Source organism: Clarias gariepinus, chromosome 4 (assembly GCF_024256425.1).
Source record: "Clarias gariepinus isolate MV-2021 ecotype Netherlands chromosome 4, CGAR_prim_01v2, whole genome shotgun sequence".
In the NCBI taxonomy this organism is placed as follows: domain Eukaryota; kingdom Metazoa; phylum Chordata; class Actinopteri; order Siluriformes; family Clariidae; genus Clarias; species Clarias gariepinus.
This window is the reverse complement of record NC_071103.1, coordinates 31708810-31780898: the sequence shown is the minus strand read 5'-3', so window position 1 is coordinate 31780898 and position 72089 is coordinate 31708810. Positions and strand designations below refer to the sequence as shown.

The 72089-nt window shown below is 35.4% G+C and overlaps 2 protein-coding genes across 2 annotated transcripts; both read right to left on the bottom strand.

Moving 5' to 3' along the window:
- Window positions 1–15864: 15864 nt before the first annotated feature.
- LOC128520701 (C-C chemokine receptor type 3-like) lies at window positions 15865–17223 on the bottom strand. Its single transcript, XM_053495056.1, has 2 exons — window positions 17117–17223; window positions 15865–17021 (listed from the first exon to the last, which is right to left on the bottom strand). Exon 2 carries the CDS (start codon window positions 17007–17009, stop codon window positions 16017–16019), a length of 993 nt encoding a protein of 330 aa, XP_053351031.1. The 5' UTR covers window positions 17010–17021; window positions 17117–17223; the 3' UTR covers window positions 15865–16016.
- A 235-nt stretch (window positions 17224–17458) lies between these two features.
- On the bottom strand, window positions 17459–68957 carry si:dkey-225n22.4 (collagen alpha-1(XXI) chain). The gene is made up of 29 exons (XM_053494903.1): window positions 68879–68957; window positions 59958–60075; window positions 59106–59666; window positions 57436–57601; window positions 56320–56545; window positions 52662–52835; window positions 52351–52428; window positions 52216–52227; window positions 52021–52110; window positions 51884–51928; window positions 51723–51776; window positions 51352–51405; window positions 50981–51034; window positions 50506–50559; window positions 49517–49570; window positions 37533–37586; window positions 30629–30673; window positions 30355–30408; window positions 27259–27312; window positions 26988–27041; window positions 24990–25061; window positions 24776–24811; window positions 24420–24464; window positions 23866–23898; window positions 22858–23004; window positions 21661–21715; window positions 20688–20879; window positions 20515–20592; window positions 17459–18572 (listed from the first exon to the last, which is right to left on the bottom strand). Exons 2-29 carry the CDS (start codon window positions 60034–60036, stop codon window positions 18382–18384), a joined length of 2811 nt encoding a protein of 936 aa, XP_053350878.1. The 5' UTR covers window positions 60037–60075; window positions 68879–68957; the 3' UTR covers window positions 17459–18381.
- Between the last annotated feature and the right edge of the window lie 3132 nt (window positions 68958–72089).

Below are 72089 nucleotides of genomic sequence, written 5' to 3'. Positions count from 1 at the left end.
GGCCCCTGTACGGTAATAGCTCGGCTCTCCGATGTCATCTACCGGGTGCGGTTGGCGGGGCGGGCACGAGTTTTGCTCCACCGGGACCGTCTTGCGCCTTGCCAGCCGCACGCCGGGAAACCATCGAACTCTGGAGGCCGGACCGCCTCAGGACTACATTCGCGTTCACCCCTCACCTGCCAAAGGACGCCGGCGTTCCCACCGCCAGCGCCGACCGCCTCCACGCCGCCAATACAAAGTTCGTCATGGTGACCAGGGACGGTCACAGCTCGGGTGGGGGCAGTGTGGCGTGGGCGGGGCGGCGGCTGATGACCAGCATGCCTTGCGGGAATGTCGGTGTGTTCACCATGTTGGGGAAAGGTGTTCTGGTTAGTGGCTTCTTCCCTGTTTGTGTGTGTAGGTGTGTGACGTGTGAAATGTGCTCCAGTTCAAGCTGACGGTGAATTGGATGTAGGCTCCTGAGTGAAGGTGCTGCTCATGCCATACCTGCTGTGTGCTAAATAAAGTACTCCCAGCCATTGCATTGGGCAGCAAATAAGCCCACTTGTCTCTCCAGCATTCTTTCTGGCGTAAAAACGCTACAGTATTATGTAATTAACAAATAAATGTCGCACAATTCACAAATGTATTTTGCATTTGTGTGCATTTTTAAGATTTCCCTATTCTTCAATTCACAAATGATTTTTTATTTCAAAACTGCAATTTTAAACAAAGACAACAACTGTAAATTCAAGTGTATGGTTGAAGATAAACCTGATATCTGAAACCTGATGAGTTTCTTCCTACAGTTCATTTGGGGCAATCTGATCAATTTGATTTATATATATTTTCTCACATTTTATACACATTTCCGTAATAAATCTTGTGATTCTGTAAAGTTGCGTTGCAACAGTGACCATTGTTAAAAGTGCTATACAAATAAAATTAGTATATTGAATTTTAAAAAATCTGCTACACTGCTAAAAACATGGTTACTCAACTTTTTACAAGATTGTGATTATAATTTCTACAAAACAATACACAGTATTTATAAGTATAAAGGATAATAGTGTATACATACAGTACAAACAAAATGAAGGTCAAGTAATTTTACTGATTTTAATGGAACTGCTCTTTATGTTAATAATTTGATGTTTTAAGCATTTAATATACATTATATAATTATAGAGGAGTAATTTGTCTTTGTCTTTCGCCTGTTCCCTTTTAGGGGTCGCCACAGCGAATCAGCTGCCTTCATCTAACCCTATCCTCTGCATCCTCTTCTCTCACACCAACTAACTTCATGTCCTCTCTGACTGCATTCATAAATCTCCTCTTTGGTCCTCCTTTAGACCCCCTGCCTGGCAGTTCCAACCTAAGCATCCTTTTACTCAATCTCCCCTCTGAACATGTCCAAACCACCTCAATCTGGCCTCTCTGACTTTATCTCCAAAACATCTAACATGAGTTGTCCCTCTGATGAACTCATTCTTGATCCTATCCATCCTTGTCACTCCCAAGGAGAACCTTAACATCTTCAGCTTTGCCTCCTGTCTTTTGTTCAGTGCCACTGTCTCTAAGCCATAGAGCATCTTTGGCCTCACCACTGTCCTGTACACCTTTCCTTTCATTCTCGCTGATGCGCACAACACACCTGAAACTTTTCCCCGACCGTTGACCCTAAGTACTTAAAGTCCTGCATCTTCTTTACCTCTGCTCCCTGTATCCTTAACGTTCCTCTTGGGTTCCTCTCATTCACACACATGTATTCCGTCTTACTACAGCTAACCTTCTTTTCTCTGCTTCCCAGAGCATTTCTCCACCTTTCCAAATTTTCTTACACCTGTTCCCTGCTCTTACAAAGCACAATGTCATCTGCAAACATTATATTCTATGGAGACTCCTGTCTAACCTCATCTGTCATCCTGTCCATCACCAGAGCAAACAAAAAGGGGCTTAGAGCCGATCCTTGATGCAGACCCACCTCCACCTTGAACTCTTCTGTCACACCTACAGCACATCTCACCACTGTCTTACAGCCCTTATACATGTCCTGGACCACTCTAACATACTTCTCTGCCACTCCAGACTTCCTCATACAACACCACAGCTCCTCTCTTGACACCCTGTTGTACACCTTCTCTAAATCTACAAAGACACAGTAATATGCAATGTTGTATTGCTAAAAATTAAGAAGATATTGTGTTCACAAAAACTTAATTAATATGGTCTAGCAGGTGCTTAATTTTATGCACTCTGATGAAAGCCTGTTTATATAAGGTATTATTAATAATATGATTATTATTTTATGTAAGTTTATTTACAAAATAATAATACTAATAGTCATTAATACTACAAATAAAAACACAGGGACATACATAATACTAAATAAATCTGTGATCTTGTTAAGATTTTAAAATAGCTTTTTTTACTTTACATTTATGAATCATGTTTTATTTATTTTTGAATTATGACACTGATCAGACTCCATAAAATAGTGCCTAGACAAATTCCTTATGATGTGGTATTAAGCCTGCAAATTGCTAGCATAAAAAAGAGAACATTTCTGAAGCAATCCATTTTAGTTCAGCATCTTTCATAAGCTTTTAAGAAAAAACATTAAGGGAAAAGGTGAAGATCTTGTGTTAAACTTTTAGAGAATCATGGCACAAAGAGGCACTTCACCCTTTTTAGAAAGATCATAATAAGTTTATGTTCCCTGAGAGATAGAAAGGACATTCACAGTGCTATGACATGATGCCACTGGTCCGGTTTGTGTGAATTGGACTTCCTGCTATGTCCCTGAAAAAAAGTTATTATTTTGGAATCAGACAGTGCGCCAGATCCAGTTGATAGAGTAGCTCTATGCCTACCTAAGGTCATACAAATCCTGTATATGAGTGGCTTCAGGAGGAGTTCAGGAGGGTTTGGCTTGCTAGGCCACATGTTCATCCATATACTTTAGCTTTATATACACTGTAGTGTACAGTATATTGCTTCATCATGCACATGGAGATGACTCTTATGTTCAGGTCTGTCTCACTACACGAGTTGGTTAGAAGAGATAAACTGCAATTAATGTTATAATAGGCAGTATATTATTTCTACTACAACGTTTAAATAAATTCAAATTCTATTCGTCACATACATAGTCATACACAGTATGATACAGTATGAAGCAAAAGGCCTATACAACTGCTGTTGACCTCAGTATTACAAAAGAAGGTTCAAAAGAAAGTTTTAGTGCGAATAAGAGAATTAAACTTTTAAATTTACAATAACTACACACATTATTAGAAAAGAAAATTTATTTTAGTTAATTCTACTTTCATACCATATTATAATTCCTGATCATTTTATCACTAGATTATAAACTGCCTATACTGCTAAGAATATATAATTTGATACATTATTACTGTAATGCACTGGTCATTATTAAAATAAATAAATAAAATAAATAAATAAATATTATTTATTTATCTCCAAAATTGTATAGCACATTCTAAACTGCCTCATCCAAATGGATAAATGCAAGGCATTCAGTATATTAATATGATCTGCATCATTCTACATGAAGAGGCTGAAAGCCAAAGGGGCAGTGAAAAAAACAAAACACGGATCTAATTACACATTAATTCAAGGACTCAAAAGACCCAGTTAGAAGTGTTGTATTTTAAATGTTAGTGACATGGCCTACTTTCTAATAATAATAATAATAATAATAATAATAATAAAAGTGAGTTACAATAATAAGGCAAAAATATTTTAAAAAATGCAACATTAAAAGTTGATCAGAATTTGGTAAATGTACAGAATGAACAATGTCACATTTATATTTTCAGTTACTTAGCAAATACACTTTTTCCTTTAGAAAGAAAAAAATGGCTATAAGAAATAAGGAAAAAAAGAGAGAAAGAAAGAACATTTTATATTTTTCAATGACTGCTTGGATTTTTTCGTTTTTTAAATGTTTTTAGTCTTTGCTTCCCCTCCTATTCCCGAACAGTCCTCACTGCAATGATTTCAACAGTGAAACTAGCCAATCATTGCTTTGCCTTAGGATCTTGTGTGTCTCTTAGGCCCACGCATAGACTTGAACAGACTGCCTAAAGCCTCAGGAGACATGTATACGCTTATATCTACCAGCGAGATGAGAGCTGATTAAAGCATGGCTTGCTTTTCTTACACTCAAACATGCCTGAAAAAGAGAGGCTTTTTGTCTATTTTGAACTGATGGTGGTTTTGCACTGAAAGGACTTTTTAGGGGAGGAGATAATCTAAACGTGAAGACATTTAAAGAGTTCTTAGTTTTCTGGATTTTTATAGCACTCCACTAAAAAGTATAGTTAAGGCAAAGTTAATCCAATACTTATAAGCAAGTCTTGTTAGCTAGAATAGTGTGCGAAAATGCAAGCAAAAAAGATGGTGTATGTATGTATGTATGTATGTACAGTATGTATATAATTTTTTTAAGGAAAACATATTAAGTAATAGACTATTGATTCCAAGAAAGACTTAATTGAATCTGTCTAAATCTTTCTGAGCTGACAGAAGCAAATGGAAAATTTTTGAAAAGAAGCTGTAGGACGTGCAAGCCAATTTCTTGTAATTAGTTAATTCATTATTCAATCAATTCAATCAATTAGTAAGTTGAAAAATAAATATGCCTTTTTTAAACTAAAATGGTTACTCTCACCAAACATTTCATCATATTTCTTTTTGTTTACTGTTTTTAAATGTACTTATAATTAAAAAAATATTTCACTTTTAAAAGCATCTTTCCTTTATTTATTTTTTTCTTTTCAAAATATACTTATGTCTTCTAGAAATCTGTTGCACCACGGCCATCTCCTTTTATTTCCTTGATTGATTTCCATCCATTGTTGCAGTTATAAGCAGATGCTGATTGTCCCACCTAAAATCTGCACAGGAAGACCAAAGCCAGATTGCAATCACAGAGTTGATCAGAATAAAATCTGATGAGCTTTAGGATGATAACCAGGCTAGCGTCAAACATGCTGTGCATATCAAACCATAGCACCAGAGTTTCAGCCAGGGGGCAGAAGTTTACCATAAACAACATATGATGGATTTCTGAGCAAAACAGGAGACTTGGGTGGTTTACCACTGTGACACATCTGGTTTGTGTAAATTTGAGCAGTTGTATCTTTAGATTGGTTTGTACATTAGCTTTTTCAATGAACCTACTGTGTACATAATTAAATAATTTGTTTGTAAAAAATATGGTTTGTTTTTGCCCACTTTAATAAAATGACATACTGTACATAAATAAATAAATAAATGAAGACATTTAGCTGTTTTATTATTGCTTACTATTATGACTTTATTATCATTGCTTATTAGTTAGTTAGTTAGTTAGTTAGTTTAATTATTTTAATTCTTTTTTTCTTCTTTTAAACTGATTTAGTTATTCCTTTTATGTATTTCGTCTCTTATTATAGAGCATACATTCTATTCTATTTTTGGAGTCTACCAGGGCTGTGTTGGTGGGGGGTCTCTAGATCAACATAGTGTTTTTGTGTGTGTGTGTGTGTGTGTGTGTGTTTGTGTGTGTGTGTGTTTTGTATTTTTGTTTCTATTTGATCTAGAAAAAGAAAAATAATAAATAAATAATAAAAATAATAAATTTTAGCTGTTGATGTAATGGAACACTGATGGAGTGTGGCATCCAGGTATGCCTGTGTAATTTTTCCCTGTATGTGCCTGTCAAACGCAGGGCCCTGGAAATTGCTTTTAAAGCAGTGGAGGTATGCATATTTTCAGTGATTCTTAAAAAGGCTAGAACTCAATCTTAAAAATAAAATAAAATAAATAAACAATCATCTTTAAACCAACAGATAAATAAAAAGGAAAAAAATGTGCATGAGACACACTGGAATCGGGATCTGAGTAGAAGAATGCACCGAACATGAACATTTCAGTCCATTGTGAAACTGCAGGGTAGTGTGCATGTCAAGGTACATGCCAGTGTAATCCCATAATTAAGTAAAATTTCGTTTAGATAAAAACGAGGACACTGTGACAGTTCTATTAAAAATAAAGATGGGATACATTAAGGTGAAGTGAGCTCTCCTTTTGTATTCATTCAAAGGGAACATTTTATGACCTTATTGTAGGTTGGAAGTGCTGTCTTCAGCAGAATTAATAATTTCATCTGGATTCCCACGTCAAGTATAGCTGCCAAAAACGTATATATGTATGGAGCGATGCATAGTTATGACAGACAAATGTTAATGAAGGGTAATGACTCAATCACAGGTAATGACTCAATCACATGTCACTTCAGTTTATCACATGGTGGCATAACTACAGGTATCAGAAAAATCATGATTGGCTGATGTGACTGTGATTGACAAGGCAGAGAAAGAGAGAGAGAGAGAGAGAGAGAGAGAGAGAATATACTACGCTTTCTATCCGGAGAACACAGTTAATTTTAAACTCCCATCTGGCTCACAGGTGACTGTGGCATCATCAGGATTTTAAACTTTAAATTTAAACTCTAATCTGTAGCTGCACTAGTGAGCCCAATAAATGTCGTTTTAATTCTAGAAACTGCTGTGGGTAAAATAAAGCTTTCTTTGGACTCAGGACTCCTGTACTACTACATTAACTGTACTGTTACATTAAAGCATTTACTTTACTACCTAGTGTCACTCAGAAGACATAAAAAGATTCTTTGAGTTTGGTTCCTTTCAAAGTTTTTCCTCATGTTGATTTTGTAATATCTGGAATTTTTGTCACACACTATTAAATGATTACAAATTTATATAATAATAATAATAATATAATAAATATAATAGACTAAGCCTCATTAATGTGAACAAATTAAATTTTCTAATTTCTCACTCATCTTTTAACATTTGACACAGTGAACCACAAGATTCTATTATCTAAGCCTTGGGATCTGTGGAACAGCATGTCAATGATTTGCTTTCTACCTACTGTAGAAAATAGACTGTATAAGGTGACATACTGTAGAGGGGATCCACATCTGCCCAATGCAGACTCTCTACTAGTGTCCCACAGTGTTCAGTACTTGGTCCTCTTCTGTTTTCCCTTTATACTCAATCTGATAAGGTCATATAATCGCATGGCTTTTCATACCAGTGTTATGCAGATGACATGCAACTTATTCTGTAGCTCAATCTAAGTAAAATCAAACTGCTGGTCATCCCTGGTGATTCATCCCCTGGTCAAGACACCTTGTGATTTCTCCTTCAGCCACTGCCCGCATTCTTGGGGTAATGTGGATAATCATCTCTCATTTTTCCCACACATTGCTAACCTTACTCACTCTTGCCGATTTCTTTTTTACAATATCAGAAAAATCCGCCTATTTCTTTCTTCACAGGCTACTCAAGTTTAAGTTCGAATAGGCTTTATTGTCCCTTCAACCATATACAGTTAGTACACAGTGAAACGAAACAACGTTTCTCCAGGACCAAGGTGCTACATGCAACATAAACTTACAACATAAATTACAGTACCAGAGAAGCTAAACTAGCTAACTAAGAGGCCTAGTTAGCTGGCTAGCAGTGACAAGACAGATAGTCCTAACATAAATTACAACATAAATTAACAAAAACTAACTAAAACTAACTAACTAAGGAAGACTATCTACAGGTTTTACAGACAACAGACAACATAAAGTGCACGTGCAAATGTGCAAACGAGCAACAACAAAGTGACAGTGTGACAACGACATATCAGAACATAAAATATGGTGTGCTTGTCCAGTATATTGTTATTTTAGGAATGGACTACTGCAACTCACTTTTAGCAGGTCTGCCTCTGTCCACCATTTGCCCTTTGCAGCTGATCCAGAATGCAACTGCATGTCTTGTTGTCAACCTTCCCAAGTTCTCCCACACCACCCCACTTTTCCACTTCCAGCACTGGCTTCCTGTAGCTGCTCGCATCAAATTCAAAACCCTGATACAAAGCTAAAAATGACCTCTCAGCTCTAATCACACCACACTCTGCACCATGATCCCTTAGCACTGCTCACCTGATCCCACCATCTCTCAGGGATCAAGGAAGACATTCTTCCAGACTCTTTTCTGTCCTGGCATCTAGGTTGTTAAATGAACTTCCTTTAGATGTCCATACAGCTGAGTCTTTGACAACCTTTAATTCATGATTTAAGACATATTTGTTTCTTTAGTACTTGGACTAACCCCACCGCCATTTAAGAAAAATAAATAAATAAATCCCCTTTTTAAAGCTGTTTGACCAATGGCACTTAGTTAGAAAACTCAAGCCCCTCTGCTAGGAGCAGGATGCACCAGAGCTTAACTGCATGTGTCATAAAAAAATGTCTGAATACATATGTAAAGAAGATTTTTCAGTCTTTTTTTTATTAACAAAATACTCCAACTACTTGTTTTTACTTTAATAAAGTGAAGTATTGTATGTAGAAAAAAATATAAAATATTTAAATCCATTTCAAGATAAGTTTAAAACATATCAAAATGTAAAGTAGAAAAAAAAATTAAAGGTACTGAACTTTCTATTGGCACTGTATATCTAAATAGGGTATACGGAGTTTCTTGCCAAAACTGTGTAAGGGCACTAAGGAAGACTCAAGAAACAGGTAGAATTTTAGCACATCTCCAGACTCGCTTTTTTTTTTTTTTTTTTGCACTGCACTTTTTAGAGCATTTTCAACAACTCAATAATAAAAAATAAAAAAAAAACAATAAATTAAAGGTAAAAGGGTCCATCACAGGCTCACGGCTTTTGCCGTGTTACATTTCATAGTTCAAGTTCATTCTGTGTGTGTGCGTGTGTGTGTGTGTGTGTGGGTTTGTAGCGGGTTATGCAATCTGCCAAATCTCTCTCTCTCTCTCTCTCTCTCTCTCTCGTGATTGCAATCCCTGAAAAGGCACAAACAGACACAAATAAGTAGACTGGCGCTAATGAAAAAATGAGTGTAAAACTTCTCATACTTTACTTGCATGATCTAAATACATACATGCAGGTCAACCCACTTTCTTACCAGCCCACATTAAAGATATGATGAAAAAGGTTAAATAATTTGACATAAGAAAATGAACTGCTTACAAAGCAAAATCTAATAGTTACTAAAATTTATATCAGAGCACTGATATGATAAAATTTCACACAATAGTTTTGCCCCCAAGACGAATACCAGGTTTATATTATTACAGTTATTCCAATATGTTATTATTTCTGTTGCACATTATCAGTGCTTTGTGGTACTTCTTATTTATTTTATTTCTGTCACAAGAATATCTAAGGGATGAAGGGCTTTGCAGTTTATTGTACACATACTACATTTTGTTTAATTATTAACTTTAAGACGAAGACAAAAAAGAGGCCAGTGTGGAAGTGACTCTCTATAGCTGTAACATACTGTAACAGAACAATATTAGTGTAGCTGCATATTAATAGAAGTAGAACAAGTAGTTCTGTTTTTCTCTCAAAGTGTAATAGTTAGCAGATGCATTAAATCACTTAAGGATGTGACATTTTTTAAGGAATTTTCTGGAAGTGCTGCTTTCTGTTGCCATACTACATCACATATCCCTTTTGTATATTATTTTCCACTTTTTTTCTCCTTATTTCTTAGCTTTATTCTTAACATGCACTAGTGTTCCATGTTGATTGTAAATAATTATCCACACATATCACTATCAAAATCAAGTTTATTTGGCCATGTATTATAACATACACACACGCAAGAAATATAGTTTCAAAAGTACAGACATGATTAATGATACTGTACATAGTGTTATAAAAAAAATAAGCTATCCACAGGAAATACACAACATCCAAGAACTATACAGATTAAATAAAGACCATGATATACAGAGTTTGTAACAGATCAGCAATATGCTCCCAAGTGTAAGTGTGCACGGTACTGCAAATAACAGAATTGTGCATACTGAAAAAAATAACTCTAAGATGTTGCACATAATAAAAAGAGTTCTTACTTCAAGTTTTGTGCTGGATAAAATTGCATTTCAAAGTACAAAATACCACAACTAGTATTTTAACTATAATATTGTGGCGTGGGCGGGGCGGCGGCTGACGACTGTCATGCTTTGCGGGGGGTTTTCAATGTGTTCATCCTGTTGGGGAAGGGTGTTTGGGTTAGTGGCTTTGGCCATGTTGTGTGTATTAAGTGTGTGTGACCTGGCTGAATTGGGTATGGTTCTCGTGTGAATGTGCTGCTCATGCTATATGGTGACTGTATTATTGTGTTGGCAATAAAGTACTCCCAGCCATTGCATTGGGTAGCAGCTACGCTCACTCGTCTCTCCAGGTCTTTCTAGCGTAAAACGCTACAATATATAAGAAATACCTAGTTGATAACTAGATAATGTGAGTATATGTAAATTTAAAATGAGACTAGGATATTTAATAAAACAAAGTAGGCCCCACTCCAAATAATATGGAAACTTAAAAAAAAATTGTTACATTTCAATTAAAAATACATACTGTATTTGAAACACTTAAAGTTAAGTAGAGCATGGACACAAAAGAATGACTAGGGAAATTATTTAAATTAAGTAGGGTTACTTGCGAAATTAAATAGACTTAACTGGCAACATTAAGTAGACTTTACTAGCAAAAAATATTTTTACATTAAGAAATGTAAGTAGTAAATACAAAGAATAGTCTTGCTTGAACTACATATATAATAATCTGATGCAAAAAGTTTCCTTAATTTTTTAAAGTAGATCAGGCCAGTTATTTTTATCAGTGTATGACTGGTTGTAGAATAAACAGAATACAGTGTAAGAGGTATGAGCAGTGCAAACAACAATGATGTGTGTTGCATATGGGAATGAAGTCATGTGTTACTGTTTTTGCAATACAGTATTTGTAGATATAAATTATGGTTTGTAAAGAACATATTGTATATGATTAGGGTCAGTTATTTGTGATGGTAAAAGAGAAGGAACTCTTCCTCTGTCTGTCAGTTCTGGTGTACAGGATTAAGGTGGAGTTGAGAAAGATAGTGCCCAGGGTGTAAGGAATCTGTAATAATGTTTTTTTCTGCGCATTTCCTCGTTTTTATAGAGTAAAGTTTTTTTTTTCTGCTGATTAACTGTTTTCTGCATATATCTAATATCACAGTGGTATACAAAAATGGTGTTAACTGTATAATCATTATTATTAATAATAATAATAATAATAATAATAATAATAATAATTATTATTATTATTATTATTATTATTATTATTATTATTATTATTAAATAATGTGCATTTTATTATTATTATTATTATTATTATTATTATTATTATTATTATTAAGGTGAGTATTAACTGCTTTGTTTATACATTGCATGATTGCATAAAACACACACTACATTATAGGTTTTACTGTATCATAAATATTTGCCAGGAAAAAATTATTTTTAATCTATTTTGATATGTTCAAATTAACAAACTAAGATTTAATGTATTGAAAGAAGTACTTAAAATGTAAGGCTTTAGGTTTAGTAAAAGGTAGTTAAAATCTGGATTAACATAAAAAATTCCCAATCACTGACAAATTACTCCCAAATCCTACAGTAAATCCAGGTTTATTTCCATGAATATTATGATAGGAAAGCAAAAACTATAGCACCCTATTTACTATTGCAAGTAAACTTGCAATTTTTTGTAACTTACACACACAGTATATTTGAGTACGTGTCTGTCTTCATATTTGTTTATAGAATAAATATTTATCTACACATTGGTATGCACTGAACATACAGTACACTAAATATCTTGTTAGCAACTGTCCTGTTGAAACGAAGACATTTGTAAAAGAGTTCACTTAAAAAATGACATAAATGCAGGAAAAATACTAACGCTTGAGTACAGAAATGAGTGGGCTGCAATTTAGAGTTGACAGTAAATGTTATGACAGCCTATTTGTTACACTTCTGGAGATGTCCCTATGTTGCTTTGTCAGTAGGACATTGCTTTCCAAAGGATAGGCTTTTGCCTAAGGGTAGAGTGTATGAGCAGTCCAAATGGGGGAAAAAAAACAAGTTTACTGACAAGGTTGAGTTGCAGTTTTTGTAGCATTCCATGTGCAGGGAATTCATGACTTTTTATCTTATGTTTTTTAACCACTGATTCATCTGAAATACTTTAATTAGGTTCTCCCATGTTCCTGGAAAATGATCTTGGGTAAACAGTATTGTTTCTCTCATACCTTACATGACTTTGCATCACCAACCAGTATGTCTCATGATTCAGCCTTACTTCTGCTTCCTCTATATGAAGTTCCCAAATTGAATAACGTTGTTTCTTCTTGTCGTCTCTGGAGCTGGTGGGATCAGTTTTCATTCTTAGCACAGGACCTCTAGGGCCTGTATGTACAGTAAATGGGAACAGGAGTTGACATGTGATTTCTTAACTTGTTGTGGTTTACTAGCTAAAGTTGTTTGGTTGCTACGGTGGTAAGGGGATCCTCAGCCTGGCCAAAAAAATTAATTATATACAGTATATAAAAACATTAATTTCAGATCAAATTGTTGCCCTGCATCATAAAAGAAAACATTGAATATTTTTACATGCATAATTTAATGAGAACTTACAGTAATGGAACTAAACAATTGTGTGTTCATAATAAAAACCATTTGTTAGTTAGACTACTTGGGAAGCCTTCGATTTGCTAAGAGATTGGACTTTGGAGCAATTGAAAAAGGTCATGTGGTCTGATGAGTCCAGACTGGGTGCATGAGGGTAAGAATAGAAGCTCATAAAGCAATGCATAGTGCACAGTGTACAAGCCTCTGGAGGCAGTGTTATGATCTGGAGTTGCTTCAGTTGGTTAGATCCAGACTCAGCAACATTATGTGGCAATAAAATGAATTCAGTTAAATATCTGAATGTACTAAGTGACCAGGTTCAATGAATTTTTTTTTTTTTATTATTCACTGACACATTATGCATACAGTATTTCAAAACTCAACCTGTGAAAGATTGGTTCTTGGAGCACGAAGATTAATTTTTTAATCTGAACTGGCAAACATACTGTGCACCATGAAGTTTGAGAGTGTGCGACTTTTGGCTGGGCAATGTACAGTATTACAGTGGTATAGAACGCTACAAATAATTAAACATAAATAATGAAAAGGAGTTTGCATTGTAAAACAATTTTAGCCATGGCATTCTATACACAGTGTTTCAGTAAACAAGATAAAGTCAAAAGCACACTCACAACTCAGTCAAATACATTTTGTGCAAATGCAATATTCAGTTAAGTAACACGCATACATTAAGGTGGTGTAACAAACCCTCACACTGTCAACAGAGCGCTATAAATCTGACAGCTTTCTTAATTAAGACAAGTTAAACTTACTGGTGAATAATTAGACACACTGTAGCACTGAAGCGAATATACAGTACATCAAGAGTAAGAGCCACCTGACAATTGTTTGGATCAGTCAAACCTGTAGCAACTTGTTTTGCATTATATTCAAAAATGGCCGCACAGGCCATAGAGATTTTAAATAGCTACTGTATGACATTTTCCTGACAAACAAACATGCTCATTCACATATAGCCAGAGTTTATCGTTACTAAGGCGAGAGGAAATTGGTGAGAACGGAAAAAAAAACAGGACATGAAGGTCACCTGTTCTGAAAAAGTTCCTGCAAAAAGTGTATTGTTCATTGCATTTGCAAAAGCCCATCAAGCACCATAATGAAACTAGCTGTGGAAGACAAGACCAAAAGTTTGTTAGTCACCTGCGAATTTCTTTGTTTTTGTTTCTACATTCTCCAACAATACTGGGGGTTTTAAAACCATGAAATAACACATGGAATTAGTAATTATGTAACAACAAAAACAGCAACAGTCAGTTATTTTAAGACACAGAGGTCAGCCATTTCGAAATAATTATTGCAAGAACTGTACTGTCTGGGGCATTTATAAAACCCATCAAGCATCATGATGAAAAACCTTATCTCTGCTGCAGAGGAGAAGTTCATTTAGAATTAACAGCCACCAATTAACAAACAGCACCTTAGATTAGAGCCGTTATGATGGCTTTACAGAGAATAAGTAGCAGCCACATCGCAATATCAACTGTTTAAAGGACATTATTGCAAATTTTCAAAAGCTTCATTATTGTTTTACAATGTGGAAAGAAAGAAAAATCAGGAAAGATTTAGACAATGGAATTAGAAGCTGTGTCCAAACCTTTGTCCTGTAGTGTATGTACATAATTTTTTCCTGATCCCAAACATGCTTCTACGATGTCCCAAATCTACAATTAACTGGATTTATACCTTACAAGGCTAAAGTAACATTTTAACTTTTTTCTCTTTGCTGTTCTTTTTTTTTTAATTAATGAAATTGTACATTTATGACCCCACACAATCACTGTCTGTGTTTGATTTAGCAGCCAAATACTGACTAGCACAACATGGATCAGCAAATCAGCAAATCAAAGGCATTTACATATCTATTTATTAGTAGTATATTTTTATTGGTTTCAGATTACTATACAAATGTCACACTCAGCAAACATGCAGGCATATACAATGTAATATAAAGGAGTAACCATAAAAAACTAAAGGGCAAGACAATCCAAAGGCAAGAGAAAGAACACCCCACCTCACTCCCCCATCCATCGGGCCTAAACTTGTAAATTAAGTTCCATAAAAGGGAACCACACCCACCAGAATAGATCGGATTTTCCAAATTAAGGAGTAAATTCAGTAAACAGTAAAAGTCAGGAGTAAATTCTAACAATGTTTTACAGTTTAACAAATATATAGGTGGAGACAACGATATTTTTTAACCAGCCTTTTCCAAAATATTTAACAGTTTTTCCTACAGTCCCATAATATACAGTATGCATCAGTGTTAATGTTTCTGATTTGCATTTGAAACGCAACTGAGATCCATATTTTAGAGTATGTTTTTTGCTGGAATTAATGGAATGAGATATATCCTATGTATAAATTTAAACGTTCGCCTCTGCATAGAGCTTGATATTGATGTTTGAAAAACCTCATCATTCGTCTACAGGCCTGCATCCCTTTCTCAAATATTTCTTTAAGTTTTAAAAGATGAGGTGGTTTCTAGTAACTTACATATCTTTTTAACTGGCAGACATTTTCATAATAATAAGTTATTTAATGAATTATTCTCAGCCTACTCAGAGCTCCATTCATGTGCAATGTGTGACATTACCTTATGCATAGACATTTTAGCAATTCTGAGCAAGCATTAGTTATTTTCTTTTTCATCTCTCTCTCTTTCTCTCTTTCTCAGTCTTTCTCTATGTCCCTGTACAAACACACAGCTATTATAACAAAATTACAACTGTAAAATTTTGGTTAGTAGAAGCATTGTAAAACATGCAATTACAAACACAATTGTGCATAATACATGCTAGAAACAAGGGGAAAAAATCTAACTGTTTCAGAAATTGTTCTATGTCTTCTGTGTAGACAAAAATTAGCAAATATTATAAGAGGGAAGGTGACTTCATGTTGGCATGTTTCTTCATATTACATAGTGTTTACACCGAAGCCTTTTAGAGAAAAAAAAAAAATAATAATAATAATAATAATAATAATAAATAATAATAATAATAATAATAATTATTATTATTATTATTATTATTATTATTATTATTATTATTATAAGAATTAGGCAGTCTGTTGCAAACAGTTTGAAAACCAAACTTAAAATTAGTTTGTTTTGAATGTGAATTGTAGAGATGCATTGTTTTGCCAATTCTTAGGGGAAAAATTAAATAAAATGCATGTGTGAAAACAGGGAAAATGATTATACATTTAGCTCTATAGAGCACTGTCGTGCAAACCATGTGAAGAAACAGGAACTCTATAGTAACAGACTATTTAAAAAGTGTCATTAATATTGTACAGTAAAAAGCAAACATTTTGTTGCTTTATCATACACTACATGTTTTGAAATAATCTGTCATAATTAACTAATTTTTTCAGGATATTTTTGACACTTTAACATGTTATATTTCTCACCTTTACTCTCCCAGAAACTTTTAGCATTCATCTAGAGAATGATCTGCTGCCCTCATTGACATGCAGATGATACTTTAAACACGGTACCTGATCAACTAACAAGCGGCGCACATAATTTTGGAATTTTCTTCCCAACAGAGTATAAAATACAGGGTTGATACAGAAGTATAAATTAGCAATGCAGTGAGTGACATACTGCAGATAGACAAGACTGTAATCACAAGGGTCACTGTTATCATTTTCTTTCATCAGTAATATGACATTGTATGGGGTCCAGCACATGAAAAATAGAACCACAATGGTAAAGATTAGCTTCAGGGGTCTTTGTTTGCTCCTCATTCGAGTTGAGAGAACTCTCAAACCGATCCTTATGTAGCAGTATAAGAAAACAACTAAGGGGAAGATGAAAAACAGTGCAACTTGGGAATAAGTGCCCATTATCCTATATTGAGGGTCAGCTATCTCAGTACACGTTAATCCCTGAACAATGTCTTGTGTTATCACATGATTGATGAAGGTTTCCAGACTAGTGAGGCCACAAACAATCCACACAACAGTGGCTGAGATGTATGCATACCAGCTCTGCCTCCACTTTGCAGCAGTGACGGCATGGACCACTGCCAGGTAACGGTCAAAAGTCATGAGAGTGAGAAAGAAGACAGAACTGTAGAAGCCAAGGTGGTAGGTGCCGTTCATCAGCTTGCATCCGACCTGACCAAACGACCACTCCGAGTTATGGTACACGGCTTGAAATGGGAGGCCAAAGGTAAAAACCAGATCAGAAGCCACCAGGTTAATAAGGAATATATTAGTGACTGTGTTGAGCTTTTCAAACTTGAATAGGATATATAGAACCAATCCGTTGCCCAGCACACTGACAATGAATATGACGATGTAGAATGGTGGCAATAAATGTGTACTAAAATTAGTTATTCCTGTCATTTTACATGGCGGCACATAAGTCATTGAGGAATTGTAGTCATCGTAGTCAAACATGGTTGATGTTTCAAAGTTGTCCATATTGCATGAAACCTGTTATGAATAGCAACAGCTAAAGTGATGTAAAGTTATTATATTAACAGCATCAAATCAGATGTAAGATTATTAAAAAATATATTAAAACTTACCGGTGAAAAATGATTCTGTCTGATAAACTGCCTTTGTTGCAAAAAACAAGGCTGCTTTTGGATAAAGAACTAGACCAACTAAAGCTCGGTGAGTATGAGGCTAACTAGAACTATGGTGCATGTAGATGTGTTTGAGTGCGTGTGATAATTTTGACTCAGTCCATGCATCATCGTCTGCTTCCTCAAAAATATTTCACAAGTACTAGCCTAAACTACTACTAACATTTTAAATATGTATTGATTGCACAACACATGTACAGTAATTTATTTGAGAAACCTCAAAACTGACAAAAGACATGCATACTTAACAGGACAAAAAAATTTAATCAACTCAGATAAGGCAAGAATGCATGACAAATAGGAAAATAAATACAGCTCTTGATGAAAACATTTAGTTTGACCAGCCTAGAACCATAAAAAATGGGTTCTTTGTTAGTTTAAATGTTCATAGCTTACTAAAATATAAAATGTTACATAAAATAATAAATTCTTAGTGAAGAGAGTTTAAGAATGTTTAAGGTTTCCTCTAAGAAAAAAAACTAAAGTACCCTTTAGGTACTACATGGATTTTTCTTTTTTCTTCTAAAGTTTTATAATCTGTAAACTAATCAAAACAATGTGTATTTACTCTTCAGTCACTTATTCAAGTCAATAAGAATACATGGAATGAATTACATTTGTCAACATTTAAATACATTTTGAATAAAACTGTGCTAGGACACAACTTAAATGAATAATGAAGACATTTAAATATAAGCAGCAATTTGAATACATCATTATTTTATAAAATGATTAAATACTTCTATTATGATGCATATCTGTTTGTCTTGTATAATAAATGTTTACATGGAGGTAGCTTCTTTTGGGCAGTGCAAGTGTGTACCAGATTTTTGATATTTGTCTTTTAAGAGGTCAAATTTTTTTTTGCTTAAAGTACAGTGACACTTCAGTCAAGTTATCATGTGTTTCATTTGAGGTTATTATGTGAGTGACCACAAAATATTGTCTCCATTTGTGAGTCACATAAAAAATAATGCTCTTCATATCAGTCAGCAATATAAGTTCTTCTGTAAAGTTCTTTGCATGCCACTGTCCGTACAGTATTACTACATGAAAAGGCCATTCATGTACAATTGGTTTCAGTCAGTTATAATTGCTCTCCTAAATGCCATTACATAAAGAAAATGCACTGTCCAGATACTTGGAGATACTGGAGATACTTTTTATCTATACTCTTTATGTGTGAGAAGGTGTGAGTGTTTGTGTCAAAAGTTCGGGCCTTTGCTGTAGTGCTGTTCCCTGAGGTTGTAGGCCTGGTAGCAGATGGACATGTCACATACTCCAGCTGGCCCTGGGGCACCGCGCTTGCCTGGAAGACCTGGAGATCCAGATTTGCCTGGTGGTCCTGAAGGTCCAGGTAATCCAATTCCATCAATACCATGTGAACCCTGGATCCCTGTTGTTGCAAGAACCAAATGAAACAGGACTGAATAAAGTAATATAAATAGTATTAACTAATACAGCTAATAGTTTAATGAGTATGCATTTATTTTTATTTGTTTTAGGTTTATGGAAGTTCAAGTGTAATTAACCATTATTGTACTGTAAATTAAATTCTCATCTGCAAGTGCACACATTCTGAAAGAATGTACAGAATTTTGGTAGTACGTCTGGCATTAAGTATGGCATCAAGGGAATATTGGCAAGTTATTTAGTATGGTAGTATTTAGTTTTGGATGTGACTACATTGTCTGCATCTCTAAAAATACAATAGAAATAATTTTGCTATTTCCCTAATATTACAGAAATGTTGGAAAAAAAACTCATCATGCATGTAAATGTTACTGAGGATTGTCCCCTATTAATTGTTGCTTCTCCCATGGTTGTAAATAAACACATTTGTGCTGTGGGTGGAGCAGTGTGAGAGGGGATGTGATATGTGAAAAATAGGCCAAAATTCTGCTCATATTCCCACCTGCAGAGAATCCTTCTTATGTTCAGTTAGCTAGCTAAAAAAAGAGGACAAAATATCATATCCAGTCATTTCTGATGTATGTAGTCTAGTACTTAGGACCACTATAACAGTTATAACTGAATAGTGGTGATAAATTGTCAGTTTATTATGACCAATCTAAAATTAAAATAAATGCAATACTTTGTTAGCAGCAAAATATAAAATCCTGAATGTTGTTGTTGTGGTGGATGTTTTTGCTCTTGTGGTGTAGTGTGGCATGTATACACACACACACACACACACACACAGATCAACACATTATGCCCAGTCTTGTGCAGGTTCCCCTCAGGACATGACTCTACAAGACCTCTGGGGTGTGCTGTGGTGTCTGGCACCAGGATGTTGGCAGCGGATCTTGTCTTGCACATCCCATGAGTTCTCGTTCCGATTGATATCTGGGGAGTTTGGAGGCTGAATTAGCAGCCTTGGTCTCATTGCCTGCCAGAGCCCGGGCGTGGCATGCTGTGGTGCATTGGGTGTTCTGGTGGCTTTCTTTTGTGGCCAGCATTGACGTGTTTTGGCAGATTTTGCTGCATTGGCTTTTCTGGTGGATTAGAAAAGATGGGCGAGCTTTTCAATCACCCGTAATGTGTGCATGTGTCTTGGATCCATAACCTGTAGCTTTAACATACCTGTCCCCTATTGACTGTTGTTTTTAAAATGACTAAATTTTAGGGGCAGGCATGTTAAAAATAAATTATCCCTGGTGGTGCATCACAGAACCAGACTTTCATGCTGCTGCTGTTAAGCATTCCAACCAAAATGGCAAGAATAATTGTCATTTTGTGGTTTAAAACAGGCATATTGCTAAGCTAATTAAGTATAAACCCATTTACTCTGTTCTTTGATTGTTGCTTTTTCCATGGTCGTAAATGAACACATCTGTGCTGTGGGTGGAGCAGAGTGAGAGAGGATGCAATATGTGAAATATAGGCCAAAATTCTTCTAATGTTCCCACCTGCAGAGAATCCTTCTTATCATATATGAAAGGCTTTTTGCCTTGCCCTGTCCTAGTTCTAGAACCTCACTACTACAATATTATTTGGCCTAAATGGGATAGGTAACCTAAATATAATACATGCATAATACTGTACTGTATCTAAAGGCTAAAAAAATACAATATCATCAAAAGGTCTGATTAATTAATACAGTATATACTGTATATTTGAATAAAGTCTCTTTCACAAAGAGATGAAGAATTATGTAAAAGAAACTCTATAATGACAATTTGATTAACAAAGTTTTTTTTTTTTTTTGTTGGACATGAGCAGATCACTGACTGCATTATCACAAAAATGCAGACAATCATGTTTACATGCAATATATGCAACATCCAGACACACTAGCACAATGATCTTCAATGTCAGCTGAGCTAAGTTTTTACCTCTTTCTCCAGGGGGTCCTTGTTGTCCTGGTCTGCCTTCCCCTTTGTTGCCCTTAATACCCCTTGGTCCCATGTCCCCTAGGGAAGGTTACACACAGGATATGCAGGCACTCATTATGCGAGCTCATTCTTTCTTAACCCTATTTGTTAGAGAATTAGTAAGCCTCTGATACCTTTGACCCCTGGTAGCCCCTGTAAGCCAGGTGTCCCAGGGTAACCCTGAGAACCTGTCCTGCCTGGATATCCCTGCAGCCCAGTGGAGCCTTTAGGACCCTGAGGTCCAGGTGGACCTGGGGGACCTTTCACCCTTTCACAAGGCTCACAGCTCCGAGGTATCATCGTCTGCATCAGCTGGGAGAGCTCCTCTGAGAGAAATGAGTGTACAAAGTAGAATCCTGAACAAAATGTTCAATTTACACTGATTGCTTACGGCAATCACAATTATACTTATTTAAACAACAAACACACAATTTTATCAGATTGTACAATAGACACATTGGGGTTTCACCCAACATGAATTTTTATAATTGCTAAAAAGTATCATTTACTACTGCACTACGTTCACATTTTCAAAGCTCTTTCTGTATGTGGGTCCTGTATGTGGATCAGAAGGTATTGTTTCTTAACTCCTAAATTACAAAACTAAACAAAACAAATAATTATTTTTCTGGTTTTAGATTTATTCTAAAACATCAGCATTAATTAATCAAAATTTTGATCAGCATTAATGGTACGAGTTGTTAATTATTCTAAGATGATTAGTTGATTGGTCTGTGATAGGCAAAGTATACTTGTTAAAAGTATGCTAGAGTTGAAGATTTGGTACAATAAGCCTATTCTGGGATCTGTTTCCAGTGTTTGGAACACTAAAATCTTTGAGGCATTAAATAAACTGTGCATTATGACAAATTGGTGTTTGAAAAGTTTAGAAAAAAACAAACAATTTTTTTTACAGGAAAATGCTAGTGAAGACTAAATGCAAAAAAACTGTAACACTCATTAGCTTGTTTTGCTATTCTATTGATTAGGCACAGTTATCAGCATCCTTCTTCAGGTTGCAACAGAAATACTGCACACACTAATGGTATTAAAACTACAGCTGTCCAGCCTTTTCTTGTGCAATGTGTAGGTAAGTTAGTTACTTACGTCTTAATACATCTCCACAAAGCTTTTTTAAGTGTTCATCAGAAGCAGACTTTCCCTGCAAGTCAGATTGAGCATTTGATCAAACTTGAGGTATTATTTCCAGTGTTTCATTTGGAATTCCTGTTGCATAACTAAGATCTTGTTTATAAGCTTACTCAATGATTTTAACACATTACCCTAGAAACAGGAACTGCTATCTTATACTGTATAAAATACCTTAATACCGGAAAAAGGGTTTGACTCATTTCTACAAAACTGCTTAATTATTTCCAGGGAACATAGTCCAGTCCACTTTGTTAATAATAAAGATCAGGGGCCTCATGTACAAAGACTTGCGTTGAATTCATACTAAAACATTGCGTACGGACAAAGCTGTAAATGTGCATACGCAGTAAAAAAAATCTGATGTATGAAACACTGCGTACGCGGAATCCCACGCATATTCTCTTTGTACATCCGAATTAACATGAAATTGAGCGCACGAGCGCAAAACCCCTCCCTGCCTCCTCCTCCGTATAAATATGTTAATGACTCCACTTTGGCAAAACCAAACTAAAAAGCAATGGCAAAAACAAGCAAGAAGAGAAACTTTACAGAATGTGAATTGGAGGTGTTCCTATCGGAGGTAGACCGGAGAAAAACACAGAAAATCACTGTGATCCCTAAAAATGCGTTCCCTTCGGATTCGGCTACTGACAATGTCCTCTAATAAGGCCAACACTGCCATTGCCATGGACTAAGGGTTGTATACATTTGCAAATGCTTTTATATGTTCTAAATCAAATAATTGTTAGAAAAATATTGTGTCAATTAACCCATTTTATCAATTATAAATTAATAGCAATGTTTTTCACGTGTTCGTGCGATACTTTGTAGTGTGTAATTTAACATAATTGCCTCTAGGAGTCGCCAACGGAAATAAAGTTGGCGTGGAAGAACGCACATTCTCACGTTAATTTTACTGTTAGTAAATCCGACCGTGAGCGTGAAAACTGGCGTAAGCAAAGTTTTTGTGCGTACGCAGCGTTGATACATGAGGCCCCTGGTTATATGTCTGTTCAACAGTCAGTAATCACCTTATTCTGATCAGGGTCCTGCACCCTACACATGCCTGTCCTATTTATATAGTATTTGGGCAACATTCAACGAGTCAGAAGCAAAATCATATTTGGAGAAGCATACTATCAAAAGACTTACAGGTTTGCCAGGAATTCCTGGAAGACCAGGGTGTCCTGGTGACCCATCCTGTCCTGGAGAACCTCGTGGTCCAACTACTCCTATATGTCCTATGTCTCCTTGCTTTCCATCAGAGCCTCTAATACCAGGATCTCCTGGAGAACCTTTCTAGTTGAGAAGAAAAAGTATTTTGTGTTACAATAATAGAATATAATGTATTCTGATGTTATTTTTCAGGGTGATGTATTTGTCAGCATTTTATACATGGACCAATATACTCAAAAAGCCATACTACACTATGAGTGTTAACATAATTATGCTTGACAATAAAAAGGAGACTATTTTTTGGGGGGGATGTGAAAAGATTACTTACAGTGAGATTGCATTTTCTTTTACTTACTGGACCAAAATTTATTTCTAAAATTTGTATTTTCTTTGCACTTCTTTGCACACATATATTTCAAATATTAAAAAACATATTATTATTATTATTATTATTATTATTATGTGACATGCAAATGAACTGGATGAACCATTAATAAAAAATAATACTTCTATTCATGTACATGTTCTTGAAAAACGCAATGCACTATAACTGTCATCTTTGCAGGCAAAGCCCAATCCTCTTTTGTGCCTCATTCTGCACTTGTCTAAATGTGTGTAGTTGGTTAAACACATTTCCCTCTCCAATCTTCAGACTTAACTCCTCACAGCTTGATTAAGGAGTTAATTTTAAACACTCAAACATAGAAAAAAAATCCTACATTTATTCTGCATTTTTTTCTTGCAATGTCACTGTAAGTGATGGAATAGCACTAGTGGCTTCAGTGCCCTCTGTGCACCCTGCACTACAGCTGAAGCTCACTCAGCTTAATGCTTGTCAAGCTGTCAGATATAAACACCCCCATGGACATGACTATCACTCCTCTAGCTCTCGTGTTCCTTCGGCGGAAGGAGGCAATGTTGTTTCCTGTGTAAAAACAAAGTTGAACAGATTAAAATGCGATTTGTGAGTCTAATTTTACAAACCTCTCCTTTGCTTCCCCGGAGTCCAGCTTCACCCTTGTAATAAAAGGCAAACAGAGAAAAAAAATGCATCTGTTAACAAATCTTGCATTAATGTAAAAGAGAAAAAGACAGAATTTGAGTTTTCAATGAGACTGAGGAGGAGGAAAAGAGAGATTGAGGTGAAGGTTATGCAATGAAGAAACCATTTTCAAAACAATTTTGAATAGATAAAAGTGTTTAGACTGTTTTTCTAATGATGCAAATGAAAGCTACGTATTGATTATTTGTCACAAAGATAGGTCTTGTATCTTCTACACCTACACAGTATGTATAAGGCCACAATATTTACAATTTCTGTTCCAGTCATGAACTAAAGGGTTAGAGTTAATAACTTGCAAATTGTAATAATAGCTAACATACAGTAAAAAGTTTTTTTTCTTTCCATTTCGAATGTATAGAGTCCAGCTAAAGCAGTGAACTATAACTAGATGATGGATCTTATCCTGTTGCCATCAGTGTCCAAGTCACATGCATTGTGCTGGCCCCTAGTGGGAAGATATAGCATGCACTCTCACCGGTGGCCCAGGCACACCAGGTGTTCCCTCACTTCCTCTGTCACCCTGAAAGATAATGAAAAGGTAGTATCTGTCAGGGGGTCTTAGATATTAAAAGGGTATCATCAGCATTTAATAATAAAAAAGCAGCCTAAGGCAAAGATCAACATTTGGGAGCACATGCGGTGACATACAGTGCTGATTTAAGCTGGTGCCAATAACACAGATCGTATCACATGAAACTGCTACAAATCACCCCACTGCAGCCATAGTTTATTAGTGTTGTATATTTTAATATCTGAGATAGTCGCTAGATTCAAAAATGGTACTTGGCTTTGGCTGGCAAAAATATATCAAAAGAAACAAAATGGCTCTACCTGAGCACCCTTTGAACCAGGTTCGCCCATATCCCCCTGTGAAACAGAACTAAGTTACAATGGTACGTCAAGGGACACTTTGTCATTTGGAATTTTAGGACAGTCTGTACATATAATCACTGAACTGTAAATACTAAAGCACAGATGATGCAGAATAACTACTGAACCTTCAACTCAGAGCTCTGACAATTTCTCTTTTTTTCTCATGGCTTACCTTATGTCCTTTAAATCCAGGAACACCAACGACACCTTGTAAACCAGGAAAACCTGGTTCTCCCTTTAAGCCCTGTCAAAGAATAAACATACCTGAATGAGCTCTTTTATCTTGTACATTTAGGGTAAGTTAAGACTACACATTTAGAATAATTACAGTGAAATGATAGAATCAATCTTTCAATTGAACAAAAACTACAGTTTGTCCCTAAGCAAGAGGCTGAATGACTGCAATCAAATAATATTATAAAGCAACACAATTAGAGGATCCTGAATACAGGATAAAGCAATATAGAAGATGAGTGAGCAATTAGAGGAAAATCACAAACATACTGTAACTATTAAAGGTACATTTTGTCATGTTTTGGTAACACTTGCCAGCACTATTCAATAACTCAACTCACTTACGGGGTTATTTCTCAATAAATCATACAGTAGTAGTACATTTTAAATGAAGTAATAATTATTATTATTATCCTGCAAAAGTACTCATTAAGCACCTACTGTACAGTCATGAGTACCCCCTCTGTTAATTTTGTGTTTTTACAGTATGTAAAAACATATCTACAAACATATCTAAAAAAAATCATCTGCTAATAGAGGGTAAGTATTGGACAAATTCTCAGACAAACAACAACATATAACTTTTTTTCACCATGCCATGCCACAACGGATTTAAGAGAGTAAGTTGCAGCCAGGTGTTGCTAATCATCAGTCGTTTATTATCGTTAATTGATTATAACCTGATGTGCAGACTTCTATAAAAGCAGAAGTTTTGTCAGTTTGCTGGTCTGGAGCATTTAAGTTGTGTATGTTATCACAACACCAAGAGTGAAAGACATAAGCAATGATCTTAGAGAAGCAATTGTTGCTGCACATCAATCTGAAAAGGGTTATAAAACTATTTCCAAATGATTTGGAGTTCAATGTCAACAGTCAGAAAGATTATTTACAAGTGGAGAGCATTCAAGATAGTTGTGAATTTTCCCAGGAGTGGATGCTCCAGCACATTCACCACAAGGTCAGACCAAGCAATGCTCAAAGAATTATTTTTTTTTTTTTTAACTGCTGCATCTGAGATCATACAGGCCTCACAGAGCATAGCGAATCTTAAAGTCCATGACAACGTACTGTAATTAGAAGAAGACTGAACAGTACAGTTTTTTTTTTAAAGACTGCTAGAAGCAATCCTTATTTGTCTTAAAGGTACTGTACATGAAAGCAAGACTAAGGTTCACAAAACTGCATCTGAATAAACCACAAGACTTCTAGGACAATGTCATATGGACAAATGAGACCAAAATAGACTTGTTTGCAGCCAAAACATTATAACCACTATTACGCATGGTGTGGAGCTGTGATGATTTGGGCTTATTTTGCATCTGATAGCATCATACAGTAAACAATTACTTTGAGTTATCACTGCTTAAGGTGGATCTACGAGCTACAAAATCATCAGAGGGGGTAAAAAGGTATAGGTATTTATTTGTCTGAGGTTGCATTTGCCTAATACTGTGACCAGCTATGGCCAGATGCTTCTTATTATGTTTATTAAACATTGAATTAAAAGAAGTGGTATTAACTTTCCAAAATAACAGTATGAGTTATTAAACATTACTGTAAAGTTTTACTCACGTTTCTAGACATGTGCACAAGGTAAAGTATAATACATGGCATATGTTCTGATAATACTTCTGGCCACCACTATAATTACCAAGTGATACAGTAGGTACAGTTTTTTTTAATTTTTTATTTTACCCTTCGTTTGCATTTCCTAGCCCTAAAATGAGTAAATGTGTTATTTAATAATAAGTAGTTAATATGAAGATATGAAGGAAAAAGTGTTTTTTTTAACCAGAGGGGAAAAGTGAAATGTTTCTTAATATGTTAATATTTTCATTGCAGTAATCCATCTCACAGGCACCAGAAAGCTCTTAAAATGACAAACTACTCTGAAAAAATGGTTAATTCAAAAAAGTTTGAATATGTTAAATCCTACCTTTTGGCCTGGCAAACCGGGGCGCCCAGGTAATCCCTGTTGTCCTGGACTTCCCTATACATGTAGACAGGAATTAACAAACCAAACAATCACACACATATAACCTTGTCATGCATTAATGCCAATGTCAGGCATTTGCTAGTGATCTGTTTTGTGAAAATAAAATTTATGGAAGAAAATACTGTACATGTCATTTCCAATTAATTAGTCCCACTGGAGACAACCAGTGTATTTGCATAGCTGCTGAAGGTGATTTTAATGCCAAACTAACCTTAGGGCCGATTTGTCCATCTGCTCCAGAGGACCCCGGTGGGCCCTGAATGCCCTAAGATGTTGATGCAGAAAGGACAGTTATATATTTTTTTTTACTACTGTGGCTTACAGTGTGGTAGAAGAAGACATGCTCTGTTGACTTCATGCATTACAAGATGGCCACAGTTACTGAATTTAATTATGGCTGAGGCTAAAATGTGGATTATTATACACTTTTTTTTATTTCTTTTTTTTTTTTTTAAATATCATTTCCTGATGGTGAAAAAAAAACATATAGAGTTAGAAAATCATGTTATCAAATCTTATGTTTTCTGGCACTAGAAATGGTGAGATGTACCCAAACAAGTTTTTAACATGTAATAATATATGATCTTATTGCATGTGAAAGGTATGATACTATTCCATAATGATTACAGATAAATAAGATTTAAATGGAACCTATCATGCAAAATGTAGTTATTTTTAGATATTCAGATAGGTCTCCAGTGTGCATGTATAATCATATGAGCAAAAAACTATTTCTGCCGTTTTGTCCTTTTCCAATTTTGCATTGGCCAAGGTTTAAAAATCTTATTTGTTTGTGACTCCATATAAGAAAGTGCCCTCCCATGTTTGTTTTTCAGCTCTGCTGTTCTCTGGAGGAGCATGACTGAGCAGGAGCTCTTTTACATAGACACCAAAATAGCACATTTGGAGGAGGAAATAAAATAAAGGAATTTGGGGATGTAAAAAACGTATTACCCGGAGCAATCTCTTAGGCGATCTCTAAAACCTATGTTAACTTAAAAAAATAAAAATAAAAAAACTCTAAATATGGGACCTCTATAATGAAATTATATAATAAAGTGTTTTCATTTGCCATTTCCTCTTAAAAACTGCAGGTCAAATGTGTCAGGGACTTATGCAATTCTATTCTATTCTATTGTTAAATACTTTGTGGCCTGCAATATTGTCTCTGACTGTCATACACTGCAGCCTCATTATGACATAATTTCAAGTGATCTGCGTCTGTGGGCAGTAAACACATTTCAATTTGTCATGGCTCTAAGTCTACTTTCCTAGGTGTTCTTTAGATTTTTAGAACTGCTGGGTAGTAATAATATACCATGTTACTGCCCTGTTCTAACAGTATTACACAGGTGGAAAATACAATTATACAACTGCAAATTGCATTATGTAACTCAAAATAAGGAAGCACACCCCCTCCAGGTTTGAAAGCTATGAAACATTTCTATAATAATATATAAAGAAATGCCATGCTTTCAGTCAAAAAAGAAAATCATACATATACAGTATATACGTGTAAAATATGAAAGCTGCAAGAAATTGCAGCAATCATGTCTCTATTCAATACAAGCATCATAACTCGTTTTCTAAAAATATGTTATGGCATACAAAAAACACAATATTGCTTTATGGTGACTGGTCATCACAGCTACACTACAACAACTGTTTAATTTGTTTATCCAATGCATTTCAGGTTGCTACCAGTTTTTGTGTATATGGTATACAGTCAAAAATACTAAATAAAAAACCAAACTGCAGTATGTAAAGATCTATTCCTGTTAGTCACTAACATGTACCGATATTAACATGTGAAATACTAACGTGGTTGTCAGGTTTAATAAAAACTGTAATGATTTTTTTTTTCTCTCTGTCTTAAACAATTGGTTCTTGTTTGCTTATAAAGTGTTATACTGTTAAAAAAAGTATCATCATCATTCAGGAAATCATTTGCATTCTCTGAGAGGTGCTGAATAATGACAGACGCTGTTTATACCAGGTTGTCTCATGAATCTTGTATTTGTATTGTATCCTGATAATTTTATGCATCATCCATCTGCATTTGGCAACCAGTTTTCTGTGTTGTTCTTTGTTTGCAGCCGTTTTATGCAAACGACAGAATTTTCATATTTTTTATTTATAAACCCCATATGTTTTCTTAAGCTATTTAGCTTGAAGTGTATTATACAGTAATTTATATAATTTCGGAGTAACTACAGAATAATTAAATAAAGAAAGAAAGAAAGAATTGTGGGATTTGGGCCAAAAAATATGTTTAAAAAATCTGGTTCTTAAAGCATATCAGACCGTATGTGATTATATGTAAATAAATGTAAATGCATCTCCAGTACTTTTATATACTTCTAACTTAGAGACAAAAAAAATCATGAATCAACCAGGTGTAAAGATACTTTTAATAAATGCTACGCACTCCCCAGGTTAAAATAGTTAAACATCACTTTAATCAAATAAAGAATATAAATATATAAAAACAACTTCCTTTACCTAACTACTTTATTATTTTTCCCTTATTTGAAAGCGGACTAAAACACTTTTATTAATGAACTTAGGCTTAGCCATAAATTATGGCTTTTGCTTCCACCACAAAAGCTGTGAATTTTTTTTTCTTAGATTTATTACTAGTGACTCTTTTTATAGTCATTACTGTCAGCTTCACACCTGAAAGTGCTCTGGCTAGATATAATGAGGATACAGGATGGGCAATCTATCACACCAGAAAATACTTTATCTGCCTTTAATAGTTCATCTTTCTTTATACTGTAGCCCATAAAAAATTAATCAGTTAGGCATTTGGTTTAATTCCACAAGGTTTAATTAGAAATTCTCCTTATAAAATGTTATTTTTAGTTACTCTTAATTTATTACATAAGTTTTCATTTTTATTTGAGTTTTACACTGCATCCAAGTTATTGATATTATAAGCATATTGTGTGCACAAGAATGATTTCCTGTATGGGTTAATATCTCATCCAAATTAGGTTAAAATAACTAACAACAATTTACCAAATTTCCCTAGTTTTTATGTATTTAATTATTTATTTATTTTAATTATTTATTTATTTTTTCATTTTGCTACCACAAGGTGGCAGCAATGAGATCAGTTCAGTACAATCACTAACCCCTGTAATATTTTGTATTGTCCAATAGAGGTCACTATACTCAATATTCTTGCTTTCTTTTACGTAGGTTAATTGTTTCTTTTGCTTTGCTTTGTCTGTGTTGTCTTTTGCATTTGATCAGTGGTAAAGAAGATCAGGTTAAAGCTGCAATACTTAGGATGGTCACTTACTGGGGGTCCTTTAGGTCCAGCAAATCCTTTCTGTCCAGGTGATCCTCTAGTCCCCTACAGCACAAAGCAAAGATCAATACCAATGCGATACCAGTGTGACTCCATGAACAGGTTTGTGTGAACTCACATTCACTTCATTTTTTGTCTAGGTGTCTAAAATGGTGGCAAAATGCAGGCTTGTATATGTATATGTGCATCAGATTTATTTACAGTAAATTAATGTAGCAAAGATTACAAAAAAATGGTGAATGGCATGACATGCAGACTGTTTTACCTGAGGTCCACTTGGCCCTGCCTCCCCAGGAGGTCCACGGATACCCTGAGAACAACAGTGCAAAGCCCACTTATTGCTTTTTCATGCATGCCATAGTGTTTTGATTGACAGATGTGATGGTGCATACTGTGAAGAACAGGCCCTATGACGGCCTCGTCATTAATCATGATCATCTTCTCCAGTTTCTGTTATTACATTCACTGTCATTCCACTTCATTACCATTAACGACATCGAATTAATTTTACATTCTGGTTAAGTTGTTAAACAACTGGAAGTTTGCCAAGCAGAATAACAATTACAGGGACAAATATATGTAATGCATATATGTGAAGAAGGCTATTTATTGTTCATCTCGCCTCATTTAGGAAACATCTCACCTCCTCTGTTTCTTTTAGAACAAAGTGCTGATTATACAATTACACACATGGAATAGCAATCAGGTGGAGTGTCAATAGAAAGAAGAGCATTTACTGAATTGTGACTTTGTGCTCCAAATTCTAGAGATCATGGGAATGAGCAGACATTTCTAGGTGTATGATTATTTTATTAAATATTATTTTCTTATTTAATAAAAGTAACATATTAGGTTTAAATGCATAGGGATAATCATATATTTTAATTTATAATTTATAAACAATTATAATTATTTAGGTTATATTACATTTTTATTATATATCTATAAGTATTTATGCCAGCTTATTTTATCATTATTATATGATTATTTTATAATATTTTATAATTATTATTAATTACATATTATATTTATTTATTTACCATTATTGTTTTTAAACACTACATTTTTTTTTTTAAATGTGGTATTTTTTAAATCATAATAACTTACGAGAAACAAATACAAGGGTCTAAGGAGAATTATCCTCTGCCTGGGTGAAAAACAAGTCATCATATGAATTTAAATAAGCACTTTAGATCCTTTGATTGGATAATTACTGTCATGATTAATATGTTTCAGCTGGCAACAATTTTGTTCATGCTAACTGATGCAGTGAGTAGGTTCCCATGTCGGAAGATGTATCCTATCGTCATGGAAAAGATGTCACTGTGCTGTAGATTAATCAAATCACCAGGCTGCATCAAACAAGGTAAACAGCTATAGCGACTGTAATTAAAGATCACTTACGCAATGTACTAAAACATGAGAGTAGAAATCAGAGCTACTGTATGTTTAAAAATAGCAAGTCAGAAAATTTCTACACACATAACTAACAGAATTGGAACTAACCAGCTGAAACTGTAAGAAAACCAATTGTTATTGAGGCTAATCAAGGAAAAAATAATTTTGCTAGAGAGCATAAAGATTGGGCTTTGGAGCAATTATAAAATGGCATGTGTTTTAATGAGTGTAGATTGACTCTATTCCAAAGTGATGGGCACCTAAGGGTGAGAAGGAAAGCACATGAAGCGATGCATTAATGGCACCCACTATACAGTACAAACCTCTGGAGGCATTGTTAATGTATGGGGTTGCTTCAGCTAGTCAGGTCGAGGGTCAGCAAAGGTATGTGGCAAGAGAAAAAAAAAGTCGAATGAATGACCAGGTTATTGCATTAATAGAATTTTTCTTCCCTGGTGGCATGGGCATATTTCAGGATGACAATGCCAAAATCCCCCAGGCTTAAACTATAAAAGAGTGGTTCAGGGAGCATAAGGAATTATTTCACACATGAATTGGCCACCATAAAAAGTATTTGATATGTGTTGAAGGAGACTTTATTGAATGGTTTGACTCAGCCATCATCAAAACAAGATGTTGGACAAAAATAAAATGTACTTTGAATGGAAATTAATATTATGGCATTGCATAAATTTGTCAAAACAATGCAATTATGAATACATGCATTAATCAAAACTAATATGACTCCACAAGAGTAGGGGGTGTAATGTGGTGTCTGGCCTCAAGACTTCCAATGGATTCTTTGTGGCTTTGTAGATGACCTGGACACCTTTACTATGACACTTTACCCTCCTGTCATCTGAAACACTACTGACAAACTCTGTGACAGCTTCTTCTTTAAGGCTGTCAGCATCCTGAACACCCTGCTGCCAACATCTGACTAAACTGATCTGACCTGAACATGACATTTAAAATCAGGCCCACTACTTACACTTTGTAGCACAGTGTGATCTTCTGGACAGTGCTCTTCCCCGCATATACAGTATGTTTCTGCTTGTTTTGTAATTTCACTGTAAGAGAGTTTACAGTTTTGATCTTTTGCACAGTTCAGTTACTTGCTGCTTGATAAAACCTGTACAGTTTTAACTGCTGCTCAGAGCATCCTTATAATGTTTCTGTTTTCCTTTGTAGTTTTAGTGCATACTATCCAGAGCAGTTGTATCATTTTTATTTTATTTTACTTAACTTTTTTTACTGTATAATATGAAATTGTATCTTTTTCTTTCGTACATGTTTACATATTGCTCCATGGTCTTGGGATTTTTTATTTTTTTTTACTATATAACAATAAAAGCCCTCTTGTTTCTAACTGTTTGTTAGACTGCATAGCTTGTTTGTTCATACCAATACACATATAATGCCCTAAATGTAAAAAAAAAAAGAAAGAAAGAAAGAAAAAAAACTACATATGCCTTAAGATTCCTGGCAGATTTGTTATGGTATATAATATATTGTACAGTAATGGTTAGAAACATTCAGTTTGTTTTCTTCTTTGTTCAAATTTGATTGATGCCACACGGCTTTAAAAAAGTCACTTGTGAGTAATTCTCCATACAGTATGTTTCATAGTTGAATCAGGTGGAATCTAATGGTGACAATACAGAAATATGCTCTAGTTTTAATCATGACTAAAAGTAAACTATGGATAATTGTTGTCAAGCATTTAGATAAAACAGATTTTCTATGAAATCGCTACAATTCGGTTATGCTGTAGAATAAGCTGGAAAAATCTATCCTTTCATTTTTTCATTTATTGATTTTCATTTCTTTCTCTCCCTTTCTCGCTTTGTGCACTCATGCTGCCTGATGTGATGCTCAAATACCCAACTGATTAATGTAGCAGCTCAGGGGTTAAGGCATTGAGGTACAGGGAAACTGATTGGAAATCATGAGTTCAAATCTCAGCATTACCAGGCTGCCAGTGGTAGGCCCTTAAACAAGGTCTTTTATTTTCACCACCTTATTTGTATCCTGTTTTAAATGTAGCACATGTAATGACTCTGTCATGGGTCTACTTTAGCCCTCAGGACCTGCCTGAAGCATTCTGATAGAGTTCTGCTTATTGCACTTACTGTAAAATATGACTCATTTCTGTTATTGTGGACGGTCTCAGATACTGTAAACCTCCTAAAGATTTCATCTCCCAAAAAAAACTTGGACTTGAACTTGTAAAGAACATCCTTTTAACGCAGTATTATGTAACTTTATAGTAAACTAAACATTTGAAAACCAATAAAAATATATATTATGATAAAAAAAGGAATTAATGGAATGTATAAAGCTATTTTATAACAATAAATGTAAACAATATTTCATTTTCATTTGAATTATTTTATACATAATTCTTAGTTCAATTGTTCATCTTTTGTTTTTGTTCAGTGCCTGCTGTTTATAGTGATTTCTCATAAAATATTTTTTTTCAAACAGGGAATAATGATCCTTTTAGTTACAGTACATGTGGTGAAACACAACAGGATACACATGCCCTCTCTGCCCGCAGCAAAGTTTTTAGCTCCAGGTTAATTAAGCATACCAGATCAAGGGACATATAGTAGTAGTGCGGAAGCATCGAGAGTTCTGTTTGCTCATCAAGCCCTCAGAAATAACAAGAGGAATACGGGGATGAGAGCAGATGTGTCACTTTGAAGTGATGCCTCCCACATAACGTCTCACTTAATGAGTCGTTTTCTGGGGAAAGAAGTGAGCGGATTCCTCTTAAAGCCTCCTTCAAATGAGACAGGATCAAATAGTGAAACTAAAGAGATCGCTGGAGGGGATGATACTGAGAGGTAGTACTCTGTAGAAGTGTGATAGGGGGAGGAAGTTTAAGGTCAGGAATTAAATTACATGGGAGAAATGAAAAACACCATATCTGAAGAGTACAGCATAAGGCATAACAATAATACAATTACTATACAATGAAATTACCAAGACAGGGTTACAGTATGTACAGTATATGCCTATGACTCAAATACAGTCATGCAATTTTAAATACTTTTTTTTACAGTGGCCTGGTGTTATTCATTTTAAACATAAAAACAGACATAATCTGACCAAATCACATTTATTTTTTTAACTAGACTGTTACCAAACACACAATTGCATAGAATGTCTTTGTAAGATGCCTTAAGATTTCCCTTCACTAGATCTACGGGACCCAAAGCTCTTCCAGCATGACAATGCCTTCATGCACAAAATCAAGCCCATTGATGACATGGATTTTAACCACGTTGGAGAGTGCCCTACACAAAGCCCTGATTTCATCCCCAATGAACCCTTGAGGGATAAACTGGAACACAGACTCACTACCTACAGTATGAGCCAGGCCTTTTTAGCCTCATTAGTGCCCATGTGGCTGAATAGGCATGTTGAAGTTATTATGCCAGTAAAGGAGGCTAAATCTGTAATGGGATGTTCAACATGCACAAATTGGTGTGATGGTCAGGTGTCCACATACTTTTGCATTTGCAGTTAAGAAAAGGGGGAACATAAATCTATCTTTACGATTTTTTGGCCAGATTTTGCTGCCGCAGGATATTTTTTCCAATGAAAGAAAAAGTCTTTCGAAATTTGAGTTGAGAGCACACAATGTGACATGCCCACCAGCAGCCACAGATAGTCGATAACAAAGTTTTGGCAGTGTCAGAAAAGTATAATTAAAATCGCAGTGTGACCACTGAGATACTTGTCTAAAGCCAGTTTTATGTCTGGCCCTGCTGACTAGTCCTGGGGCAAGAAAGATCAAGAATAATGATGATGCCTAGTCAGGAAGGCTAAAACAAATTTTATTATCTACAGTACCAGGAGTCTCATCATTTAGTCATAAACCTGTGACTTCTAGTCTTGAAATTAGATGAGATGCTAAAATCTAATATTTATCAATTGCTTAATAATGAAAATAGGTGTGAATGAGTACAAAAATGTGTGTATGCGTGTTTAATTCATCTAGCCCATAATATAAATGTGGAGCATGTATCTTACACACATGCCCATGCACACACACATTTATAATTTCTCATTTTTAAGGTGTTTTAAGCTTGTAGTGCCTATCTGGCTTCATTATGTGTTTTCCCAGAATACCAAGTAACGTAAACAGAACTTTTTATTCTGATGTGCACTCTTCTACCTAATTTGTATTCCTATAGTATAAACTGTGCTTATTCTAACCACTTTTAGTTTCTCCTCCAAAGGCATTTTGGAGGTGAAGTAATGCTATGCCACCTGTGTCACCTTATATGTCACCTTATTTGTGTTCATACCATAACATTTATAAATATTTTAGACCAAGGAATGACTTAAGAAATGAAACTGCTAACCTTAACATACAATACACTAAACAGCAATAATACAAAACCTTCAGTAGTCCATAAACCGAGGTGCTAACACATAAGACAAAACCAGTAAATGTTTATTTTTTGGTGAATTTTGGTGTGAGTGAGCTGAGAATGAGGTTTATTTGCTGCCCAGTGTGGGACTGTAAATGTGTTTAAACTTCTGAAATTCTGTCTGAAAAGCTTTAAATATTAAAAACTGTCTGGCCTTGAGTGAGACTCTGTGCTGAACTCAATCTTGGAAGTCAACAAAGTTAGCACTAATTCATAACAGATGTTACTCTAGCCACATCAAGATCACTAAAGCTTACAGACACTTGCTGTTACCACTGCTGCAAATTACCCATAGAGAGACTTCAGCCTTTGTACAACTGTCATATGTATACAGTGGTATTTTCCATTTGGATGCAACTGTGCAGCTACATTCACCTAAAGTGTCTCCTCTTTTGAAGACAGACAAAGTCTGATGCTAAAATGGTACAGAATTCTGTTGGTGTACTTCTTATTTGTCATCTGGACAGGATGTTTTGACAAGCCAAAGCCTTAAAGGTCCATTAAGTAAAAAGCCCACATGTAAGTGTTGGGGAGACTACAGTAGAAAGGAAGATATTACTTGTTCACATGGTGGCATTTGTTGTTGATGTTTACTGTGTGGGTTTGGGTCGTATTTTGCATTTTGCTCTAAGGTTTGGAAAAAGTGAAGTCTCTGGGTGGATACGCATCGACACAAAGGGTTGCTTCAAGCTTCTTCTTTTTTTTTAACCACTGCCAAAAGTTGTAAACTGGGGGATACAACCATGAGTACCGTGACAATAAGTAGCAAAAAAAAAAAAAAAAAGATGAATGCATGGAGTAAACAAATAAAATAATAAATAAATAAATGTACTGTACCATTTAATAGACCACTGTTTAGTATATATTTATATACTTTATTTCACACATCTACATTGTCACTTCATGCTGTAAAGGTTCTTAAACAGTTTTTGTAAAATATATTTTATAACTCAGTGCAGATTTATTTCATGAACCATATTTTAGTGTGCACAATTATATTTTGTTCATGTCTTAGAACTATTAAACGTTCCACAACATTCCACAGGTTCATGTTTACATTATTTATATGCCTACTAGTTTTAGGGTTAGTAAGAGACCAATTCTTACACTATTTCTGATCATAGCTAGACTATCTCCTAACACTGTTGTATATAGGTGTTAATAACATCCTAGTATGTTTAAAACCATAAAAACTAAAATATCTTTATGTGTTAAGCTGTAGTTAATGTGCCTAATCTGTTGATGATTAGGTGTTTGTTGTCTGCATACAAATGGAAAGGTAGATCGTGTTTAATTTTAGAGCAGAGGAAGACAAAGAAGACTTACTGGGACACCTTGTGTTCCATCTGTGCCAGGATGACCTTTATCTCCCTTTTCACCCTGTTAAAGAGAGAAAGGAATATGACCATTACGTATTCTGAGTTTCAAACCTTTTACCCTTTTAGTAAAGACCTTTACAAGCAGCACATGCATACATGGGTCACAATTAACCTCTACATATCACTATTCAGCTCAACTCCTCCCGTAGGCACAAAGGCAGCTTCATCTTTATGGTTCTAAGCATAAATGAATCTACTTCGACCAGATTCTTCAAGTTAATAAAGACAATAAAATAACCAAAAAGCTGATATATAAGCGGATCCATGATTTTCTTTTTCTACACTGTATATCAGAAGTAAATTATATAGTCACAATACTGTATTTTAGCTTTGTGTCTAAACGTCCTTCATTTCACATTCTATATTTTGTTTAGAATGCTCCTGGTGCTTTAATTTACCATGCCATGTGCCTTGGTTCAAGTTTTGTCTCTGTCTCCGTCTTATTGGGTTGTTCCCTTATTGTGTTTATCTGTTTTGTGTTACAGTACCAAGACTTTGTCCCCATGCAGCCCTATGTTGGCTCATCACTGCTTCATCATTATATATTAATATATATATACGGTATACTACCCGTCCTAGATTTGGGCACACCTTTTTGTTCAATGGTTTCTCTTTATATTTTTATTATTCTTAACATTGTACATCTAAATATCGAAGACATTTAAACTATAAAAGAACACATATTAAAATGTGTAGTAAAAATTGTTAAACATCCCAGAATTTTTTTTATATCTTCGATCATCCAACGTAGCTACATTTAGCTTTGATGACAGCATGGTAAACTCATGGTATTTCTTCCTCAGATACACGAAGTAGTCATCTGGAATATTTTTTTTAATTAAAAGGTGTGCGGTGTAGGTGTGAAGACTTAATTTTTGACATTTCTTCTCTTCTTAAGGTGCTTAAAGCCCTATTAGTGCTATTACAACCACTGCCATATTATAGCAAAAAAACTGTAAAGAGTAAAGAGAAAAGACAGTCCATCATTACTTCAAGAAATAAGGTCAGTCAATCCAAAAAATCTCAAGAACTTTGAATGTATCCCCAAGTGCATGTACCAAAACCATCAAACACTATGATAAAACTTGCGCTTATGAGGACCATTTCAAGAAAGGAATGAAAATAAAATTCTTTATTTTGAAAGAACAACAAGCAGAAAAGAACTTGCTTGGGCCAAAAACACAAGGAATAGACGATAGATCAGTAGAAAACTGTCCTTTAGTCTGGTAAGTTCAAATATAAGAGTTCTGGGCTAACCACTATGTCTTTGTTAGATGTAGAGAGGGTGGACACCTAAATGTATGGTTCTCACTGTTGAAGCATTGAAGAAGATGTGGATGTGTTTTGCTCATGACGTTGTTGGTGACCTAATCGAGTGCACATTTAACGAGCATTGCGAGCATAGGATTTTGCAGCAAAAGGCCATCCCATCTGGTTTGCACATAGTGGGACCATTATTTGTTTTTCAACAGCACTATGATCCCAAACACACCTCTAGGTTATGTACAGTATGAGCCAGCTGTCTAAAAAGGAGAGTGATGGAGTGCAGCATCAACTGACCTGGCCTCCACAATCACCTGATCAAAATTCTGTTGAAATGTCAGGGCCATAATAAGTCTGGCCAGAGAGTAAAGGAAAGCGGCCAACAAGTATTCAGCATCTCTGGGAACTCCTTCAAGATTGTTGGAAAACCATTCCAGGTGACCAAATTAGGAAGCTGACTGAGAAAATGCCAAGACTGGGTAAAGGATTCAAAAGACTGTTTTTAAAATTCAATACAGAAATATATTAAAATCCTAATCCCAATGTTATAGTTGTATAGTTATATCATTCCTTTTACCAACTTGGTTATTTTGCTGTATGAAATGAAGAAAAGTGACACAGGACTATTTATTTGTGCAGATGCTCTGCTCTTCACAAACGAAATTGCAGCTCTTTAAAGGTGCTCGAGAACAATTCCCCACCAACAACACAGAATGTATCCAAGCATTCCACGAAAGTCTAAGTGGGTTTTCAATGCATACCACTTTCCTGACAAACACTTAACATGTTTGAGTCCTGCACTTGAAAGAAAAGTAGTAATTAATATCCAATAAAGTTATTTTTCTAAAATTATTTAGTTTTTTTTTTTTTTTGCGGAGGCACACAAAATGTGGCAAGCTCTTGGAGCCAGTGACCAGTAAATACGTGCCTGTTCTGAGCAAGGAGGCATGTCCTGTTGTGATTTGGTTTAAGCAGCAGTTTGTCATGTTTCAAGCAAACTGCTGTCTGTAAAGATAAGTGCAACAAAAATGTTTATACTCCAGTTTTATTCCACCCTCCAAAAACAAGCCAGTAGTTGGACTGGTTACGTCACATTGCCCAGGTAAAAACATGTGTGCATTTTGCTTTGCAATGCATTGGTGTATTTTCCTTCCACACACATATACTGTAGTACAGCCTGCCTAATCTAGCAATTTCAGCCAAGTTTTCTTCAGATGTATTGTTATAACTAAAATTCAATTATAGTCATGTATTTTATTTGTGAAAATGTAATAAGATTGTTTTGATGCCACAAAAGAGTCGGTGAAATGGCAAAATTACATCTTACACTTTAATAAAAAAATGTACTGTACTTTTGATGTCATTTAAATTTTATCCAATATAATATATATTCTATGTAAAGAGACTGTTTTTAAATAAATATTCATGTTTGGGCCACCTTTGGCCATCCAGTTTGAGGCAACCAGTTTCCTTATTTATTCTCTATAATCAGCACCTACAAGTATAGGCCATAAATGTGTGCATGATGTGGTTAAATGGCTGCTTTTGCGTCAAGTTGGAGTTACAATTTTGGGATTATGGTACAGTTATTAATACAATTTATTGAGCAAAAAGAACCTTTTATACTAAACGTTTTACTGACGAACAAGGCAGTGACTTACTGTAAGTCTAAACGTTGCAATGTGTCAATGTTTTTTTGGAAAAAGTTACTCATATTCATAGATAGGTCATCTATAGATAGGCATCTCCTTAAATCAATTCAGGACTCATAGATTTTCATTGTAAAGTTAATGTCTTTAATGTTGAGCTTTTACTTAGGTATAAATGTAGAAGTTTAATAAGGGAATAAAAGCCAATAGAGTACAGACCTTTAAACACAAGAACATAGCTATAAGCCTAAAAACTCAGGAAATAGAACATTTAGAATAAGACTGCAAAGACTGTTTTTCCCTTTTCTTTCAGATGAAATATGAGGTCAAAAACACTCAAAGTCTTGAAGTCCTGCCAACATTACTTACAGTGACTTTAAAGTTTTTTTGACAGTGACAAATGATGCAGGATTCAGCTCCTGTGTATTTACAACCATTTTTGCGTCTTTCTATTACATAGGGACAAACATTGATTTTGGCAGGCAAACAGGGTTTTATAATTGCACCCCAGTTCCACTACATAATACAGCTTCATAAAGGAAGCTCAGTGAAGCTTGGCCAGTGCTTTTCATGAAACTGTCTAAAACTGAGTATTTTAGCCCTACCCCTTAGTGTCTGAACCCTAGAAAATGTTTGGTCTGGTCTAATACATCAGACATACTCGCTAAGGGTTATGTTTACATGGTTCATATATGCTGAGACCTGGACCTGAATAAAAATGGAAGCTTTCTATAGGGAGGGTCTCAAGCACTAGACTGCAAATGATTTTCAATACGGAAGCAGGGCCAACATCAACCTGAAGCAATCCATGCTACATTAACACTGAGCAGGAGGTCCCAATCAACAAGCAGAACTTGCTAAACCTACTGTATACAAGGGCCATTCAAGTCAAACCAGGACTTTGGACTGTACAGAATAACAGAACGCCCTTATGAGAGTAAAAAACTACCTTTATTTTTATATTTAATCCCCTGCTTCACTAATGCACTTATTTTGGTATTTCACTACCACTTGAAGACTGTCAAGATAAAAACTTTTCTTAGTGTACTGGAGCAATGATTGGACTGCCTGCTTCATGTCATCGTCACTGCTGAAACCCTGGCCTCCCAGGAACTCTTTTAATCGTCCAAACAGATGACAATCACTTGGAGCAAGTGCAGAACTGTACAGGGGATATGACAATATTGGTGAGGTGAGACGTATGAGGTTGTGATTGTCCTGTAAACACATTTGGTTAATCAAACCAGGACATTTTTCCCATTAAAGTGAAGACAGTGTTTCATATGTGATGCAGGCAGTCGCATCATGGCTTAGGAGTTCTGAAAAAAACTTTCTAGCTTGATGATATTCAAGTGCTAGTGAAATCCTGTGATAAGTTTATTAGTGTAGCGCAGATTATATAAAGCAATAAAGGAAGATTTAACAGTAATAACTGGATTTTGATTGTTATTGTCCATGGTTTTACTTAAACACCCCTTGTAGTACACTGAAAATGGTAAGAGCTCGGATTATCCCCATGATATACTGAAAAAACCACATGTTCCCTTTTAGCGTGAAAATATGTTTTTTAAACAGTTCCTCAATCATTAATATTATTGTTATTATGTGTTGTTATAAGTTACAAATGCCATTATCATTAAATAGTTTGTTAGAAGTGTTAACTGCTTCTCCATCTGTTCCTCCTACAACTTGCTCCTGGTTATTTGGCAGATAGTCTGTTTTGCAGCACCTGTATCACTGTGTGCTCTTTAGTGTGCACAGAAAAAAACTGTCACTGATTTCACTTTATGCAAATATGCATCATTTTCAAGTTAATGAAATATATAATGCATACCAAAGTTACAGTATGCATTAAAACCCATGTTTATATTGCATACAGTATATTATTCACATAATAAGTTACTGCATGTACATATTTGAATGAAATAAATTCAGTATAGAACCTTTCATTCTGGATTAAAGGACCTTGCAGGTAGCAATGCAAAACTCCATTATTGTTTATACATTGCTAAAAAGGTAGATAAACATTTGGGATGTTGTCAAGAATTAACTGACAGAAATTATTGTTTTGGCCCGTCTATAGATTTGCGACTATTCATAAGTGTTAGGGTACATTGTGTTATGATTAATATAGATGTTTTAGCTTTAATATTTTACTAATAATAAGTAATAATAAAGTTATAATAAACTTTTGAGGTTTAAAAATGTGTTATCTTGTATATATACATTTAGACTCACTCGACATAACTTGATATGCAGTCAGACTAAGAGAACTGAAAATGCACTAAAATCATGATGAATCTTTGTTTGACTGTTAGGTTTGTTTGACTGTTTTGTTTTAGTTTCCTCAAACTAAAGGTAAAAGACAAAATCAGTGAACCCAACATATTAAATGAATGCAATTATTAATCTAAATGCAATTAGAATTCACTGGATAGTAAATAAAGCATGCAAGTGTGTTTAAAATATGCATTAGCCTAAATGTTAAGCAAGCTCTGCCAGGAGGTTTCAATTTAAATTAAACTTCACTCAAATCCATACTTATATACTAACCATCATATGTGTCTCTTTTTTAATTAGAATATTAAAATATATAAATGCCGTTTATTATGTGGAAATGTTTAGAATCTTCTATACATATCCATTAGGCATTGTGCATGCTGACTACAGCATCTGTGTCAATGTCCTAGCAGTAACAATAACTGTGGAAGATAATTATAAACTGTATACTGTAGTGTAGGTATGTGTATGTGGTGATAAATCAATTCTGCATTTTACTGTATACAATATTTCTATCTTATAAAAATCCAAAATAATGAAAGCTATGGTATAACTTAGTAAGAAATAAGAAACAAGGTTTGCTGTTATTGGAAAATAGGAGGGATGCTATAATGCAGCCTGATATGAAACAGAGTTACACGCACCATAACAAAGTTGAATATTTTTTATATAATAGCAGGTTTTATTGTTTATGGCAATAATGTGACAACTAATGCCGTTTTATTTTTCATTTATGGTTATATAAAATGTATTGAAATGATGAATAACATAACAACATCTATAAACAGATGAGTACTTTCTGTAAGTCACTCTGGATAAGAGTGCCTAAATGTAAATATAAGATGCTTACATCTAGCTTACTATTAAGGACTTGCAAAGTGCAATACTTTCTTTATTTTGACTTTGTCATACAGTAGTGATGTGACTGTATCAGTATAGCGATGTCATTGACCCAAAATGCTGGAGTTTGATTCAAGAGACCTGACATGGACTACTTTTAACCATATAACTCCACATGGCTTGGCAAAAATCAATAATGGACAGCTGCATGCTTATTTGGGAACGTCATTATCAAACCAGTTTTACATCTCATTATCAGAATAATCAAAAAAAAGATATAATTAGGTAATTCTTTTTATAATTTAAATCAACAGTGTGGTTATTACATTTATTTAATAAATGAAGGTCAAATTAAAAGTTGATTTAAATTATAGGTAGCAGAGCTGAAGATGTTGAGGTTCTTCTTGGGAGTGACAAGGATGGATAGGATCAAGAATGAGTTCATCAGAGGGACAACCCACGTTAGATGTTTTGGAGATAAAGTCAGAGAGGCCAGATTGAGGTGGTTTGGACATGTTCAGAGGAGAGATGGTGAATATATCGGTAGAAGGATGCTGAGGTTTAAACTGCCAGGCAGGAGGTCTAGAGGAAGACCAAAGAGGAGATTTATAGATGCAGTGAGAGAGGACATGAAGTTAGTTGGTGTGAGAGAAGAGGATGCAGAGGATAGGGTTAGATAGAAGCAGATGATTCGCTGTGGCGACCACTGAAAGGGAACACCCGAAAGACAAAGAAGAACTGTGGTTATTACATTATTTCTCACATGAAAAAAATGTGTGCTATGCAATAGAAAGGGATAAGATACGTGTTTGAAATTCTCAGTGTAGTGTCAAAATGCTCCAAATAAAAAAAAAAGCAAATAGTGGTGTTCTATATGCTGATAAAAAAACACTACAATCCTATGCCTTCTCTGAAAAGCTTTCTAAAATTATTAAAAGACACTAAGTTTTACAGGATTATTAACACAGGTGCAACGTGACAACCTGATACAACCAGAATTCCTTATGGTGGTATAGTTGACAATAAAGCAAAAATAATGCACAGCCTAAAGCATCCATTAAAATGTAAATGTTGTCTGTGTGTGTGTGTGTGTGTGTGTGTGTGTGTGTGTGTGGGTGTGTGTGTGTGTGTGTGTGTGTGTGCAATTTTCCCTGTTTTGACTGTCTTGTCTGTACAACAAGATTAATCTGGACTGTCAGTGGAATTTACTAGCCAGACATCTTGTGTACGTTTGGTGTCTGACTTTGCACTTTATGTACATTTATATGACTTTAATGTGTTTCTCAAGGCTGAATAATAAATAATGGGTACAAGCATAAAAAGGAAGGATTTTTAGATGTGTTTTATGTATGTTTATGCATTTTATTCATTTACATGTTGTGAGTGTGGGGGAGATGTCAAATGCTTTTACAGTCATGTATTCCTGTGTGTGTGTGTGTGTGTGTGTGTGTGTGTGTGTGTGTGTGTGTGTGTGTGTGTGTGTGTGTGTGTGGTGTGTGTGTGTGTGGTGTGTGTGTGTGTGTGTGTGTGTGTGTGTGTGTGTGTGTGTGTGGTGTGTGTGTGTGTGTGTGTGTGTGTGTGTGTGTGTGTGTGTGTGTGTGTGTGTGTGTGTGTGTGTTTTGGGTTAGCCTTGCTTTTTGGCTATAAAGCTTCAGCAGGAAAGCCAAGAAGCCACATGAAAGTGAAATAGTCTTAAATGGCCTAGTTATCTAACGTCTCTGTTTTACATACAGATTCTGAGGTTTTATGGACTTTTAATTGTCCCACAATTTCTAAAAAAAAATAAAATAAAAAAAAGGACGTGTCCACCCAGCATTCACAGCACAAGGTTATCCAGTGAAATAAACTATGCCGCAGCACAATTCTGCAAAAAGAAGTGTGTTTCTGCTATAGTATGGCTGCATTCTGAGATCACGTCAGGGATACAGTGACTCAATGAAGTGAAAGTAAATCATATACAATATTAAAAAAATATATAGAGTCAGTAATCTCTAGAACAATATTTCTTTTTGGGATACTAGGGAATCCACTCCTGATAAAAACAAATAAAACTGCCAGTAACTCTGCAGAACTAGAACAAGTGATTTGGGGAAAGACTTCCTGCCAGTGGGTGGATTAGCATCACTAAACAGCCCTTACAGTAGGTGTGAATGCATGTGTACGCAGAGCATCTACTGTAGCACAGCAGAGTATCTGACTCAGTTTTCCTATGGCTCTGCATCCACCAAAATCCTGACCAAGATAAAAAGGTTACTGTATGAATGAGTGCCTCAGTAGCTTAATCAGAAGAAAGCCATGACAATATGACTTGTTTGCATAATGCATGAATCAACACAACACAAATCAGCCATAAAATTAACACTTTAACATTGATCAATTATATACCAGTGATCTGGTGACAACGTCATGGACACCCAAGGCTCACCCAAACCCACTGGGACCAAAAGCCAGCCTGTCTGGTCTGATACCCCGGGCAAGTCAACACAGCACAAATCACCACATCAAGTCAGTGCTGTCACAATTGTAAGGCAGTCTGTCGCACATGATGTGCGGCATACAAAGAGCCCGAGACTGCCGACCTGGCCTCCAAAGGCCCAGATCTTAAACTGTTCACGCACCTGGGGGACACAATTGACAAACAAGTCTGATCCACAGAGGCCCCACACATAACACAGCCCATACAGGCTCGTCCGGCACACACTTGGCATGATGGGTGCATTACTTAATCCACATCTCTTCTTACCCCGATGCACCCCTGACTTTGTATCAGGGTAAATCTGGACTTGGATCTGGATCTAAACCTGAATGTGATGAGACTACATGACCTTTTTCCATTGCTCTACTGTCCATTCTTTCTGGCTTCTTTGTTCTGGTTATGGTGTTTACAGTATAACAATTTGTCATGTTGCCTATCTTTTAAAATTTTTTGCTGGTCATGCAACATTAGCTTGTACTCATGCTCTGTTTTCTTTACATGTTGTTTTGTCTGTTACACTACATGCTGATTTCTACTTCCATGTTAAGACCAAATTGCTGAGCTTATTGTCAACCTACAGTGCTGAGACAAGGTTAGTATGCCTGAGGGCCAACACAAAGCAACACAAAGAGCACAAGTCTTTATAAAAACACTAGCTACAGTAGGAGCGGGAGCTTATATTTGTAATTATGTTTAATTAGTTAATATAGTTATCAGGCATTCTTTGCCCAAGATTCTTTTTTGTTTCTTTTATTAGATAAGATTTAGTGGGGATGACTTCTTCACTAAAGTTTGCTAACATCAGTTTTATGTTTCAAGTTTGCTTCAGTACTTCGCGCAGTTTCCTTTTAGTAATCAGTGACCCCCTTAATTATACTGTAGTAACTTCCTTATTTATTTATTAAATAAGGATGTTACTATAATTTCCCTTGACATCAATAACAAGAGTAAAAGAATAGGAGACAGTATCATAACATAGGAAACATAATTCCCTAGCAAACTGAAGCCTTTTTTTTACAATTAGCCTCACTTAAGGACTACACAGCTGTTTGGGCTTTTTATTGTAAGGGGGCAGTAAAAATATCCAGCTATATTAGGACATGACAATGTTGGAATTATATAAATGTAGCAGATTTACACTGTGGAGAAAAAGGAAAGAGAGGGGTTGAACAAGACAAAGTAAGACATTTGTCTTGTCTGTCGTGATGAACAATGAAATTGAACAATGTAGTAATTAAATTAAACCAAGAGAGAAAGAAACATAGACTTACTATAAACCAAAATCAAAGAGTGAAACATTTTACATTGTAGACCCATAGAGGGAGAGAAAGAAAGTTACAATTTGTGAGAAAGTCACTAAAAATAAGAATTGATGCTTAAATCCAATTGTGCATTTTGTAAAAATATAAAATGGTAAAAAGTTAGAGATAAGAGTTGACTTTAAAGCAAGTTCACGTAACAAAATATACATTGTAACAAAATATAACTTTCAGTCTTTATCTTTTTTTTTGTTTGTTTTTTTTACCAATGCTGTTAAAATGAGCAAGATAGAAAGATAACAGAGGTAAAAGTAAAACATACTACATAGAGAGGGCAAAAAGATGTGAGATATGAAGATAGTTTGAAATGAGGGTACAGGATTAAGAGATAAAGAGAGAGGGATGCAGTGGATAATGCAGAGGTATGAAAACAGACATAAGGATTCCAGTACATATATAGGATATGGTGGTTAAGGCAAGGCTGGGTAAAGCATAAAATATCAGTTATAAGAAACCTCATATGGGTACAGTTGGTATTCCCAGTGTATTTTCTGCTGTTATTATACAAGATGACTCTGAACTACCAGCGCACAGTTTAATGCCTCCCAAGGACATAAAGGACACTTAAGTGTTCACATACTGTATGGTAAGTGAGTTTTCTTATTAATACCGCAATTTAAAAAGTGCATTGTGCTCCCATTTGTATAGAGTAAAATTAAAGTTCTCTAAAGGAAAGTACAAAAACGGCTTCTGGCCTGTCACCGACATAATACTGATTTGAAAAACATTTTTGATTGTTGGGTTTGTTATTTGTAAAATATGGACATGAATTAAAAGACCAGGGTTGGGTATGTAGCGTTTAGTCATGTTACTACTTTCAGACTTTCATGTTAAAACACACATATCAACACCCACATCCACTCACGCTACATACCAAACTGACAGTAAAATGCGCTTTAAAATGAGGAGGCAATTGATCTTAATTTAAAGTGATTACTACATGGCAACTATATACCTTTCTGACAGGTGCAATGAACCATCACTTCCCAAGCCCCCTTTGGTAAATATAGGTCTCATTCTTTACTATAATCCATATGCATTGTATGAACATCATGTGAACAGATGATATTGATATGTGTTTGCTACTTATGCTAAATAAAGCCATCATAACGGCTCTAAACTGGAAATCTTTCAGACTGGCAACTCTTAATTAACTTCTCCTCTACAGCAAAAATCTCCAATTAACAGCACTTCAGATTAGAGGCTTAACAGGACATAAGTAGCAGACAAATCTTAAGATAAAATCACACAGGAGATTATTGTATATTTTGGATGCCTTCAGGATTGTTTTGCAATGTAGAAAGAAATAAAAATCAGGTACAGTAAGACCAGTGAATTAGGTGTGTCTCCACCTGATTAAGTTTGGCTGGAAGTGCATGTGTTTGTGTGTTACTGAATATTATACACAGTACTGTACTGTATATACAGTGTCAGCCAAAAAAATGTATACACACTTCAGAAAAAGAAAGATAGTATGATGTATATTATATGAATATAATATTAATAATATTGTTATATTATTATCTTATACTGTATTTTATTCATCTAGCAATCTCTGTAGTCCAACTATGTGTGTGTATGTATACACACACACACTGAAAGTCACACTGAAAGTCTCCATCACTTTAATAAAGGAAGAGCACTTAACCCAATTAAGCAATGCTTCTAAATACAAGACGACCATATAATAAGATGACAGAAGTTATGAAATCAAATCTAGACCATAATACTATAATCCAAAAAAAAAAAAAAAAACGTTTGCACATTTTACACATGAAAGCAAATTCCTTAGATCTGGCTAATTTTACAGCTGTAGTCAATTAGTAAGAAAAATACATCCTTAACTTGGGTAGACATTTTATTAGACCAGAACGGCACCCACACAGTAAATCTATGTTGAACTGCAGTGAGCCTTGTTTGATGCTAATGACTGTGAAATTACTACCCCAGGGGTCTAAAACACATACATGGTAAATTTAATTCTCTACAAAATCTTGTTTTGTCTGCTATCTTCATTCACATACATCACACTGACAAAGCTGACATTTTATCAACACTTGATAATTTTTATTTTAGTTTTTAACTCCTTTCAAAACAGACTGACCTTTGGTCCTGCTGGGCCAACTAGTCCTTGACTGCCGGGGAGCCCTGATTCCCCCTGTGTGTGTGGGAAAAGGGAAAAAAAGAACTAAGATATGCAAATGCAATAACAACTTGCTATGAAATGAGCCATATGAAGCACAATTACCCGACTACTCTCTTTGCTATTAAGATACTAAATCAGGCTGAAGGGGAGTAGGATGGAATGGAATTCAACTATATTACTTTCTCACACACATACAGTACTGTACACTTTCAGTCCAGATCAATACACAGACAGTCTAGGTTATTCAGTTCTTTATTTTCCAAGAGTTTGCAAAGTGTGTTAACATTTGTGCTATTGTGATGAGTTAAACACGTTAGTGAACATCAAAAATGTGCTTTATATACAGTATGAACCTGACCCAGTCCTGCTTTACCTGGCACAATCTATCCTGAGCCATGTGGAGACCTTTTGGGATATACAGTGAACACATTGTTACTTTCATGGCAGCTGGAATACATACAGTACTCCAGATATAATGACAGCAAAACATTGCAGACATCATTAACACAGCATATATTCCTATTTTTTCAGGATTTAAAATCTTTCTTGTAAAGTTTTAGTCTTTTAAATGGATTTCATATAAAGCTCATCCAAATTTCTGTCATACTAAACTACTGTATTTAAAATTTAGCATTTCATGTTTTTGTGATGATCAGAATGTTACTATATTTATTATGTACGTATCATAGTTTATGTCCAAACTAAAGTTTTAATCTCAAACAAGTGGCAGGGGTAGCTCAATGGTTAAGGCAATGGACTAATGACTGGAACTTCTCAGGTTCAAACTCAACCACCACCAAACTGCTACTGTTGGGCCCTTTAGCAAGGCCCTAAATGCTCAACAAGTAGCTTTACTTCTGTACAGAGTTGTCTACTTTTACCACTTTTTTCACATTTCTGCACACAGAATCACAGCAATCATGTTGTACCAATACAGGCATGCTTACCTTTGGGCCTGGCTCACCAGGGGGTCCTTGATCACCTTTGTCACCCTGAGGTTGCTGTTGACAAGATGGTTAATGATTTAATTTTAAATTAGTTCATTATGTTAATATTTTTGTTTATTTGTTTAATAGAATAAAGCAGTTAAAACAGTATATTAATGCTTAATTCTTTCCATTAGGTATACTGAATGAATGAATAAATTAATTAATTAATTATTCTTTATTGTCAATATAGCATTTAATGTGTTCCAGAGTGTTCCTCTTCCCATTATTCTTAATGTATACTTTTTTGACCAAATGAAAAACAAACATTCATCTCCTTTCCTTGTTTTTGAGAACAGGTGTTCTGCTTTTTTTCCTTCCCTGATTTTGAAGTTCAGACCAAAATGTCAATATGTTAAATACTACAAAGTTACCAAGGTGGTGTTGAGATGGCAAAAGTACCACTGTAGATTTTAAGTTTCTGAAAAGAGCTTACCTTTGGTCCGTGTGGCCCTTGTTTTCCAGGCAGGCCTTGATGTCCTCTCTCACCCTGAACACAAAAAACAAGTGAGGTGTCACACTCTGGAAGCAGGAAAATAGCATTCACACTGCCACAAAATTAACTTGTCCTAAACTCTTCCTTACTCTAACAGTGATTTATAACACTAAGACCAAAGTGTACACAAATCCTGATGGTAAATTAACATGCAATGTTTATATAGGTCCAGTTGGACTCAAATGAACTCTGAAAGTGTTAAATCAACACGAGGGGTTTCACTGTGTATCCTTACAGAGCTTCCAGAGTAATTTCAATCACTACGTATATACTGTAGAACTGCGTCTTTTTGTTTTTAACAGTCTACTTACTTTGGTGCCTTTTACTCCTGAGTCACCTTTGGGTCCATGTAAACCAGGTTCACCCTGAGAGGTGAAGACATGCAAAGAGACCATTTAGCACACAATACACTATCTTTAGTTTCCTTGTCTTCCACTTTGGTAACTGCTATCTCTCCTTTTCTGCATACATGAATTTACACTTGTAGGTATCAAATTTAACTTGATACCTAAAAGTGTTCATTGTTGTACTGTTTACCTGGGGGAGAAAAACCCCATTCATCTCACAGAGAGCACAGCCAATTTATCACTCTTGGACTGTCGTTGATTACTAAGCATGTCAGAAAGACGTGGCGTACTCAACCAAATACTGTAAAAATGTTAGAAAGACTGTTTTGTCTTACCTTTTGCCCCAATTTACCTGGCTCTCCAGGTATTCCTCGCTCACCTTTGATGCCCTTTAAAACAATATTTTCAAAGTCAATTGGCTATTACTTTATTTCCTCTTCACAACATATTTTTATCATTCTTTCTGAATAAAATTAAACCAGCAGAGAGTACTCACAGGCTTACCATCACGACCAGAAGGTCCATTTTCTCCTTTTTTACCCTTAAAATGAATTATAAGTCCTGTTTACACCCAGAAGTGTTTATAAATGTATTTATATTTGTGTATTAAAACTAAAGCTAGGCAAAGCTGACCTTTGGCCCAGGTGGTCCAGTTGGTCCAGGGTTCCCCTGATCGCAGTCACATTCCTCCTTCTCTTGAGGTGGCTCTCGGTTTGCCGGACACTAAGGCCAGAAAGAAAAACTTCAGCTAGGTCCTAAACCATGCACAGAGATTCATACAGTATGGGAAATGTATAAATACATATACACTAATAGGAAAAAGCTTACCCTCTCATCATCCTACAGTGCATATGTAAAAAAAAAAAAAAATGAAAATAAAGAAAAGTTAGATATGCTTAAACTGTAGTTAAAAAAAAGGGAAAAAATTTACTAAATTACAATATAACTGTAATTATCACTTACCACAGAATAAATCTCACATGCCGTTTCCCGTTCACTTTGCATTGGATCACAATAAAGCCTCAGTTTCTGAATTGCTAACTGTGAAAATTTAGAAAAAGAAACGTTTGCTTGGAAATTTTACAGTGTGTTAATTTCACTAGACCTTCTGAAATGCATAATATAACTAGTTTTATGAGTATTTGTGTAATCTTTTAGGCTGTATATTTACTATACCTACAGTAAGTGCTAATTGTACATTACTATTACAATACAAAATTACTAAATCCCAAAGTCAGACCTCTGCAGTACCTGTTCTGTCTCTTACTACTCACAGGCATTGTAGCTTGAGTGTTGTATTGTTTGGCAATCTGAGTTTTCCCATTGATGAAAATGGGCACAACTGGCTCTAAATCTGCTTCCTGGACCACCTGGTCATCCACAAAACAGACGACATGCTTTTGCCTGACAAGAATCTTCAGCTGGTGCCACTGTCGATCAAAGAGTGTCTATAATGAAGAGGGGAGAAATCAGCACTCTGAGCGGCACTGGTGAATATACACAAGACTGTACAGTATACTGTATAGCATTCCAGAATAAATAAATTGAACAAATTTAAGACAGCACCTGCATGATAGAACAACAACAGTCAGTTATTTTACAGTGCCTTGCAAAAGTATTCATACCCCTTGAACCTTTTCACATTTTGTCACATTGCAACCACAAATATACATTTATGTAAATGTAAATATAATTTATTGGGATTTTATGTGATAGGCCAACACACAGTGGCAAATAATAATAATGGAAGGAAAATAATAAATGGTTTCATTTTTTTTTACAAATAAAAATCTATGGCATACATTTGTATTCATCCCTCTTTACTTTAATACCCCTAATTCAAATCCAGTGTAACTAATTGCCTTTAAAAGTCATCTACTTGGTGAATAAAGAGTCCATCTGTGTGTAAATTAATCTCAGCATTAATACAGCTGTTCTGTGAAGCCCTCAAAAGTTTGTTAGAGAACATTAGTAAACAAAACAGCATCATGAAGCCCAAGGAACACACTAGACAGCTCAGGGATAAAGTTGTGGAGAAGTTTAAAGCAGCATTAGGTTATAAAAAATATCCCAAGCTTTGAACATATCAGAACATTGTTCAATTCATCATCCGAAAATGGAAAGTCTGCTGCACACCTACCAAGACATGGCCGTTCATCTGAACTGACAGGCCGGGCAAGGAGAGCGTTAATCAGTGAAGCGTCCAAGGTCGCAAAGGCCCATGTTAACTCTGAAGGAGCTGCAGAGATTCACACCTCAGGTGGGAGAATCTATCCATAGGACCACTATTAGTCATGCTCTCTACAATTCTGCCCTTTATGGAAGCCATTGTTGAAAGAAAGCTCAGAGGTCCCAGAGGTATGCACTGAGGATCATGGTTTCCGTGAAGATTAACTCGAAGCTAGGCCAGAATACTGTAGCATCAGCCCTTCACCTTGCAAAGAAGAAATCTGCATTGCTCTTTGTAGACCTGCTACAGTACACCTTCCAAACCCATGTTGTTTTGGACTACCATTGGCAACATGGCAATTGGGCAAGGCTTCCCAATTCTAAATGTCTGATCTCCTAAATGGCATCAACCTTTTGTCCACCATCCACCATTAAGAAGCTCACAGAAATGTATATTGGAGCATTAACACAGCAGAAAATTGTGTATGCACAATTGTGTTATTTACAGGGTGCATGGTAACTAATCAGCTTGTTTATTGCAGTTCTTTTTTATAAATAAAATTTGCCCTGGTATATTTTAGACATTTTATTTAGAAAATAAAATGTAACATTTTGTAGTAACTTCATTATTATCAAAATACTTTTCTCATTAACTATGCTGAGAAAGGGGCAAAATATATTTTTAAACAATTTAAATTTAATTTTATTAGGATTATTCTATATAAATGCCTTGTATAGTGGTTTACTCCAACAGAACATCTGGTCTAGGTTGATTGGCATTTCCAAATTGTGTGTGTGTGTGTGTGTGTGTGTGTGTGTGTGTGTGTGTGTGTGTGTGTGTGTGTGTGTGTGTGTGTGTGTGTGACGGAGAGAGAGAGAGAGATTGCAATGAGGTTGGCACTCCATCCAGAGTGTACCGTGCCTTGTGCCTTCAGTTCCCTGGGATAGGGTCTAATGACTGTACATTAAAAGTGTCAAATATGATGGATGGATGGATGAATGGATTTGTCCCTGATGTGCTGGACATATTTAGCAAATGTACTATAAATTGTTTGCTTGCAAATAAGTGCTGGAGCTTGACCATTTCTAACAGCTATGGTCTCCTCAATAAAACAAAAAAAAGTTAAAATGTAAAGCTTTTTTAAAATGATGAACTACTAAAAGCATTTTAGAGTAATACTGTCCTTGGTTGACTATAACTGAATTATCAGTATTAACTAAAATTTATCCAATGCAGAGGGCTTTTGTATACCCACCACTACTTGGTTAACTTACTTAACCTGAAATGTATTTTATAAAAGACAGGTTGTTCTTAAATAAACTGCTCACTGGGATGCAGCCAAAGTTCAAAGTCACACTACTGTCTCTGTTCAAATTACCTGGATCGAACTTCTCTTTTCCTAAAACAATGAGGATCTGCTGCATGTTATGTCCCCTATGTAAATGGCCAAGATGCCCTTTATAAAAGGCTTTCAGTGCCATGAGGAAATATGGGCAATTTGTTTCTTGTTGCTTTTAAAGACTGTTAGGATGGGAAGTGGAAACTGCTTTTCCATTACTCTTGTGTAAATCATAGAAGTAACACCCATCAGTATTACAAAAGCACATTATACTGTATATGCACACACACACACACACACACACACACACACACACTGCCCAGCCAAAAAAAGTCACCACCTGGATTTAATTAAACAAATAGCTAAGAGCCTTCCACTGGATAATTACTGCAGTGATTAATGTGTCAGCTGTCAATAAGTTATTCAACTGATGCACTGAGTAGCTTCTCATTTCTTAACAACCATGTCAGAAGACATATCCTGTGGTCGTGGGAAAGATGTTACTCTGCTATAGAAGCGTCACATTTTTTGGCCTGCATCAAGAAAAGAAAACAACTAAGGAGATGGCTGAAACTACCAAAATTGGGTTAATAACTGTAAAAACCTCTATAGAAGTATAGTGGTGAACAATCATCTAAGAGGAAGAACTGTAGTCAAAAAAACAACATTTTGACAGTAGAACTCACAGTTATGTTTAACAGCGAAGGTGGGAGCATTTCCATACACACCTAATGCTAAGAGAACTCAGGAAATTGGGACTAAACAGCTGTGTAACCTTGAGAAAACAACTTGTCAGTGAGGCTACTCTGGGAAAAAGGCTTCATTGTGTTAGGGAATAGACTGTGTAACACCCTGTTCCAGAGTGGGCGCATCAAAGTAAAAAGAGAGGCGGATAAAGTGATGCACCCATCATGCCTATTGCCCACTGTACAAGCCTGTGGGGGCAGTGTTATGATCTGGGGTTGCTTCAGTTTTTCAGCTCTAGGATATGTGCCCAAAAAAATGTGGTCAGCTGACGATTTGAATATACTGTACTGTACTGTACTGAATGACCAGGATTTTCCTTGTCAAGACAACCAAGACAACGATGCCAGGATCCAAGACAACGATGCCAGGATTCATTGGAATGGGAGGGTGAGAATTCATTTTCACACATTTAACACATTGTCACTTTAACTCTATTGAGAAGCTTTGAGAGGTGCTTAAGAAGATTTTACTCAGTGGTCCTATTCTTCCATCATTTATAAATATATAAAAATGTAAGAGTTTAGGTTAAAATAATCCATAAAACTTGAAATTTGGAACTTTGATATTACAATTTCACTTTCACTCGATGTTGTTTTCTGAACCTGTGTCGTGTGATGAATTAGATCCAAAGCATGTTAATACTGAAGGGTAAAAGGCTTTTCAGTACTTTACAAACCTTTAGGCCTTGTGCATCAAAAGTGACATCCTGTATTCCACTTGCCAGATTTGTGGTGGTAAAGGTCACAGTATTCTTCTGTCCGTGTAGTGTCACGGCCACTTGGACTTCTTGGTCTTTAGAAAGTACCCTCCACAGGTCAAACTTCTCTCTGCTTGGGCTGCCTTTCAGCTGCAGAGTGGCTACAAACACATAGGATGGAGGAAGACCTTCTGGAAAGATTTCCCTGTCAGACAACATAAAAATATTTATTACTGTATAATGAAACCAAAGGTAACATTGTTAGAAATGATAGAAATGTTGGCATTTAAATGGGATTGCATCTTTACACTACGGTCAAAAGGGAGGACATCTCAGTTAATAGAAAGAGTTTTTTTTTCATTATTATTATTAATATTATTATTAATATTTTACAATATTTTAGACATGAATGAAGCAAAAAAAAAATCTATATATTCTATATCTCTATTTATTAACAGACAGTGGCATTGTAGTGCATTCTGTCACACATGTATTTAATGTATTAGGAAACATTTATTGTAAACCAAACCTACTTATTAAAATGTATTTGGATTATTAAACAAATATTATTGTATGGCCACTGCATGACAATTATAATTTATTTTCTCTTTCAGAGTTCATAGGCCTCCATCATAATGTTTTAAGACAATAGAAAGTAAATGTTTTTTTTGTTTTTTTTGACCGGATGTGTACACATATACATTTATTGACAAAGATTTATCTAAAATGTGCTTTCCTGTTCATATATTTAAGAACAAATATGCACAATAAAGAGCTATGTATATTATATATTGCGCAGTGTTCAGGACTGCAATGTAAATATTATGTATTATGATGTCGTGAATACTGAAAATCCATTTGTTGCTTAGTCACAAGTAAAAAGATTTAGGTTGCACAATTGCATTTGCAGTTGTAATTCCTGCTCTTCTCCTGATCTAGTCAGCCATCAGCAATACTGCATGAATGGTTTGATAAGATGTGCCAATTATTGCAGCTGAATTGACTCCTGTGTAAGTAATCACCATATCTAGTGGTAAGATATTGACAGAGAAACCTTATCAGATGAGACACTGCACTATAGATAGGCCATCTTACTTTGTATCCTCAGTAATGTCCACCCCTTTGTCCAGGAAGTAGGCTGTCTCTGACAGCAAAGAGCCCGGTAATGACTTGGCTTTCTGATGGATTTTCATTCCATGCATCAGCTCAAAGCCCTTCTCATCCCGGGAGGCAACAGGGATACGTGTGGGACAAACCGATTCTGCAGAACACCAAAGAAAAGTCCGTTTTATAATCCTCTTTACAGCAGCCTTAATTTGTATGTCTTCTTAGTATCTATTGATCAAACCATTATGTCTTATAGCACAGTGCCAATGAATGTGATAAACTGAGTTCAGATGTAACTTTAGTTACCACCTATATTAGATAAGGAGATATATTGAAAGGTTTTTTTTTTATGGGAGGTCTTCTGAAGTTTAGTTATGTGTCAAGCTGCATTTCTTCTACTATATTAACACATTATTTAAAAAACAGCTACGCTGGGACTGTTTCCGATTTTTCATAACATAACATAAATTATAACACTTTGTTAGTCTGTTCCACCAGAATAAAGATAGCTATAAACTTATTTAGTTAATTGTGTTAAATTAATTATTAAAGTATGAATACATTGCAAATTGCAGTTGTACCAGGTTACAGTCAGAAGGAGAGTTAAAAGCTCTCCTTTACATGGTGCATCTAGTACAGTAGGTCTCATGTTTAATATTAATCCCAGATCATAATTTTAAAACTTGCTGGCAAACAGAAAAGGGAGAAGAGTAAAGTTAGATGATCACTGGGAGCCTTCAAAGGTTTTATGGAGAAGTTGAAAACTTGAGATTTCAATTTCAGATAGGGTTTCAAGTAGAACCTTTAAACTTTTACAGTTGTACTTCAATTCTCTTGGTTCACAACTAAACATACAATTATATATTAGTTTTGGTTTGCAATATAAAGTCCTATTTTGATTAACTTTCACACTGGCATTTTCGACATGGTTTTTATATGGTGCTATTTTGGCCCACTGAAAATTCATTAAGAGTTCATAAAATGTAACGTTACACACTAAATAAAACAGTCACAAATGTGCCCAATGTTTTCATTTTGCAACTAGCTTTTATCCAGACAGTGACCAGTGGTGACACCCCCCTAATAAATAAATAAATAAAATAAAATGCAAGCAGTGATCTTTAATCCTTTGATACACTCTCCCATCTCCTTGGTGATAGTACAGCAGAGCTGTGACCTATAACAAGAGAACTCAAAAACAAATAACATTTCAATAAACGGGCACACTTGCACACAAAGACACTACAAGCAATTTGGGAACCCAATTGGCGTAATCTGCATGTCTTTGAACTGTGAGAGGAAACCGGAGTACCAGGAGGAATCCCAATAAGCACAGGAAGAACATGGAAACCCCATGCGCACAGAGGCGGAAATCTAACCCAGACAGGAATCAAATCCGGACCGTGGAGGTGCAAGGCGACAGTGTAGTCAAGGAGACAGACCACTAAGCCACCATGCTGCCCTTGATCAATGATATTAGGTTATTATTATTATTATTATTATTATTATTATTCATTTATTTTTTGCAGCTTTCAAAACTTATTCAGTGCCATGCTAACTAACGTGCATAACATACAGTAGCTAAGGTGGCACCTTCACATTTTCCATACAACCTGTATATAACATTTAACCAGCTTCCTATTTTTGCTGGCCCATACCTTCACAAAGCTTCTGCTCCATGGACTCTCGGATGCGATCGATGGTGGTGTAGTCCTGTGCATACAGCACATAGAAGCTGGATGGCGTGTTTGCGATCGCAACCAGCTCTGAGGTGGTGATCTCCGTGCCCACTCCCACTGCAAATACAGTGATTCCCTGTGCTCGAGCTTCTACACTAGCATCCACCACATCATCCTGAGATTTCCCATCAGTCACCACTACGGCAATGCGATTTCTACTGGTGTCACTGCGATGTGAGGAGGCGAACACGTGGTTAACTGCAAACTTGATGGCACGCCCTGTCTGTGTGTTTCCTCCCATGTAACGGATGGCCTGGATAGCTTTGATGAGCTCCTCAGCACGCTGATGAGCACCAAGAGGGATCTCTAGCCGAGGAGTGTCACTGTACTGCACTACACCCACCTGGGAGTAATGTGGGCCTACATCAAAGCCACTGGTGATGTTCACAAGCCAGCGCTTGGCAGTATCAAAGTCCTTGTAACCCACACTCCAGGAACCATCAATGATGTACACAAGATCATTCGCAGCTGTACTGCAACCTACATAACGACAGATTTGAGAAGGATGAGTTTTCTGCATCCTTAGTGATGCATATACAATAGAACGGCAGTGGAAAATTACTAGAGTCTTTTTAGATTTTTTAAGATTGGTAATAAACATGTCTATACTGTGTCTAGAACTGAAAGGGAGAGGGGGCTTTAAATCATAAAAGATTTACGCTAATATACTGTTTATAGCCTATTTCTACTCAACATAAGAAACATATATTTTATTGACAGATATACATTACTCTGTTAACACTGGAAAATAGAAAGAGAGTTGATTCATACCCGCTCGAATATCCTCTTTTTCTACGGAATGTGTATAGAGAGAAAGCATCAGGACTGACAGCAACCTTAATATTAACATCTTTAAAAATGATTGCTCCCACTTTTGGATTTAGTGTTCCTGCAAAAACAATATTTAACAGTTTATTATTATTATAAAAAAATATTAAAATACAAGCATGATGACAACATTACAACTTAACTTACAGTATGTTAAAATGACCCAGTAGAAGTATATCAAAAGGACATTGACTAATATTTTCAGTTGGATGGACCAGAGGAACCCGGGAAACTCCAACTATACAATTTGCAATTCGGTACCTTTTATAAACAAACTATTTATGCACATGTACAGTACAAGTAAGCCAAGACAAAAAGATCCTAACCTAATGTTTAAATCAAATTAAATTGATCAATGTTTCAAATTCATACACAAGTCTTTAAAAAATACAAAATAAATGAACGTATTTACCTGTGAATAACATCTTTTTAAAATCTAATCTTAAATCCATTTTTTTACTTTGTTTCAGAAAAGTTCCACAATCCAAAAATTATCAAGTAAAAAAAAAAAAGGTTAATAAATATACAGTAACCCAGAAACATGAATTATGATGCCTATCATTGTATTGGCTCAGTAATGGATCATCATTTAAAAATATGTAACCTACAGTACATGGCCAAAAGTTAGTGGACACCTGTCTGTTTTTCGTCACTCTCATATGTACTTCTTTAACATTCCGTTCTAACTTTAGCCCTTCTCTTTGCTGGAATAATAACCCCCACTCTTTTGTGAGGGTATAGAGAGGGAAAGTCGGATCCATATCAGATCGGGCTTCCATATCAACCCTGACACAATGCGTGCTCATGGATGTTGCTTTGTCTGCATGCTGGAACAGGTTTGGGCCTCTTAGCACCAAAAAAAGCAATCGTAATGCTACAGCATGCAAAGAAATTTTGCCCATTTGCATTTTCAATAAGTTTGGGGAAGAACCACATATGGGTGTAATAGTGTACACATACTTTTGGCGATATACAGCAGTATGAATCTTATGATTGACTTACATGCAGTTATCTGTACACAGAGGTTTATTTACTGCCCTAAATGCAACTTCCACATCAATCCATTTAATCTAATTGATAACACTGATTTCATTTCTTTAAAAATCTTTTGAACATAATTTTTCAAACAGGCACAGTTACTTGACAACATATAAAAAAAATAACTTTACAAATCTGCAGTGTCACCAAGGAAGGAAGCCTGTATGAGCATGGAACATTTCCTGCTACAGTATGAACATGCCCTACGTCAGCCTGAGCTGCACCACTCCACATATTTATACTTTTCTCATACATTCTAAGTTAAATGTAGACCCTTTGTAGGTTATTTGGTTTGTCAATCTGGAGGAAATTCTTTCTTTCTAAAAGCGAAGCAGTAAATAGTTGGTCAGCCACAAACTGTGGCATGTTATTCACCTACTGCTTTTCTAGTTTTACAATTACAACCCCTGCCACAGACCAGTACCATGCTTTATTTACACAAGTTTATGAGGGCCAAGGGAGATAAATTATAGTTGAGCATAGGAAACCAGTTAGAAGAAACGTATTCTCTTACATATTTATCATTCCTCCAAAAAATAGTGTAGAATAAAGTAAACCAACAATGCAGGTGTTAAAAACATGACCTCCGAGGACATTTACAACATTCACTACACCATAGAAACTCTGCTAAGCGCCCATACTACAGTTATTGCTAGGGAACATGTGACAACACTATAAGGAATGAAGCCTGTGTTAGTAGAAAGCATGATTTTTTCGACAGGACACAAGCATGTACAGTAAACTAACTTGGCTGAATCAAGTGGTTTTAAACTTGTTTGGTATATTTTAAATTATTTTCTGTACACCCACAGTAAAGTCTAAGTTGAAGACTCTCACTCTCACTCACCGTCTATATCTATTTATCATCTATTCACGGTCACGGAGGGTGAGCCTATCCCAGGAGACAGGGTGCCAATCCACTGCAAGGCACATACACATACACATACAAAATAACACACTTATTAACACACAACTGGCTATTTGGAAACACCAATCAGTTTAATCTGCATGTCTAAGGACTGTGGAAGGAAACCGGGGTATCCGGAGGAAACCCAACAAGCAAAACCCATGCACACAGAGGCTGGAATCGAACCTGGCCGGGAATCAACTCCGGACCCTGGAGGTGCAAGGCGACTAGTGCTAACCACTAAACCACCATGCCGCTCTAACCTGAAGACTTACAGATGAATCCCCCCCCCCCACACACACACACGTGTACAATACTGAATCAAACCTCAGGCTAAAATCAGATCTGTTGCAATGTTTTTATGAAGCTCAATCAGTAAGCGATATCACATAATCAATACAGCGATTATTTTTGTCAAAACATTCATAGCAACAAGTGTACTGTAGATTTGGTAGAAAGAACAAGCAAACCTGCATCTGCTTTTTTTTATTTTATATATGAAGTAAGAACATTTGCTTTTGTATAACTGAGGAATCAGCTTTGACTGTGTTTAAGCAAGCTCCTTCAGGCAAATCCGTCTGATCTATCCTAATTTGCATCCATCTTTCCTCTGTCGATACAACCTCTGGCCAGACACAGACAGGGTTAATTCTGAAATTCTTTTTGTTTCTTTGTATAACACTTAGTGTTATAATTCTTAGTGTTAAGTAGACAGTGATTGTTAATGTTTACAATGAACAGTGCGTATCCTTGGCTATTAAAAAAATTAATCAACATTGTCAGTGACAGACTATGGAACTCAATTAATGGTGTTATTTAAAATGCAAGTCACTTTCATTGGTCTGTCAATGCAGTACACAGTATATGCACAGGCCATTAGGCCACTGAGTAATTTCATTCAGGAGGGACTGTAACAGCTTTTAGAAATACTGCCTGTGGCATGCTCAGACATTTAATAAAGCTTGCACACAAAATGAAAATTTGAAATAAAACATTGATCTTTTTTTCCCTTTTTTTGTTTTTTGCTGATACTATTGTTATGCAAGAAAATTATGGAAGCATGGAAAATTTTGGAACTCTTTTCCCAGCTAGAATTTTATTCATATAGAACTTCAATCACCTGGATTGATTTAAAGACACATTTAGAACCATGGACAAGGTACATTCTATGCTAAAACGTACAACAAAATGTGAAGAGGAAGGTTAAATAAACAAATCCTTAATTTAAGTAAATAGTCAAAAGTGGGTGGCATGGTGGCTTAGTGTTTAGCACTGTCGCCCTGCACCACCAGAATCTGAGTTCAATTCCTGGCTTAAGGTCTGCATTCATGGAGTTTGCATGTTCTCCCCGTGCTTGGTGGGTTTCCTCTACGCACTCCAGTTTCCTCCCACAGTACAAGGACATGCAGATTAGGCTTTATGGCATTCCCAAATTGCTCGTAATCACCACAAAGAACTAAATCATTTGATATGAGACTTGTAGTGTCATCTCAGAAAACATATGGTAACATCCTAGAGTCTTTGAACGACCTGGGTTTGTCTGTTTATCGCTCCACATTAAACCAGCCCTAACCTGTGCTTCGGAAAAGCATCTGTTACTCAGTTGAAGTTAATAAAGATGCACATCTGTGCACAGGATTTATGTCTCCACAAATGTTGAAATTATACTTTGCCTACATATTCTGTACTATTTTTGCAATTATTTATCGCATACTTCTTGCATACTACACCTGTTAATTTTTTTTTTTAAATTGACGCACAATCAAATATGGAAATGGACCCTTGTGCTAATAAAATTAAAATGTTAAGAGAGAAGTTATGAACAGTGTTGTGCCAGATTATGAAGCAGAAGTGTATGCATTTTTAATCGACAGCTGTACAGAATTTAATGAAACTTAGGCAATACTTGGACATCTGCCTAAAGTTTATCTTGCGCCATTAGTAAAAATCAAATGTTGAGTAAAAGCGATATTACGAACAGCTATGTGCCGAATTTAATAATCTACTTTAAAATAAGCTAATTGCTCAATGTTAATGAACACCTACACCAATAGATATTAATCAGCAAATCTAAACCGAATATTTTTACTAGGATTACTTACTATTTTTAGCGCTGAAATAACAAAGCTTAAGTGGTATAAGTGAATTTTAACGCACTGGAGTCGTTTTAAGACAAAACTTAATCTTTATTCGATCTACTTTTCTAATTTCTCATCAGTGATTCATTCTCCAAATACCAAACAGGAAGTGTATTTGTCTGGCGACGAAAAAAGTGGAAGCATAAACAAGCCATCAGATACTTAATACTCAAAGTTCTGACGTAAAGAAAGACATGCAGGCATGTACGTGGGCTTCAACCTGAAATAATAATATCACATAATAATGTAATATTAAATTACATTAAAGCTGATCTGCTTATTTGTAACTTTAACCTTTAACCCAAGCAGCAACTCTGTGATGAGACAGTGGCACTCAGGAATGGCTACATGATGATTACCACTTATGAGTGATATGAAAGAGAAAAACCTTGACCTGTGTATTTTCAAGAAGAACAAAGTGTTTAAATAAACTACATTTAAATGCACAACACACATTATCACATCAGTGTCACATCTGTGCTGGAAAAGATCCAGTGCTTTGCGAAAGTAGTCATACTTTGAATAAACTTTTCCACATTTTGTCACATTACAACCACAAATCCACTGTAATATATTTTATTGGGATTTATGTGATAGACCAACACAAAGTGAGATGAAGAAGCGGAAGAAAAATTGATATAGTTTTTTTATAGTCTAATTATTTTAAAGTGGCATGCATTTGTATTTAGCCCAATTTACTCTGTTACCTTTACCTAAAATCTAGTGTAACCAACTGCCTTCAGAAGTCATCTAATTAGTAAAAAAAAAAAAAAAAAAAAAAAAAATTAAGATTTTTTTCCTAATTTATTAACTATGGGGCTTCCACATTAAGGCTGCTACTACTGAACCATGTGAAAACACTGTACAGTACTGTATTGGATCAGCAGTGGTTTACAAACAAAATAGAGCGCTTACATATTGTGCACACTTAGGTAGGTAGAGTCAAGTAACCGTACAGTATGTGTACAAAGACAAAAAGTGTCCAAAGTCTGGCCCAATAAAAATTCTGGAATTGTGTTTCAATTATTGTATACGTTGCATTTTATGGATGAAAAAGCAAATTCATACTTTGATTGGTCATGGAAGCAACTTGTGTTACACACAAAACATTTTTCATTTCAAATATTGTTAAAGATGATGAAAAACATTATAAACACACAAACATACACTCACTCATACACTAATCACACACAATGGGCAATTTGGGAATGCCAATTAGCCTAATCTGCACGTCTTTAGACTGTGGAAGGAAACCGAAGAACCCGGAGGAAACCTACCAAGCACGGGGAGAACTTGCAAACTCCATACCTCCAGAGACTGCATTCCGGCCCACATTATAAACAATTCAGTTTTATAAATAATTCACATTATAAAACTTCAGTCAACCTAAATCATTAGCCTCTTTTCCCTACCAGCTGTAGTGTCACATCAGTGGATGCCTTATCATAGAAAAGGGATGTACCATGAAAGATCGGATTGGGCATCAACTAACTTTGGTCGCATAAGTTTATATAATGCAGTTCAGAAATCCTAATTAGAGAACATGGCATAGTACAGCATACATAGCCAAGCAAAATATATCTTGTTGACAACTTTGTGTGATTGTGGACAATAATGTACAATAAAGTGTGAAAATGACTGAAATCAGTGAAAGTCAAATGCAAAATGTGAAATTTCTACAGTATTATAGAACCATTACATACAGACTGATAAGTGTTTATCTCTTTTATGGTTATGAAGATTATGGCTTACAGCTAATGATAACCCAAAATTCAGTACATCAGGAAATTAGAATATTATTTGGATTGTTGGACTACTGAAAATTATGAATTATCACACCAGTGTCACATCTGTGCTGGGAAAGATCCAGTGTGTGTGTGTGTGTGTGTGTGTGCGCACGCATAGGTTTTCATTCCAACCAGGCCAAGAACAACTAATTAGGAGAAAAATAATTTTCCAAAATGAGTAAAAGTCCTGAAGGTCCGTCACACACAACAAGAAGTAGAAGAAAAAGAAACAAAACATTTCAAACAAATAACAAAGTGGTCTGGGTCTTGGTTATTATAATTTTAATTATAATTTAAATAGAAAATTTTATATTTATTACCTAAAGTACTAAAATTTTAAGTATTAACTGAAAAAAACTAAATTATGGCTTAGATGCGTAAAAGAGTGGAATAACCATGGAGTCGAAAACGTAATTCTGTTACAGAGATTACTGTAGGTTGGAAGGGTTTGAGTTAAATAAGGAATGAAAGTCCAGCTGTTGCAGGATTTAAAAAATTAACTGCTCTATTTCAGCAATGGCTAATTTCTCTTTGGCAATACTACTCTACATTTTCTTTTTCATTCCATAGTGGCACCAGTCTGTGTTAGCGTTAGCGCTGTTAAATTTATTGCATTTGACACCCTATTCAGTGCAGTTTACAAACAACAGTACTATCTTACTGTATGTGCAAGAGTATATGTTACAATAGGCTTTCCTTAAACCTTAAATATTGTGGAACTATAACCCCACTGTTTTTTTTTGTTTGATATAATAAAAAAAAATATTATATAAATATATATAGATAGATAGATAGATAGATAGATAGATAGATAGATAGATAGATAGATAGATAAATGATTTTAGTGTTTAATATATCGTTATAAAATTGCGTCATTTTAACTGCTGATATTCTTTAGTAAGTAAAAGTCATAAGAACATATAAGTCTTCACTATTTACAGTCACAAACATTATACAAATGAGATCATGCCAAACATTCATTACTATCTAGCATTCCCTGTTACCTACTAAACAATTTTGGGTGAAGTACTCCTTAAATACATGCATCTGGCTGAAATTAGACTCATTACAGCAACATTCAGCAAATAACAAATAAACTAAATAGTTCTTTGTCCTTGTCTTGTGATCATGAATGAAAGCGAGGCACTTTTGCCTACAGCTGGGATACATGTGGAGTGTGCCATGCCTTGCCCCTTTCCCTTTTTTTTCTTTTTGAAGGCATGTTTTCCCTCATAAATCAAAATTATTTTGCAAACTTGATTATAGAAACTGAGATGCATACAGATGTATAGATAACCATTTTATAATTGAAATCAGTCAAAATTGAAACAAATTTCATGGTGCCTAGAAATTGCTATTTGCTCTGTAAATAATTCATTTTTCAGCTATTCACCCCATTAAACACACTCAAAGAACATGGATCATTATCTTACTAAAGAGGCCACACCAAGCCACTTCTATCCTAGTGAAGAATTTGTATAACAGTCCACTGAGCATAACATGTACACAACTTTTCTTCCGCAACAACAAAAACTGTAAAGTAGAAACCCATATGGACACTAGATTGCATACATACAGTACATTGAACCTCTACCTTTGTTAGAACATGTAATGTAGGAGCAACTCTGTTTATCAAATGTGAGTGAAACTATATAGATAGTGATTAAAATACAAGCTGTGTGGATAAAATGACCATAGTGTCCATAAAGCGCTTTAAACCATAAGCCAGAATCTATAGCAACATACAGTAGGCCATCCAGTAATAAATGTATATATAAATATAGACCACTTTTTAAATTCAGTTTACTTGGAACCATGCTTTTTAAAATATACACTACTACATCAAATTCTTTGGGTCAGAATACACTGAGTGTTATCGAAAAATGTTTATTTTATCCAGCGTATTATTTCATACTTTCAACTTGACCTTTATATGAACACTGAATGTGGATGGCAAACTGTATTTATCTTAAAAATGCAGGCCAAGGCCCTTTCCATGTAAGTAGGAAGGCACATATTTCCCACATAGTTCAAACTGAAAAAGACAGGTTTCTATTTTTGCGTTGCTCCTCTGACTGGGAGAAATTCAAAATTTAGTATGAGAGGAGTCAGTGAAGGTTAAATACATTTGTCAGAAAAAAAGGTTAATGCTTCTAACTTTGTTGAGACTACCTACTGAACTAAAAAACATGCTGTATTCAATAGCAGAGTCAATTGTCGAAAACAATATCAGCGCACCGCTTTTTTGAAACAAAAAGTGAAACAGGTGCGAGTGTGAGTGAATAAGCTTGTGAGGGTTTGTAGATGTGTGCCCTGCAATGGATTGGCACCCCATCCTTGCCTCACTGTACATGGTCACGGGGGGCCTGAAGTCTATTCCAGGGGACCTCTAACTATTCTAACTCTCCTGAGATAGGCTCCAGGCCATCCATGACCCTGTACAGTAAGGCAAGGTACAACCAATTTGTGGGATGAAACCTGAGTACCTGAAGGAAACCTGTCATACATGGGGAGAACATGCAAACTCTGCGCACACAGAGACCCGAGGCGGGAATCGAACCTGGACACTGGAGGTGCAATTGTATTATATTATATTATATTATATTATATTATATTATATTATATTATATTATATTATATTATATTATATTATATTATATTATTTCAACATTTATAACACCATCAATAATAATAATAATAATAATAATAATAATAATAATAATTATTATTATTATTATAACACACAAAATAAAAAAATGCAATATTTGGTGCAATTATATTATAAAGATATATTTAGTTTTTAATGTTGTAACATTATTAGTGGTCTTTTAAATTTTTAAGGGTCTGCTCTAAATACAAATCTAATAAGAGGAAACCATTATTAATAGAAAGGTCAATCTTTTAATTAGTTACCCATAACACACGCTCTGGTTTCTGAAAAAAAAACTGTTACAGAAAAAAAAACTGTCTGCAATATTCATGCAAGTCACTTACCCTCTCGCATCAAAGCGCCTCTTGAAACTGCTGGAGTGAAGAACTTTAATACAGAGGACTCCAGACTCCAGAGCGGTAGCACGGGGTCGCTCCTCTACACGGTGCAGTTCCGCGCGCTGTCGCTGGGGGAGGCCATGTCTCCGCTGCGCGCGCGGTCTTATAGTGCAGAGGAGTGCTACGTCATCAACACACTACAGGCAGCACACTCCTCTCTCAGTTCTACAGTGCTGGTGTGTTCTAGTGTAGAACAACTTCAATCCCACACACAGTACGTTTGTACAATAATGTAAAGTACGGTCAGAGCTAGGAAATGTAAAAAAATAAAATAAATAAATAAAGTATCCTGTGGCAATTATTTTTTTCTTTATTATACTTCACATCATTTTGGTGCTGTAGTCCAGGTAATTTTGCTTTGTATGCAATAATATATTGCAATGATGACTTTATTATTATTATTATTATTATTAAGTCAAGTCGGCTTTTACTGTCATTTCAACCATATGCAGTTCAGTACACAGTGAAACAAAACAACGTTCCTCCAGGACCAAGGTGCTAATCAACATACAAGCCTAAATTAACAACATGAAATTAACAAACCTAGCTAAGACAAAAACCTAATTGGCTGAGTAGCTAATACAAAAAATTAACACTATATATTACTAAAACTACAGACAAAAAAAGACAGCAAAATGACAATAGAAAGTGCACATGTGCAAACAAGAGCACAACAAGTTATAAAAAAGTTGCACAAGTTATAACAAGTTATGCCTGCCTCAGTCTGTGTGAGTGGAGATAGCATGTTCTCCCGCTTGGTGGGTTTTCTCCAGATACCTCCAGGTACAGGTGGTGATGGTATTAGTATTTGTTTGATCTTGCTGCCAAGTAGTTAAAATAATAACCTAGTAAAATTCATTTATTCATTTCTTGGATCCATTTCATTCTTTGGTGGGATCCCAGCACACATTCACACACTTGTGAGCAGCCAATCCACCTACAGTACTTGCTTGTTTGTCATTATTAAATCTGCAGCAGCACTCCAACAAGAAACTTTCTTGTGTTGTAAATACATCATCAATCTTAATTAAAAAAAATCTTCACTCTAAGTGTCTTTTTTAAGCCATGGTTTACAGAATGCAGGGTTGTTTACAGATTTTTCAGGACAGTGGTACGGCCACATTTTCTTTCTAATCATGCTTATGTGGATATATCTTAGAAATATTTCTCGTGTTCAAAAATAAATAAATTGCATACATTGGCGGGAAAAAAAATACACTATCAAAGTAATTGCATTCTAGACATTTTGGAAATCCCTTTGTTTTAACTTTATACTGCCCCCTATTGGAGCATTTTCATTTGACTGAGAACTGGCTTTTATTTAGATTCAAAAGCAACTGGTTTCTCTCAGTTGTGCAAGAACATTTGAATCATTAGTTCAGGTTTTGGTTTTTACAAGCAGACACTATATTGATGCCTGCATCTACATGGTGTCTGGATTCTTTGAAAACTCCCTATTGGTGTCTGACATGTGGGCTTTTGAATGCCTCCTTAGTGGTATAAGATTAGTGTCTAACAAAACATGCACTGTTGTTTGGGTCTGAATTAAAACATGATCTTTAAAATTAACTGTTTAAAACATTCTTATTTTCTTTATTGGAACACTATAGAGAAGACAACAAAGTATCTGTGTGTGTATATATATATATGTGTGTGTGTTACTCATGCATAAACAGTGCTGTTCACAAGTCTTAAGCACTAATATCATTAGTACCAATTTAGTTATATATGTTTATGATGTTAGCAGTATTGTGTATAATAATTATTTACTATTTTCCAGTCATAATTTAAAAATAAATAAAGTGTCAGTTAGGGGATTGTTATTTGTCCTCTTTAAAATGTTTGTACCATTCAAAAGTTTTACTGAGGCTTATCACCATACTGTGATTGAAATCTTCTGTAAATTCATCACAAGTCCTGGTTTGACTTGAACATTCCTTGTATTTATAAGAGTTTAACAGATTATTTAAACATCTCCTGTTATATGTGTCTAAGGTTTGCTATCTTTAAATCCATGTCCTGGCCTTGGGCCTCTCCTTAACACCAAAGCCATTCTGTATACAGTATATTGACCCACTGGTTTCCTTGTACCTCTTACAAAAAGAAGGCCGTTTGGGACACACCACTTCTGTGTTCTTTTCAGTGTTCTGTCTCACAGTGAAATCTCAGTGAAAAGCTCAGTAACACCAAAGCTTAATGTATGTTACACATCCTTATATTTAGTGATGAATTCAGCCAAGGTGCCATGTGTGATACTGGCTTTTGTCACTGATGAAAGTTGAACAGACTTTTTCAAGAGTCTTTCAAACATTATTACTACTGTATATATATTTTTATCAGCAGGAACCCTAATGTTGTTTAATCGCTGTCATACAGTTGTAATTAGGTTGCAACCAGCTGAGTTATAATAATATATGCTACTTCGTAATCTTATTTACAACATTTTGTTGGGGTCAACATTGAATCAATGTTGACTACATAACATTTGGATAATGTAATTTACTTTAAGTAATTCTAACTTTTAAAAATAACCTCATATCCAACACCCAACGCTTCGCCAACTTAACAAGCCACAATAATTTGACAGCACAAAAATCATATAAATATATTTAATTTACAACTGTACTCCAAATGCCATGAGAGGAAATATTGTCTCAACAAGAAAAAAAAGAAAGCTATAGTTTGCTGAAAATGTATGTTGTATTGAAAGGGTCTTACCCACCTGGGGGCACATGCAACATGTGGGCTATGTTGTAAGTTCATAAGACATCGACCAGCTCTGTATTACTGCATGTTGTGCAGTTTGAAGCAGACCAGCTTAAAGCACCTGCAGGGCCTGGTTTTATTTATATATAAAATATGTGTATTTATATATAAACAATATAGACAGCATCAAGCAACATATATATATATATATATATATATATATATATATATATATATATATATATATATATATATTTTTTTTTTTTTTTTCCTTTTTTTTTTTTTTTTGCTCAATGCTGTCTATATTGTTTCACCTCCAGGCCCGATTTTGAAGTTCCCTACACCCTGTGTGCATGTGTGATGGATTGGCACTCTGAGGCAATGAACCCTGCCTCATGCCCATGCTAAGAGTTTAGAGGGTGATAAACTCAAGGCCCCCCACGACGCTGTA

Coding starts and splice junctions, on each gene's coding strand:
- LOC128520701 (XM_053495056.1), bottom strand. CDS start 17,009: ATGGACAACTTTGAAACATCAACCATGTTTGACTACGATGACTACAAT.
- si:dkey-225n22.4 (XM_053494903.1), bottom strand. CDS start 60,036: ATGTTAATATTAAGGTTGCTGTCAGTCCTGATGCTTTCTCTCTATACA. Junction 52,836..56,319: donor TTGATGCACAAGGCCTAAAG/GTTTGTAAAGTA, acceptor TCTTCATTATAG/ACACTCTTTGATCGACAGTG. Junction 20,880..21,660: donor TTGTGGAGATGTATTAAGAC/GTAAGTAACTAA, acceptor CATTTCTCTCAG/AGGAGCTCTCCCAGCTGATG.